Source organism: Dipodomys merriami, unplaced genomic scaffold, assembly GCF_024711535.1.
Source record: "Dipodomys merriami isolate MVZ:Mamm:240054 unplaced genomic scaffold, mDipMer1.0.p SCAF_15, whole genome shotgun sequence".
NCBI lineage: Eukaryota > Metazoa > Chordata > Mammalia > Rodentia > Heteromyidae > Dipodomys > Dipodomys merriami.
In genome coordinates this window covers 32643831-32698349 of record NW_027202826.1, presented here as the reverse complement: position 1 = coordinate 32698349, position 54519 = coordinate 32643831, and the positions used below count along the sequence as shown (strand labels likewise).

The following is a 54519-nucleotide window of genomic DNA, read 5'->3' as shown; positions in this document are numbered from 1 at the left end:
AGGTTTTAAGTTTTGCCTTTTTTGTTTTGTGTTGTGTATTCTACTACTGACTACGTGGTTCTAAAATACTGGGCATATCTGTGCTAAAATTCTCATCACATCTAATGAGTTTTGTCATTTCAGAATATTTGTTGGCAATTCTTGATAAGAACCAGGTAAGCTCTACTTATTCTACTTGATCTCCTTGTTGCTTTAATTGGAAATAATAAAGGGCTTTTGTGGCAAAGATTTCAGTTCAAAGCCAGCTCGGGCTAAAAAATCCCTAAGACTCCATCTCCCAGCTAAACTCTGCAAGTGGTACTATAACTCAAAGTGGTTCAGTGCTAGCCTTGAGCAGAAGTGCTCAGGGACAGTGCCCAGGCCTTGAGTTCAAACCTCCTTGAATACTAGTGGTACTATAACTCAAAGTGGTTCAGCGCTAGCCTTGAGCAGAAGTGCTCAGGGACAGTGCCCAGGCCTTGAGTTCAAATCTTGAATACCAACTGGGACAAGCCATCCCAGCAACGAGCACCTAGACTCAGCCAGTCTAGGGAACAAGGGAACGTGGAAAGGAGTAAGAGGAGATGATGTCACATCAGCTACTTTGTGCCTGCCCTTTCAAAATTAACCTGAGCCGGGAGGTCAGTAGAAGTAAGAAGCCTGCCCATCCAATGTCTATACCTGTCTACCTATTAACTGAACAGGAATTTATATTCTTGCCTTTGTCACCTGACTTCTCTACCTAGTTGCCAGATGTCAGAAGTAACTAGGGACATTTCTCCCAACATTTTCAGCCCCAAGTCCTTCCTCTTGCCATTTATTTGCTCTCTAGTATTTTTTTTCCAGCCCCTCAATGATCATGAGACTTCTCCAGATTTCATCTAAGGACTCATGCCACCAAGGGACAGCTGCTGCTCACTGCCTTCTCTGGGGGGAGACCAAATTCTAGCCTTTTACCCCTATTGTCGACGCCCCTTGTCAGCAGGAAGTAGCCAGAGAGAATCCTCGCCCTATTTCATGATTATTAAAAGGCTGGAATGTAAGGTCCGCTCCTGGCTGGCCAGCAGACTCCACCCTCCTCACAGCAAAGTCTCCACCCAGTACCTGCGTTACCTAGGCAACTGGGATACCTGGAAGAGGTCACATCTGAATTTGATGTGGCCACACCTTTCCCCGCCCATACCCTACATAAGGCCTAGCCCAGGCCCAGACGCCCCCTCTTTTTCTCTCTCTGTTCGTTTCTAGCTCTTGCTGCTCTTTTCTTGCTCTCTTGCTCTCTCTCTTTCCCAGCCACGTGGAGTGCCAACCTTGCTGGTCCCAGCAGGTCTACCCCTTACCTGAATACCACGTGAGTGCTACTGTTCTTACCCCTCTCTCTCTGCTCTTTTCTCTCTCTTTCCTCTCTTCCCAGCTCTCTCTCATTCCCAGGCCTTTCCCAGCCTCGTGGAGTGCCACCCTTGCCTGGTCCAAGCAGGTCTACTGAATAAACCTACCCCTTATCTGAATACCACGTGCGTGCTGGTGCGGTTCTTACTCACCTACCTCTTTTTAAAAACCTAACAGTATATATGCCATGTAACTTCATCAAATTCATCTCCTCATTCTTCCTTATAACAATTTCCCCAGGTTTAATAGTTCTGTTTTCATACGTATCAACAAACTCCTTTGACTATACTTAGGCTCGTTTCTGATTAACCCTTTTTTGTGTGTGTGCCAATACTGGGGGTTGAACTCAGAGCCTAGGCAGTGTCCCTGAGGATTTTTTTTGCTCAAGACTGGCCCTCTACCACTTGAGCCACAGTTCCACATGTGAATTTTTGCTGGTTAACTTGGATAATAGTCTTACAGACTTTCAGGCTTTGGTGGCTTCGAACTGGGATCCTAAGGTCTTAGCCTCCTGAGTATCTGGTATTACAGTGTGAGCCATTGACACCTATCCAGGTTACCACTTTTCAGGCAAACACATTCTCTCCAGTCCCTGCAAAAACAGTCCAGCTTCTGCAGGAGTGCACTGTCCCAGAAACCCAAATTTATCCTCAGTCATAAAGAAAGCTAGCTAGTGACTTCCTATACACTCATTCATCTCGAAAAGACACAGTCTTCTGAAAGGGACACTGCATCCTGGGCTCCTGCAGCCTCCTGCCTACATTTTGGAGAGTTCTAATTGTATCATATGTGCAAATGAACCCTTCGAGCTGAGGAATAGTAATAGGATTTACACACGTGTGTGTGTGTGTGTGTGTGTGTGTGTGTGTATGTGTGTGTGTGTGTGTGTGTGTGTGTGTGCTGGTGCCAAGACTTGAATTCAGAAAGTCTGGGTGTTGACCCTGAACTTTTTGTTTCCTCAAGGTTAGCACTGTACCACTTGAACCACAGTTTCACTTCTGGCTTTTTGGTGGTTAATTAGAGATAAAAGTCTCATAGACTTTCCTTCTCAGGCTGACTTTAAACCTCAATTGTCTGAGATCTTAGCCTCTTAAGTAGCTAGGATTATAAGTGTGAGTTACCAGTTCCTGGCTTGCACCTGGGATTTATTTTTTTAATTTAATTTAATTTAATTTATTTTTATGATCATTATGCTTCCAGTTTCCCTCCCTGTGGTGCACTCTTGAACTATAACAGAAACCTTTTCCGTAGGTAAAATGCTAATGAGATTCTTTATCCTACATGGAATTTCTGATGTCAAACAGGACGTTGAGCTCGGACTGGATGGAAAGCTTGCTCTTTGTTAAGTTGCATTGTATTTGGAGCCTTACTCCATTGTCTCCTGCAAAGGGCCATCTGCCCTTGCTAGTTCATCTCTCTCTGAGATTTGCCTTCAGAATGTTGACTTCTCTTGCATAGCAGGGTTGAGGCAGGCTTGAATATTTCCCTTAGGTGTGTGTGTGTGTGTGTGTGTGTGTGTGTGTGTGTGTGTGTGTGTGTGTGTGTGTGTGTGTGTGTGTGTGTGTGTGTGTGTGTGTGTGTGTCCCTTAGGGGATGAAGTTAAATATTTCTTGATGGTTCCATGGGGGAGGCCCAGACTGAGCTGATGTGCATTTGGCTCACGTCATTTTCAAAACCCTGACTGGAGCAGGGTGAAGTGAGTGGCTCATGTCTGTAATCTTAGTGACACAGGAGGCTGAGATCTGAGGATTGCAGTCCAAAGCCAGCCTAGGCAGGAAAGTCGGTGAGGCTCTTCAATTAGTCACCAAAAAAAGTCCAAAGGGGAGCTATGGCTCAAGCCATAGAGTGCTAGCTTTGAGCACTAAAGCTCAGGGAAAGTACCCAGGACCTGAGTTCAAGCCCTAAGATGGGCACAAAAAACAAGCCAAAGTAAACCAAAAGGCCCTGAGCAAGTGTCTTCCACCTCCTTTTCTCCTAGTTCTTAGCACCAGAGCCCTGGACTTGGGGCCTGGAGACAGTCACCACCTGAAGTCCTCATTTGGGCCAACAGTCAACTCAATTTGTGCTTTGTCTGGCCACCAGGTGGCAATATTGGCATTGAGAATCTCTGGAGAAAAACCATGATTGAGTCAGGTCACTTGGAATTCAATGCCCGTAAAAATCAAAGCTGAATTATGCCAGAGAGAAACATATATCCACAAGTTCTTCCAGTGGATCACCAGGGGTGAAAGAAAAGGGCCACTTCTGCATCTGTCCTCGATTTCTTTGGGTCCATGGCACCCTCCCTGGGTTGGCTTGGAACTGTGATCCTCAGCCTTCTGAGTAGCTAGGATTAGCTAGGTGTGAGCTACCAAGGCACGGCTCATCCACCAGTATTATTAATGGAAGTGTTATTGTTGCCTTGCAATGGTGATCATATATATTGGTAACAAAAGCAAATATGGTGAATGTGTCTTGAACATTAACAAGACTGCATTTTTCAAAGTGCCAGATACATACAATCTTAACAACCTTCAGAAGCAAGTTCTATCAAGTGCCTCACTTAACAGATGGACTGAGAAGAAAATGGGTAAGTATAACATGACATCATACAAGCTAGAACATGAGGCCAGAATCTACAAATACAGTCATTCGCTGTCTGAGTACTTGTTAAGCCTCTCTTTGATGGATGCTTCCTGTTCTGTTCACTCAATAAATGCACACAGAATAGATCTTACTGCATTCCTTGAAGCCTTGGAATTGACACACTGAGAAGGTCCTGGAAGAGTTTCTAGTCAAGTAGGTGACACAGATGCAAATAGAAGGCTCCATGGAATGTGAGCAGAACAGCAGAGCCTTGTGGCAGCCCAGGAGAAACACGGAATCATGGATTCTATGGGTAATTTCCACCCAGGAGATGAAGTTGCTGGACTTACTGTGAAATCTACTTAGAGATCACATGCTGTCATTCCTCACTCAGCCAGCATTTTACTACCAAGATTATCTTCGTTGGAAAAGATTGGTAATAAAATATATGAGCTGGGTGCTAGTGGCTCATACCTGCAGTCCTGACTACTCAGGAGGCTGAGATCTGAGGGTCATAGTTCAAAGCTAGCGTAGGCAGTAAAGTCTTTGAAACTCTTATCTCTAATTGACCCCCCCCCCAAAATACTGGAAGTGGAGCTGTTGCTCAAGTGGTAGAGTGCTAGCCTTTAGCAAAAAGCTAATGGAGAGTGACAGGTTCTGAGTTCAAGCCCCAGGACGTAGGCGCACGCGCGCGCGCGTGCACACACACACACACACACAAGTACTGTGCTTTGATGTTTATGGTCTCTGTGTGAAACTATAAGATGATCATCTCAATGTTTGCTAAGAGCAGGAAGAAGTTAGAGAATATGTTTGAGCAGGGCACCAGTGGTTTATACCTATAATCCTAGCTATTCAGGAACCTGAGATCTCAGGAGTTGCGGTTCAAAGCCAGCCCAGGCAGGAAAATGTGTGAGACTCTCATCTCTAATTAGCCACCCAAAAAATGGAAGTGGAGCTGTGGCTCAAGTGGTAGAGCATAAATCTTGATTAAAAATAATTCAGGAACAGTGCCCAGGCCCTGAATTCAAGCCCCAGGACTGGCATCAAAATAAATAAATAAATAACAAGTCATGCGTTGGTGGCTTACTCCTCTAGTCCTAGCTACTTAGGAGGCTGAGCTCTGAAAATCACAGTTAAAAGCTATGCCAGGCAGTAAAGCCCCCATGAGATTCATCTCCAAATAACTACTCAAATGTCAGAAGTGGTACTGTGTCTCAAAATGGTAAGAGAGCTAGCCTTGGGCCAAAGATCTCAGGGACAGCACCCAGGCCTGAGTTCAAGGTCTATGACTAACAACAACAAAAAATAAAAGAAGGAAGGAAGGAAGGAAGGAAGGAAGGAAGGAAGGAAGGAAGGAAGGAAGGAAGGAAGGAAGAGAGGGAGGGAGGGAGGGAGGGAGGGAGGGAGAGGAGGAAGAAGGGAGGAAGGAAAAACATTTGAGATGATATTCTTCTTTTATGAGGCCTCTTTCCATTGTTGAGTGTTGTATGCCGAGTTGTCAGGGAAAAAGTAAGTGGTGAGTTCCTCCTCAGGCAGACGCTGCCAAGCCTGCGTTGTGTTTTTCTCTGCTGAGCTGCAGGGAGTTGTGGCCTTGGAGGAGAGTTTGGGTCTGGGAACACCCATCTGTAAAGCATATGGCTTCCCACCAACGCAGCACTTAGGGGATGGAAAGCCAGGCTCTGCACTCAGTGCTGTGGCTTTCCAGCCAAGGGGAGGAGGGAGCTCTCATGTCTGCTTGTGGCATCTGAGCTGTCCTCTTCTCCGCCAAAATGGGTGTGCACTTCCTGGGAATGCTTTACCCAGATCTCTTGGGGATCCAGGTTAAGATGCAGAGGAAGACTTCTAAGCATTAAAAACAACAACAACAAAATTGTCAAGTTAGGTACCAGTGGCTCATGCCTTTAATCGTAGCTACTCAGGAGGCTAAGATCTGAGGATAAGGTTCAAAGCCAGCCCAGGAAGAAAAGTCCATGAAACTCTTTATCTCCAATTAACCAGGAAAAAGTTGGAAGTGGAGGTGTGGTTCAACTGGTAGAGTACTAGTCTTGAGTGGAAAACTAAGGGACAGCACCCAGGCCCTGAGTTCAAGTGCTTTACACAGCACACACACACACACACACACACACACACACACACACACACACACGTGTCATAGAAGCCATTGCATACCACTGAAAGACTGCACACCTGGATCAAGTCCTTTGTCTCTATGTTCTCGAAGAATGAATCCACCAACACAGAAGGAGAAGTAAAAAGGCAAAGATTTATTGAAGAAAAAGAGCTTCCACTCGATGGGAGGGGCTCTAAGAGTAAGGCTGTTTGGTGCAGGGGTTAACAAGGTATCTTCAGGAGGAAGCTACATGACTCAAGATCATTGGCAGCCTGAGGCCATAGCAGACCCCAGATCCAATGAGAGGCTCCATGCAGCCTACATGAACTTCCCCTAAGTCATTTAGCCCCTCTGATTGGGTGCCCAGCTGGCCACACACCTCTGGGGTCCAATCAGCTCACTGTTGGCATGCAAATCTTCTAGAGGTGATGGACCACGATGTGATGCTCAGGGTTTTGAATGTGTGACTGCTCAGGGCCATGGTGTGAGCTGTCCAAGGTCTGCACACAGGACTGCCCTGGGCCATGGGGAGGTATTCAGAACCTCTATGGGAGGGGGCTGTTGCCCTAACTGCCTAGCCCGTGCTTTCTCTGCTCCCTGAAAGAGCTAATTTCCAGCCTGGTGAAATTGTCTTCTTTGCAAAGCAGCGACTGTTGTGTGGAAGGAAAGAAAACCACACAGGGCTGTAACAATAGATTGGAAAGAGGAGATGGCTTTTTCAGAGCACTAGAGGAGTGGGAGGAGTGAGGCTACATAGATGCTTCTGGAAGGGTCTGTTATCATTGCACAGGGCTTTTATTATATTTTATTTTTGCTAGATTGTGGGCCTTGAACTAAGAGTCTGAGCACTGTCTCTGAGCTCTTTTGCTCAAGGCTAACAGTTTACCATTTTGAGGCACAGTGCCATTTTTGGTTTTTGAGTGTTTTATTGGAAATGAGAGTCTCACAGGGATTTTTTGGCCCGGGCTGGTTTCAAACTGCATCCCTCAGATCTCAGCCTCCTGAGTAGCTAGAATTACAGGCATGAGCCACCAGCACCTGGCCTACTTCCAGCTTTTTGGTAATTAATTGGACATAGGAGAGCCATGTACTTTTCTGTCTAGTATGGCTTCGAACCCTGACCCTCAGATCTCAGCCTCCTGACAGGCATAAGCCACCCGTGCCTGGCTCCATCATCCAGATGGGAGCAATGCTTGACCAGGGGAGAAAGTCTGGGAGATGGGAGAGGGGATGTGTTAGGGAAGTGTGAAGAATAATTGTGCCTAATTAGTAAATTAATAATTTATCTTTTATACTGTTACTGGGGCTTGAACTCAGGGCTTCATACTGTTGCTTAGCTTTTTGCTCAAGGCAGTCTACCACTTGAGTCATATCTCCATTTCCAGCTTTTTGCTGGTTAGTTGGAGATCAGATCTCACAGACTTTTCTGCCAGGGCTGGCTTTGAACTTTGATTCTCAGATCTAAGCCTCCTGAGTAGCTAGGATTACAGGTGTGAACCACTGGCATCTAGCTCTCAGCCTTTCTTTTCTCTCCTTTTTTTTTTTTTTTTAATTTTTAAGCTCTTCTTCTCTTACCCTCCCTGTCCATTCTCACCTCAGGATGCTATGACATGCATAGTAAGACCAGCTGATCTGAAAAGCAGATCAACCAAACACACTGTATCAGCTGGGAGTAATAAATTCTGTTCTACAATTATGAACAGGAAGAAATCTTACAAGTCAATGCAATTCAATTCCATAGTCTACATGAAAAAAAGTGGAGGTTCAGGATTCAATTTTACTAGCAGAGAAATTAGAGCGAGAATGCAAGTGTGTGAATGTTGCATGCTGAATGGTGTGGGCCAGCCCACACTCATAGGGAGAAACTGCACAGGCAACGAATCAAAGGGTAACCCAGGAGCCATCACAAGACAGAGAAGAATGCACACTGCTGGGGCCTCTGACCTATTTCAGCACTCTGGACACCATCTAATTTTATGCTAGTCCTGGGGTTGGAATTCAGGGCCTAGGCACTAACCTTGGGTTTTTGTTTTGTTTTGTTTTTTGTTCTCCTCAAGGCTAGCACTCTACAACTTGAGCCACAGCACCACTTCCAGCTTTGAGAAATTGAACCCAGGGCCTCATGCATGCAAGGCAAGCACTCTACCACTGAGCTACCTTCCCAGCCCCACACCATCTAATTTTACAGAGCGAGATGATGTCCAAAGCAGTGAGGCTTCTAAGAATCTCTGCTTGTTGTTACTAGAGATGGTGGCTTGTTGTGGTTTTGTTGAAATGATCACATGCAAAAAGTAAGATGCTTCGTTCTGTATTCTTGACACACAAATCTATTGATTCTAAGAATCAAAAGATCCTTAGAAAAACCAAGAAATAGCTTATATTCTCCAACAGCAAAATCATTTGATATGAAGGAAGGAAAGAGAAAAACAAAAGAATGGTATTAGTGGGAACAGTCTGCCTGGAAACACACAAAGAAGTCTTATTTTAAAAGAATAAGCTTGTGCTAGGTGCTGGTGGTTCATGCCTAAAATCTTAGCTACACAGGAGGCTGAGATTGGAGAATTGTGGAGCCTTCCCAGGCAGACAAATCCAAGAGACTCTTATCTCCAAATAACCAGCCAAAAGCTAGAAGTGGAGCTTTGGCTCAAGCAGTTGAGCTGCAATCTTGAGCAAAAAAGCTAAGCAAGTGCTTAAGACCCTGAGTTCAAGTCCCAGTACTGGCTGGCACTGCCATCCCTCCCCCCCCAACTCCCCCTCCGCCCACCCTCCCCTCCCCTCCACATACACATGAGTTTTAAAATTTTTACTTTATTGTAAAGATGCTGTACAGAGGGGTTACAGTTACATGAGCAAAGTAATGAATACATTTCTTGTCAAGCATTGTTACCCCTCCTTTAATTTTAATTTTTTTTTTTTGCCAGTCTTAGGGCTTGAACTCAGGGCATGGGCACTGTCCCTGAGCTGCTTTTTTTTTTTTTAAGAATCTTTTTTTTTTTTTTTATTGTGAAAATATAGTACAGAGGGGTTACAATTACATGGGGCAAGGTAATGAGTACATTTCTTATCAAGCATTGTTGCCTCCTCCTTTGTTTCCCTTTCCATCCCTTCCCATCTCCCACCTCCCCACCCCCCACCTGAGCTGCTTTTGTTCAAGGCTAGCACTCTAGCACTTGAGCCACAGCGCCATTTCTGGTTTTCTGGTGGTTTATTAGAGATAAGAGTCTCTCGGACTTTCCTGCCCAGGCTGGCTTTGAATCTCGATCCTCAGATCTCAACCTCCTGAGTAGCTAGGATGACAGGCATGAGCCACCGGCACCCGGCACTTCCAGCATTTTCTGTTTATGTGGTACGGAGGAATTGAACCTAGGGCTTCATGCATGCTAGGCAAACACTCTACCACTAAGCCACATTCCCAGCCCCTCTAATTTTAATTTTAAAATAGTTTAATATTTATAGAAAAATACAGAATTGCATTATTATGGTACATTTGACATGATCCATAAACTAAAACTAATATATTATTATTAACCAGAGCTACTTTTCTCCTCCTCTGTCTCTCTCCTCTTTCCCCTCCTCTTCCTTCTTTATGTAGTACTATGGTTTGAGCTCAAGGCCTCATGCTTGTTAAGGAGGTCTTCCACCACTGGAACTATGTTCTACCACCATTTTTTGGTTTAGCTATTTTAAACTGGGTCTCATGTTTTAGCTTGGAGCTGGCTTCATACTGTAAGTCCTCCTACCTACGGCCTACTGAGTAGCTGGGATCACAAACTTTTGCCACCACACTTGGCTTATTGATTGAGACAGGGTCTCACTAACCAGGAAACTAACTCAGGAGAAGTCACTGCAGACAGCTAGGCTGATAAAGCCTGGAGCCAATTAGGCAGACTCCCATGCTCTTGCATCTCAGGAGACAAATTAATATATGTTCAGTATTGATAACCTAAACCTCTGAACAAGCTTGGGCAGGTTTGTTCTGAGTCACAAAGGGAATTTAGTGAGACAATGCCAATTCTATGCACAGTCCACCACTGTTATTCCAAAAATAGTGCCCCAGACATATCTTTGCTGATACTGGGTCAAGAAGAGAATTTTCTTATCAGAAACGCGACTGTGTACTTAATCCGAGAGGGTGGCTTTGTGTGTGGTGAGTAGATTACTTTTCTCACAAGTAAGCAGAGCTATGAGGAATTAATGGGTGACTCAGTAATTGAAGAGGGTTATTAACTATAAACTTTACATTCTGATGCCATAACCCAGGAATGGGGAACTTCTTTCTAGCAAGGGCCATTTGGGTTTTTATGACATCATTGCCAGGCTGCACAAAATTAGCAATAGAAGCACACAGCCTCAGGCGGCTGACAAGAAGCATAGAAAAAGTAAAAGTGAGCCAGGCACGGGTGGCTCACACCTGCCAACTAGCTACTCAGAAGGCCAAGAGCTGAGGGTTACAGCTCCTGCCTGCTTGCTGGTGGCTGTTTGAAGATGGAGTCCAGCTTCAACTGCCACTAGAGCTCAGATCCCATAGTTCTTAAACAGATGACTCTAGCTACGAATCTTTAGGCCTAGATGCAATTCTAATATGCTCCTAAGATTGCATATACCATTTGAAACAGCAAAAATTACGTTGGACAATAGACACTGAGTTGAGAGGTCTTTATATTTTATACATTAAATAGAATGCATCATACATTGTAAAAAAATAAACATTATTTTTTTATATCATATATGGTAGTAGAGGTTTGAAGTTTGGTTTCTCACAGCTTCCTCCATGGTAGCTTTAGGATTTGGTGACTGGTTTGGTGGAAAAATAAGCCAGGCTCAGTTTTACACTCATTCTGGGCACTTACTTTTTTGCATTCAAGGCTGATGCTTTACCACTTGAGCCACAGCTCCACTTCTGAGCTTCTTTTTTTAATGGTTAACTGGAGATTAAGGGTCTCATGAAGCTTCCTGCCCTGGCTGACTTTGAATCTTGATCCTTAACATCCTGAGTGAGTAGCCACCAGTGCCCAGACTCACTCATTCTTCTACAAGATGACAGGTTTTTTAGTCCTTCCAACTGCAAAACATATTGTCATTTTTCTGTCTCCCCCTCCCTCTCCCCAGTGGCTTCTGCCCACACATTGCTTACATTCCTGGCCTCTTACCTAGTCTTCAGAAGCAGCTGTGCTCCAAAGCCAAAGCCAGTTGTGAAATATCAACATTTTCCTCTTTTTCCAGAAGCTCCTTGATGAAATTTGAGATTTTTTTCACCAGTTCTTTAAGACCTTCAGGCAGACATATTGTGGTGTTCCTTCGCAACTTTTCCAGTTGGCTCACTGAAAGTCCTAGCTTTTATGTCAGCCATGAGGGAAGTCCTGACACATTCCTGGCAGAGGATTTGTTATTTCCTTATGTTTTCTGTTAAGACTGGAGATGTAGCACAGCATCTGCTCAGCAAGTATTAGTCCAAGGGTTCAAAACCAAGTACTACCAAATGAAAAAAAATACAAGATTGAACCCAATAATATAATTTGTCTGGCCAGATCATCATCTACTATATTAATTGTAGGATTAATTTTATACATTAATTTTTATTCAATAGTATAAATCTGTGCAGTAATTTAGCATGCTGCTAAATGTTAATGCTCATTTGTTATATAAATACTTGTTTTATTTTATTTATTTATGTTTTTGATTGGTGGTGGGGCTTGAATTCTAAGTCTGGGCACTGTCCCTGAGCTCTTCAGCTCAAGGCTAGCACTCTACCACTTGAGCCATAGCATCATACCACTTCTGGCTTTTTCTGCTTATGTGCTGCTGAGGAATCAAACCCAGGGCCTCATACATGCAAGGCAAGCACTCTACCACTGAGCCACCTTCCCAGCCCCAAATACTTGTTTTATAATTCTTTTTGTCTCTTTTTTCTTTGTGTGTGTGTGTGTGTGTGTGTGTGTGTGTGTGTGCGCGCGCGCGCATGTGCGCGCATTGGTGCTTGCATTCTTCAGTTTTGTTTGTTTGCTTGTTTGCTGATCCTGGGGCTTCAACTCAAGGCCTGGGTACTTTTTTTTTTTTTTTTTTTTTTTGGTGGTGGTGGTAGGGATTGAACTCTGGGCCTGGGTACTGTCCTTCAGCTCTTCAGCTCAAAGTCAGTGCTCTACCACTTGAGCCACAGTTCCACTTCCAGTTTTTTGGTGGGGGTTTATTGGAGATAAGAGTCTTACAGACTATCCTTCCTGGGCTGGCTTTGAACCATGATCCTCAGCTCTCAGCCTCCTGAATAGCTAGGATTACAGGTGTGAGCCTCTGGCAACTGGCACCACGCACTCTTGATTAGCTGCTTTGCTTAATACTTGAACCATAGCCCTGCTTCTAGATTCTTGCTGTGAACTGGAGATAAGATTCATGTGGAGGGGGCTGGGAAGTTGGCTCAGTGGTAGAGTGCTTACCTCGCATGCATAAGGCCCTCGGTTTGATTCCTCAGTACCACATAAGCAGAAAAAGCTGGAAGAGGTTCTGTGGCTCAAGTGGTAGAGCGCTAGCCTTGAGCTAAAGAGCTCAGGGACAGCTCCCAGGCCTAGAGTTCAAGCCCCATGACTAACAAAAAAAAAAAAAAAAGATTCTTGTGGAACTCTTTAGGCCTGGCCTGGCTTTGAACCATGATCCTCAAATCTCAGCCTTCTGGATAGCTAGGATTACAAGCAAAAACCACCAGAGCCTGGCTTATAATTAAAAAAAAATTAAAAATCAATATTTGGTGATTAGAATCACCTTGTTGTATAATGTATATGAAAGTAAATTTAAAGAGAGACATGCCCAGATATATTTATTGAAGGCATAATGACAATACCGTGCACTTAGCATGTAGCAGAACCCTGGAACTCAAGAAGCATATTCAAGCTCACTCTCAAGCTTCTTCTGACTTGTCCCCACAAGTCAGAGAGCAAGCAGCACGCTAGCCAGTGAAGATGGTCTGCTCTGATAGAGCAGGGAACGGCTCTGCAAGAAGATAAAATGACCCACACTTGGCTAAGCATTTCTGATTTGAATATTGTTGCACATTTTTAACAATGATTAAACCTTCTACTGAAAAAAGTAATCCAGGGACATCAATTCCAGAAAACTTCTGGAAAGTGGAGGTCAAAGAGACATACACCAGGCACTGGTGGCTCACACCTGTAATCCAACTAGTCAGGAGGCTGAGATCTGAGGATCAGGATTAAAAGCCTGCCTAGGCAGGAAAGCCCTATGACACTCTTCTATCCAATGAACAACTCAAAAACTGAAGAGGAGCTGTGGGTCAAAGTGGTAGCGTGATACCCTTTAGCAAAAGAGCTCAGGAACAGCTCCCAGACCCTGAGTTCAAGCTCCACAACCTACCAAAAAAGAAAAGAAAACCAGAGAGGACACATAGCACAGCAATGTCCTTGAGCAAGACTTTGAAGGACAGCGTGACCCCTAGTGTGAAGGCTGGGGCCAAGAAGGCAGGCCAGAGGGAGGGAGATGCACTTCTATGAGAAAGCACTGTGGATAAGGAGTCTATAAACCTGACTCTCCATGACAGCCCTCACCCCTAAGGCCGGGTTGAACCACTCCTGCATGAGTGGCTACCCAAGACCAGCAGTGGGGGCTGCTAGGTGGAGGGGATTTGCTGAGTCTATGATCAAAATTCTCTGCCAAATAATCTGCTCCCCGTGCTGCCTCTGTCCTCTCTGGCACAGGCTGGAGGCCTGCACAGGCCTCCCTCGGCCCTGGCTCTGGCCAGCGCACCCAGCCTCCAGTAACCTTGGCTAAGCGTGTCCTGCTCCTGTGCACTTGCTGTTGAAGCCCCAGTTCCCATGGGTCATTTAGGGGGCTTCTCCATGGTCTGTGCCCTTCCAGTCTCCTTTCTAGGGGTAAGATGTGGCTCCAGCCCTGTCTGCCTGAGGAAGCCCAGTGCCACAGCCTGCTCATCTGGCCTCCGCCCACCTGGGCAGCTCCAGGCAGGAGGGAGGGAGAAAGAAGGAGAGAGGGAGGGAGAGGGAGGAAGGGGAAGGAAGGAGGGACAGAGGGAGGGAAAGAGAGAGAAAGAGGGAGGGAGAGAGGGAGGGAGAGAGAGAAAGAAGGAAGGAGAGAGGGAGGGAGAGAGAAAGAGGGAGGGGAAAGGAGAAGAAGGGAGGGAGGGAGAGTGAGGAGTGATGGTAGGAGAGAGAGAGGGAGGGAAAGAGAGACTGAATAGAGGTAATATTTATCATGGCTCCAGCCACAGAAGTCTGCTTTTCTCAAAGGCATTGGGAATGCCAGCATTGACTCACTTGTGTGTCAGGAAAACCCGAGTTGGTGATCTGAAATAGTTTTAGAACAAGATAGTACCTTGTTCTACACTAATAGAGTGGTTATCAATTCAACTTTAAGAAAAGCATGATTTGATTTTAATATTCCTCCCTATGATATTAATGTTGCCTTTTTTAGACAAGTAAAATGGACATAAAATGAAATTACTAATAAATATTCATTGACAACTTGAAAAAAGTACATTGATATAATCATAATCCAAACCAAGATAAAGATTGTTTCCATCACTTCTCAAACTCCTCCCCCCTTCTCCTCCCTCCCTCTCTCTCTCTCTCTCTTTCTCATGCCAGTTCTGGGGCTGTCCTTGAGCTTTTATTTATTTATTTATTTATTTTGACCAAGACTTGCACTCTACCACTTGAGCCAAACCTCTCCTTCTAACCTGGTGATGGTTAATGGGAGATAAGAATCCCATGAACTTTTCTGCCAGAGCTAGCTTCAAACCATAATCCCTCAAATCTCAGCCTCCTGAGTAGCTAGGATTACAGGTATGAGTCACCAGTGCCAGGCTTCTTTCTCCTTTTTTCAGTCAATTTCACCCTTAATCATGAAACCAAAATTTTTAGACTCTACCACCAAATTTCAGGTGTATGTATGTATGTCAGGTCCAGCCAAATAAAGAGACATGGTAAAGGGCAGAGAAAGGAGATTTATTGTGTGGCAGTACAGGGAGAGAGCACTTCAGTACATTATCAGCCATCTTCAGGGTACAGACCAGGAACGTTAGCTTTAAATAGATGGAGAGCTAGGGGCAGGGAGATGGGAGGTATGCAGTTAAAACAGTTGTCTCAGGTCAGCCTGATTGATCCCTGTCCTTGTTTGGGGAAGGGTTCTGGATCTGTAATCACTGTCATTGCTGGTCAGGAAAAACAAGTTATTATTGCTTGGTAGGTGGTTTGCCCTGACCCTGTTGTTCCTTAGGGGTTATTTCCATCCCTGTAGAGAGGGTACTGATTGTAATAAGCCCTGTCTTACTGAGTTTCTAAGGTAGAGCAGAGGGCGTGGCTATGGAGAAAGGACACAGATACAGAAACCAAGCAGCCTTTATCCTGCTTTTAGTTACTTCGTGGGCCAGCCAATGAGTCAGTGGATCTCAGCACAAAGCAACTTTTAAGCACCTCTCATAACCCTTCCCCAATAAGCTAAAAAGTGGCTATTCTGATTTTTATTAGATATACCTAGGGATATTGGGGTGTCACAGAATTGGGGACACCGACTTCCACAGAAGGACACACTCTTAGCCAAAAATCTGACAAACAAGCAAGCATGCAGAGCAGGGAGGTTGCTCTCTTTTGATCCCTAATGCAGCAGGCCCCGCCCCTTTGCTCGGATTGGATGAGCTCAGGTTCACAATCTGGAACAAGATGTAACTAGAATTCTGTGAGCTTGTAACAGGATGTCTTAATTAAAGTGTAACAGGAAAAGGATATAACTAAAATTTAAACAAGAGCTAAGCCACCTGGCCAAAGCAGGAACTTTCCAGAAAAACAATTCTCACAAGATTGACAGAAAAGCAGCAGCCTACTTTTACAGAAAATTTGGCTTTTCTCACATATCACAATCATTCTTGTACCTGAATTTTATGTAGTTATAATCAGAATACATCTTTCTTGCGTCTAGTTTCTTCTGTAACACGTTTTTAGGTTATTCCATTTTACTGTGGTTTTTTTTTTTTTGTTGTTGTTGTTTTTTGGTTGGTCATGGGGCTTGAACTCTAGGCCTGGGCCCTGCGCTATTCCTCAGCTCTTCAACTCAAGGCTAGTGCTCTGCCCCTTGAGCCACAGCGCCACTTCCTGTTTTCTAGTGGTTTATTGGAGATAAGAATCTCATGGACTTTCCTGCCTGGGCTTGGCTTTGAACCATGATCCTCAGATCTCAGCTTCCTGAGTAGCTAGGATTACAGGTGTGAGTCACCACGTGAGACCCAGTGCTCTGATGGACAGATTTTGTAAATTTTTGTTTTTGTTTGTGCATGTGCTGGTCCTAGAGCTTGAACTCAGGGCATAGGTATAGGTACTATCCCTGAGCTTTTGCTCATGGCTGGCACTTAAGCCTCAGCTTCGCTTTTGGCTTTTTGGTATTTAGTTAGAATAAGAGTATCACAGACTTTCCTGTCTGGGATGGCTTAGACCCAGATCCTCAAATCTTAGCCTCCTGAGTAGTTAGGCACCCAGCTTAGATTTTCTTGGTATTTGTATTTGTATTTGTATTTTTTAATTAATGTAGCTGGGCACTGGTGGCTCACATCAGCAATCCTAGTTACTCAGGAGGTTGAGATCTGAGGATTCTAGCTTAAAGCCAGCTCCAGCAAGAAAGTCTATGAGGACTCAGATTTCCATTAAACTACCAAAAAAGCCAGAGGTGAAGCTGTGACTCAAGTAGGAGAGCACTATCCTTGACCACAAAACCTCACTTTCCAGTCCCTGAGTTTAACCAGAAAAAAAAAATTACTGTGCTCTTAGTGTCAATGACAGGGCACACATTAAGTTTGTTGAATGATAAAGATAACATTGAAAAGAACATGAAAGTAGCCCTGCAGTTGGGGTAATCTGGGCTTGTGTAGGTGCTGAGAAATTGGTGGGTTCCAGTGAGCACTTCCCATAAGAGAAGGCAGAAGGATTTAATTTGAGTTTTTGAGTGGGAATGGCAGAACTGACTGAGTCATCAGAATGGAGATGAGGTAGGGTTTGGTGGTGAGAAGTTTTGGACTGAGAAAGAGGAGGAAATGGTATTAATCTTCCTGTTATTTTTAGTCACTAACCAGTTAGCTCACTGAACCTAACTACCATCTTCAAAGAAGGAGAAATCAAGGCATTGTCCAAGGACATACACATACACAAGTAAAACAAAATTTCTAATTTTAATATAAGCCATTGAATTAATCACATGATGTTTTTCCAGCATTCACAATACCTTTCTGAGAGGATCTCCATTCTGGAAAAGTTCTCTGAGCTCCTTTTCATTATGTCCTGATCATTCTGGATATTAGTAGCAACCTTTGTTAAAGAATTCACAACAAACCAGGCACCAGTGGCCCATGCCTGTAATTCTAGCTACTCAGGAGGCTGAGATCTGAGGATCATGGTTCTAAGCCAGCCTGGACAAGAAAGTCCATGAAATTATTGTTTCCAATAAACTATTCAGAAAAAGCTGGACGTGGTACTGTGGCTCAAGTGCTATCCTTGAGCAAAAGAAGCTCAGGGTCAGTGCCTAGGCCTTGAGTTCAAGCCCCAGGACTGGCCAAAACAAAACAAAACAAAAAACCATTCTACCAGGTGGCACTGGTGACTCAGGTCTGTAATCCTAGCTGCTCAGGAAGTTAAGACTTGACAATCATTGTTCAAAGCTATTAGGAAGGATCAAGCAAAGGGATGGAAGGAAGGAAGCAGACAGAGACCCCAACAGAGTAGACCAGGATTTACTCATCACTGTGGAGGGACTGCATGTAACACAGAGCAGAGTTGGGGACACAAGGAGCAAGGTGCATGGGGGTTTGGGATTTAATACAGGTGGATATGAGAGTATTTTTTGTAATTATTTGTAATGTCTTTGTAATTGTCCTTGTAGCTGTGGCAGACAGTGTGCTTTCAGGTAAGTGAGTCCCCGAGTTCAACCCCTAGTATGGACACAACCCCACTGCAACTCCTGTAAACTGTTCTGCAGAAAGTTCATTCATTCATTCACCCAGTCATTCATAACTTTTAAAGAGTAGTTACTAAGCTCGAGGCACTGTATTAGGTACTGTGGATTCACCACAAACAAGAGGGATCAATGCCTGTCCTTCTACAAGTACATAGTATTTTATTGCTTCTTTTACTTAGCTTTTGAGATGAGTTATGTGTGTATGTGTGTGTGTGTGCACACACCAGTGCTGGGGCTTGAGCTCAGGGCCTGAGTACAGTCCTTGAACTACTTTTGCTCAAGGCTAGCACTCTACCACTTAGATAGCAGCAGCTCCACTCCCAGCTTTTTCTGTGATTAAACAAGATAAGAACCTTACTTTCCTGCCTGGGCTGTCTTCAAACCTCAATCCTTGGATCTCAGCTTCCTGAATAGCTAGGGGTACAGGCGTGAGCCACTCGTGCCTAGCTCATTTCCATTTTTTTGTTTTGTTTTGTTTTTGTAGTTAATAGAAGATAAGAGTCTCTCAGACTCTGCTGGCTTTGAACCAAGATCCTCAGATCTCAGCCTCCTGAATAGCTAGGATTACAGGTGTGAGTCACTGGTACTAGGCCCCAGCTCTAGTTTTGAGAATTTTAATCAAGCCTACAACATTACATCTAAAAGATTCCTATGAAATATTATAACCGTTTTTCCAGGATCCACATTCCAGTGTTCTGTTGTTCTTCTGTTGAGAAGACTGATTTGCATTTTATTGGATCAATACACATTTTGAATAAAAACAGTGAAAGCGCATCTCATGTTAGCATATTTGCTTTTAATTTCTCAGCAAGCACATGGATCTCCATAAGGGAGTCATTAGCACTATGACTCAGAGCAAAGCTCTGTAAATGGGCCTGTTGCTACAACTGGACCTGCCCCTCCCAAATCCAAAATGTGTTGTTGAAACTTTAGCTGTCAAGCTTATAATATTAGGAGAGAGGTGTTTGGGAAGACAAATTATGAAGATTTCACCTCATGACAGATGAGTGCTCTTAAAAGAGAACCCACAGAGCTATTCAGCTGCCAAGGCCCTGTGAAGTGGCAGTGAGCAGGCGCCATGAGAAAGCAGGCCTGCACCAAAGCCTAACCTGCCGGGCCTTGGTCTTGAACTTTCCATGTTGAACTGGGTCTTGAGGCTTGAACACAGGGCCTGGGCACTGTGTCTGAGCTTTTGTGCTCAAGGCTGGAGCTCTAACACTTGAAGCCATAGCTCCCTTCCAGTTTTTTGCTGGTTAATTGGAGAGATGTTCTCACAGACTTTCTAACCCTAGCTGGCTTTGAACCAGGATCTCCAAATCTCAGCCTCCTGAGCAGCTTAGATTACAGCGTGAGCCACCGATGCGCAGCAGTGTTTTAATTTTTTTATTTGATCTTATTAGTTTCTTAGTATCTTTAAATAGATATACATTGGGGTTTCAACTCAACATATCAGCTTGAGTACAATGCTAGTTTTATACTGTTTTAAAATGAAGACTCTAACACCTCTCAAGTTAAAGACAAGTTGTTTTGTACTTGCTTACACAAAGTCTAAAATTAAATTTCCCCTCTTTATGAATTGATCCATTTGAAGCAACAATTAATGTATTCAAGCTGAGCTATGGAGAAGCTGCAACCCAACATTGTTCAATGACTTGTATGGAATAATGGGCTAGTTTCTGAGTAATCCAAACAATTGTAATCCCTGAGTTTACAAATAGTTTCAAAATTGTGTTTGTTGGGCTAGAGATAGGACTCAGTGGTAGAGTACCGGACTAACCAGCATGAGGCCCTGCATTCAAACCCGAGTATCACACACACACACACACACACACACACACACACACACACACACACACACACGTGTTTGTAAATCAGTTGTCTGATAGGAGATATATTATATTGTCCCAATTAAAAGAATTAAAAAGAGACTTCTTTGGAGAGGAAATAAGAATGGCCAATAGACACATGAAGAAATGTGTCTATAAAAGAAATGCCATAAAAGAAATACAATGTAGCCATAAAAGTCATGCAAATCAAAACCACAATGAGATTCCACCTCATCCCAGTTAGAATGGCCATTATCAAGAAAACAAATAATAACAGATGCTGGCCAGATGTGGCCAAAAGGGAACACTACCACACTGTTGGTGGGAATGTAAGCTGGTTCAACCACTTTGGAAAGCATGTGGAGGTTCCTCAAAAGACTAAACATAGAACTCCTCTATGACCCAGCAATCCCACTCCTGGGCATTTACCCAAATGATCACAAGCAAGTGCACACTAAAGCTACTAACACAACTATGTTCATTGCAGCATTATTTACCATACCTAATATATGGTACCAACCCAGATGCCCCTCAGTAGATGAATGGATCAAGAAAATATGGTATGCATACACAGACATGCCTCCATCAGAAAGAATGACATTTCCACATTCATAAAGAAATGGAAAGACTTGGAAAAAATTATATTAAGTGAATTAAGCCAGACCCAAAGAAACATAGGCTCCATGGTTTCCCTCATTTGTAATAATTACTATATGTCTAAGTCCTAGCAGAGGATCACAATAGCTCAAGAGCTATGTACATATGACATATAAAATGATGTTAATTGAAATGAACTCCAAGATATGGAAACAAGTCATTTTTTGTTGTTGACCTTGTTGTCATCAGTATGTCACATTCTCTCTTTTTATTATATTTTAATTCTTTTTCCCTTTGGTTTATCCCTGGTAGACACTGTTTTTGATTCTAGTACCCAGTGTCTTGTATATATGCTTATCTGATTTGGGGAAGGGAAAGGGAATAACAAAATAGCTAAACAAGGACAAAGGCTGACCCAATGCAACAATGATACTCACAATACACCATGTTGGAAATGAACTTTACAATTTCAGGAGGTGGGGAGTTGGGGGGAGAAATGTGGAAGGACAGTAGGAGAAAAAACCCAAAGGAGCTGGTAACAATGTTCGACAAGAAATGTACTCATTAACTTACTTATGTAACTGTAACTCCTCTGTACAGCACCTTAAAAAAAAAAGAATGCAGGGGCTGGGAAGGTGGTTCAGTGGTAGAGCGCTTGCCTTGCATGCTTGAGGCCCTGGGTTCAATTCCTCAGCACCACATAAGCAAAAAGAAAAAAGCCGGAAGTAGCGCTGTGGCTCAAGTGGTAGAGCGCTAGCCTTGAGCTGAAGAGCTGAGTGACAGCGCCCAGGCCCAGAGGTCAGGCCCCACGACCGGACCCCCCCCCCCCAAAAAAAAAAGAATGCAGCAACAAGCATGGTGGTACATTCTTGTCATTCTATTTATTTAGGAGGGTTTTGGCTTTGAGGCTAGCCCATGCTAAAAATGTTAGTGACACACTCTGAAAAAAAAAAGTTATCCAGCTTTGAAGGAGGGAGAAGCAAGAGGATCACAGTTCCATGCCAGCCCCAGGAAAAAGCACAAACTCCACCTCAAAAAATAATGAAAGTAAAAAAGGGCTAGTGAAATGGCTCATGTGATACCATGTTTGTCTAGCAAGTTAAAACCACAGGGCCCAGAGTTAACCCCCCCCCCCCACACACACATTCAGGCATAAGAAAAATGTCACTTGTCTCATTAAAAATAGCCATTATTTATGCTCCTAAGTAGGAAAAGAAACCAACAAATTTGTATGACATACAATGAACAAAATATAATACATTGAGAAAGAAGAGCTTTTGTTTTAGATGCACAGGAAGAGACATTTGAGTAGGAGAGTGATCAAATACAATATATTGAGAAAGTAGAGCTTCTGTTTTAGATGCACAGGAAGGCACGTTTGAGTAGGAGAGTGACTGGATTAACTGGGAAACCCGGTGGGAATCTCAAGACAACCGCAGGATACTTCTTAGGGCTTCTGGGGAATGAATGGTAGAAGCTTGTTCTTAGTAGGCAGTAAAAGATTGCGCAGGTGCACATTACGTACACCATCCAGTAGTTATAAATAACAACGGTGGCTCCTAATGCATCAGTAAAATATGCCTCTGAAGGCAGTCTTCATGAGGAGAGTCCTGTTCTGGTACCTTCCATTCCAGCCGTTTTAGAAAGGTCAACCACTTACACACAAAAGTACTCTCCTCTCCACTCACCTCCTTCTCCATCATTGTCCTTCAAAACTTAATTAAAATGCCACAGCAATCAAAGTGAAACGTCAGCTATTTCTCCTTGGGAACCACTTATTTATTTAGTGCCGGGATTAGGGCTTGAACTCAGGACCTTGAGCTCTCTCTTAATTTTTCCCGTCATACATATTCATGAATAGGTACATACATATAGCAATTTACGTAACTATATATATGGATAAACACATCATGAATCTAAGAGACTATTTAGGAGGAGAAAGGGAAGGGGGAAGAAACAAGAATAATAGAAAGTGAAGAACTTTGGAATGCATCTTGAGGGATTATGAATATGGTCAATAGATTTGGACAAGAAAACGTGGTGACGTATTTTGGAAAGGGGGAGAGGGGAAGAGAGAGTGGCAGAGGGGTGGGGATGTCTGGATCATGCGGTAAACACGAGTGGAAACGCAGCGATGAGGTCCCCCTCCGTGTAACTGACGTAAGCTAATAATAACAAGAACTTAGCAAAGTACAAAGCTGTCCTTTGCTGTCCTTAGCTGTGTGGCTGGCTCCTCTCCGAAAGGATAAGCCCCGGGGTGTGTGTGGGACAGTCACTGATTTTCCGAGCTTAGCCACCCAGGTCCTTCCCGCCAAGGGAGAACCCCGGACCCCTGAGCCCCACCCAGGTCCGCGGGACTGCGGAGACAGACAGACGTGGCAGGCCTCAGGCGCCCCACGCAGGCGCATCTAGACCTAGGCCGAGGGGGGCGGAGCCATGCCGGGGAGGGGCGGGGCGAGGCCCGGGCCACGCTCGGGAGTGGCGGGACGAGGCAGGGCAGGGGGCGTGGCAGTCTGGGGGGCGTGGCCACGATGGAGGCGTAGCCGGGCCGGGGCGATTCCGTTGCTCGGAGCCAGTGGGAGCTGCTGCCACATTCTGGGCGTGAGCACCTGAGCCGGGCCGCCGCCACCGTCCCGCGTCGCGCTTGACGCCACCCGGAGAGATCGGGCACTTGGCTTCTTGGATTTGGTGAGTGTCCCGCGAGCCGGGGGTCCGGGCTTCCCGGACGAGGGCGGCGGGGGAACCGCACCCAGCGGGGAGTCGCCCGGCGGGGTTCGGTCTCTGGAGCGGAGCCCCGGGCGCGTCGGCGGGTGGCGCGTCGGGCGGGTTTGGTGCGCTCCGGGGGTGGGGCGGGCGCGGAGGTCGGGGCGCCTGCGCCCCCGGGGTGGTCTGTGCACTTCGGGGGAAGTCCTGCGCTCTTGGGGGGTCGGAGTGCTCCAGGGGAGGGGCTCGGCACGCCCCAGGAGTGGTCGGCGAGTTCCTGAGGGCTCGGTGCACTTTTGGGGGGTCGGGGCGCCCTTGGGGGATCCGTGCACTTCTGGAAGGCGGTCGGCGCTCCTGAGGACTCGGTGCACTTCTGGGGGGGCTCGCGCGGTCCGGGGCGGGGACCCCGAGCCCCTCTTAACCTGCACCCTCCCGCCCTCCTCTTTTGCAGCCCGCATCGCCCTCTCCTGACCCTCGCAATCGCCATGGCCCAGGTAAGGCAGCGGCCGGGCCGCTCGTGTCCGCCACCGCGCGGGGGCCTGGACAGGGGCGCCTGGCCCGGACCCAAGCGCCGGGAACGTTCCGGAGCGGAGCCAGCCTGCCTCGGGGACCCCGCCCTCGTCTCCTGCCCACCCCGCCTCGGGTCCCCTTCCTCCCCAGGGTCCCCAGGCCCCGCCCGGACGCGCGCACCCGCGACGAGGCCGACTTTGGGGGCTCCCCTTGTTCTCGAGTTGACTGTATCGCGGGGCTCCCTCAAATCCAAAGAGCCGCTAAAATTAGAACCAGACCCAGAACAGCTCATCGTGGTCACGTGAGGCAAACTCCTCCTAGCTTTTTCTTTCTTGGCTTCCTTTTTTTTTTTTTTTTTAAGTTTCCTGTATTTTGATACTGTGGGTGGGTTTGGCTTTTTCCAGAACAGTCCGTGGAGCTTTCCTTGTAGCTCAGCCCAGGGTCCATAAGAAGGGAACTAACTGTTCATCAGTATTGATTTATTTTTATTTTTATTTTTCTTACCACACTGAAATTTAAGCTGAAGAGCTGTTTTTCTGAAATATTGGACTCGTGGAACGAGTTTTAAATTGAATTTGCCTTGGGACTGTTTCAGAAGTTGATTACTTAATAGAAGCTCCCCCTTTCTCTCCCCCCCCCCCCCCCAGCACACACACACCTTACTATTTGTCAATCCTGTAGAATGGAGCTGGGCTCATGTCTGCAATTCTAGCTAGTTGGGAGGTGTGGAGGTGTGGAGATCCAGAGGTTCATAGTTAAGAGACCAACCTCTGGCAGAAGGTTGTGAGACCCTGCATGTCAACCAAGCTGGGTGTGGTGTGTGCCTCTGTGATCATTAGCTGTGGCTCATGGTCCACACTGGCCTGGACTTACATAAGAGACTCTTGGAAAATCAACGAAAGCAAAAAAGGGCTCAGGACACAGAATGCAAGCACAAGTCTGAGTTCAGACTTCAGCAGTGATTAAAAAAAAAGAAACAGTCTAGGAAAGAAAAAAAAACAGTTCAATTTACATAGTAGCCTTTATAAATGTTCTAAATGTATAAAATCAATGTCATAAAGTCTTCTGTGACTTAAGACAGTAGCCCTTAGAGGTTACATACTTGGCACATCCGGTCAATCTGACTGCTTGTCAGCGCCTGATAATACTCCTTAAACAAGTGTTTCAGCTTCTCAAACAACTCCGGCTCTCATGTGTGGTTCCCCTGTCATCAGACTGATTTAGGGAAGTGGAATAAGGTTTTCTGGTCCTTTCCAAGAAGAAAAGGGAGGGCTGGGTCATTACTACATTTACACAGTCCTCCCATTCTTCTGCGTTGTCTTAAAAGTTAGAGTTAGACAGTTCTCCTGTTACTTCAGGTGGAACGTTTGATTTACGTTCTTCCTCATGGAAAGGGGACTTTTTACTGTGTAATTAACTCTCTTTCCCCAGGTATCTCTTTCTTATCTTAATATGATACGGTGTGGTTATGTATGATACTGTGGTGATATTTGGGGCAATTTGGTAATCCTCTGGGAAGTCTCCTTTATCCTTACTCACTTGGCTATGTCTCCAGTCTCTTAGAAGTTTCCCATTCAACAGAGAATAAATGAATATATTTTTCCATTGGTGGACATTACTTTTGATCTTTTCAAAGAATGATAATAGTGTAGTGACCCTTTGTGTATGTAAAACTGGGAACATGGTGGCTTGTATTATAAAATTAGCATATAACTCTCTCATAATGTAACAAAAGGATTGTTTTAGTTATTTATTTTTGTTTTGGTACTGGGGCTTGAACTCAGGGCCTAAGTGCTGTCTCTAAGCTTTTTTGATCAAGGCTAATGGTTTACCACTTTAGTCACTTCTTTACTTCCAGCTTTTCGCCAGTTAATTGGAAGTAAGAGTGTTTTGGATTTGTCTGTACAGACTAGTTTTCAAATGTGATCCTCAGGTCTCAGCCTCCTGAGCATGTGTTCAGGCTCAAGAAGTGTTTTTCTGACAAGACCAGCTTTTTTTTTGGGGGGGGGCGGTGCTGGTACTGGAGCCTGAACTCAGGGCCTGGACTCTGTTCCTGAGCTTCTTTTGCTCAAGGTTAGCACTATACCACATGAGCCACAGCCCTTCTTATGGTTTTTTTGGTAGTTAATTGGAGATTAGAGTCTCAAAGACCTTCCTGCCCAGGTTGGTTTGAACCACCATCCTAGATCTCAGCCTCCTGAGTAACTTGGATTACAGGCGTGAACCACTAGTGCTAGGCTTCAAAGACCCATTTTTTGATTTATCATTAAAGTAACTAGTATTAAGAGAAGATGTGGTGTTGCATTTTGCCATAGCTTTGTTACTAGTTTGTAAAGTATTTAAAATTAAAATGGGATTTTGTTATCTTTATATTTACATTTTGGTCACATTCTGTAACTGTATTTTTAATGCCTGAAATTTGCTTTAGACCTCCATGTAATTGTAGGACAGCTGGAGCTTTAGGGTTTGATTCAGATGGTTTCTTGGAAAACATCTGTGGGATAAAGAGCCAGAGACTTCCACTCCTTGGATGGGATCAGAATGAAAGTATACTGTATACATATTGTCTCTTACTTACTGGAAAGTTAAAATGTAGTTTCCCACCACAGTAAATCTTTATCAACTACATCTTCCATAGCAACAATTTCTTCTTTTTACTTAGGTTGGGACCCTCTTGCTCATAACATTATATACAAAAATACAGAAAGCAGGATTATTAAATACTCCAGTATATTTCAATATTAAGTTTTGTGACTGTTGTTATTATATAACCATGTAATCCAACAATTTGGGAGGTAGAGGTTTGAGAATAGTGAATGGGAGGCCAGCTTGGCTGTATAGTAAGTTTCAGACAAGCCAGAGCAGTGAGACCCCATCTCAAAAAGCAAAACAAAAACTCCACAGGCTGGTTATATAGGCAGATCTTTGGTGTGACTTTGTTGCTACAAACTTAAGAAAATAATGGCTCTATCTGTGATAGATACCTTGGTGTTTCCTCCCTCCCTCCTTTAAGAGTTTTTTTTTTAATGAGGTAGGCAATCCTTCCCCATCCTCCTTAATGCTGAGATTTTAGGTATTCACCATTTATTTTTTTACTCAGACTAAACAAGGAGTTGTTCAAGGTGAACTATTCTTCAATGTTCTTATCTATTTCTACAGTATTCTTATTATGCAAATATGAAATATTCCTAAATCATACTTACTTCTTACATACCTACTACTTAGAAATTACTTCCATTGTTAACATATTTTGGGTTGGACATTTGTGTGTGTGTGTGTGTGTGTGTGTGTGTGTGTGTGTGTGTGTGTGTGTGTGTGTGTGTGTGTGTGTGTGTGTGTGTGTGTGTGTGTGTGTGTGTTGGTACTGGGTGGGGCTTGAACTCAGGGGTTGAGTTCTATCCTTGAGCTGTTTTGCTCAAGGTTAGCACTCTATTACTTGAGCCATAGCTCAATTTCTGTTCTTTTTTTTTTTTTTTGGGTGAATTGGAGATAAAAATCTCATGGACTTTCCTGTCTGGGCTGGCTTTTGAACCAGGATCCTCATATTTCAGCCTTCTGAATAACTAGTATTACAGGCATGAGCTTGTAACCTGGCTTGGGTTGGATTTTTAAAACTGAATTCTGAACTTAAAAAAAAAAAACTTTCTTGACTTATGCTTGTTTCTCTTTTTTGTAGGTTGGGCCACATTATTCTATGTATACTCCAATTTATTTAAATATTGTTTGTGGGCTTGTTTTGTTTGGCTGAGATCCTCAGATCTGAGATCCTCTTATTTCAGCTTCGTGAATAGCTAGGATTGCAGGCATGAGCCTGCATGCGGGCATGCACCTGGAGTCATGGAATGTATCTTATTTCAACTTTTGGGTTTGTGACTTTCATCTTTCACTCAAACTTCACACATGAGATTTTGTTTTTGAAACTACCATGTGGTCATGGTAGCAGAAATGTTGTAAGGTGAAGCCTGTGCTAACAGTATTGTTCATGAATATCAGAGCTATAGCTGTGATACAGATTTGAACTGTACAAGGCTTGATTAGGGCTTATATTGATTTGGTTCAGATTTGTTGCATCCCAGATTTGTTGCATCCTACAAGACTTTACAAGGCCCTGTTTAGAACAGCAGGCTCAATATAAATATAAATAAGTAGTTTGGGATGAGATTTATTAGCTGACTGGATACCATTTCACTTTTGGGATCCCTTCTCTTGGGGACTTCACTGGTCTTGGGGACTAAGGTCAAAGTTACCTAGTTGTCTCCAGGTCTGTGGTGTTCTGAGTTAGTCTGGATCAGTTCCTGATGCATTTGACTCTTGTCTTCTTTATTTTGGATGCTGGCAAAGAAAGAGACACAAATGGACTGGCTGCTTTGCAAGCCACTGAATCATTCATTGACATTTAGCAGTTCCTAATTCCTGTATCCAGTGAAGCTTGGAAAACTTACACAGATAACAGTTCCTTCCTGATGGATTGATTGTCTGAGGATTTTTTCTTTTAATGACTTCCCCAAGGTCAAAACAATATAAAGTGTCTGTTTTTTTTTTTTTTTTTTTTTGGTTGGTCATGGGGCTTGAACTCTGGGCTTGGGTGCTGTCCCTGCGCACTTCAGCTTAAGGTGAGTGCTCTACCGCTTGAGCCACAGCACCACTTTTGGTTTTCTGGTGGTTAATTGGAGATAAGAGTCTCATGGACTTTCCTGCCTGGGCTGGCTTTGAACCGCCATCCTCAGATCTCAGCCTCCTGAGGATGACAGGCGTGAGCCACCGGCGCTGGGCTGATATTACCTCAGAGATCCATTTCTGAAATAGGTTGTTTTATGTACCTTTTACGATATTTAAAAAATTCCAAACTTGGAAAAAATTATATTAAGTGAAGTAAGCCAGGCCCAAAGAAACAAGGTCCCATGGTTTCCCTTATTTGTAATATCTAGTATATGTATGAGTCAAGCGGAAAAAGTCAGATAATGTGATGTCAGGAAAATGAACCCTTAGATGTGTATTTTAAGGTTTTTTTCTTTCATGCATGTGTTTCTAACGCATTTATAAGATTATCTCTTTGTTGCTTTGTATGTCCCTCCCCCACAGTATAACCCCTGTCAGTATAACTTGTGGAGGAGATGGGGAAAAACCAGTTGTTTAAGGATACAGGTGGACCTGTTGCAACAATGAGAAGTACAAGTTGTCATGTCTAAAATGAGCTTTACAACATCGGTGCGGGGGGGGGGAAGGGGGGGAAGTAATGGATTGGGATTGGGGGGGAGGGGGGAGGCTGGGAAGGGATGTGAAGGATAAACAAAGGAGGAGGCTGCAATGCTTGGTAAGAAATGTACGCATTATCCTGTCCATGTAATTGTAACTCCTCTGTACAGTATGTTCACAAATAAAATAAAATAAAATTTAAAAAAAAATTCCAAAATACATCAGTTATTTTATTTATTTTATTGGTCTTGAGGTTTGAACTCAGGGCCTAGGCACTGTCCCTGAGCTGTTTTTCACTCAAGGTTAGAGCTCTATCAATTGAACCATACTTCCACTTCCAGCTTTTTGATGGTTAATTGGAGATCAGAGTTTTCTGCGTGGGCTGGCTTTGAACCACAATCCTCAGATCTCAGCCTCCGGAGTAGCTAGGATTACAGATGTGAGCTACTAGTACCCAGAAGTTGGTTGGTTTTAAAATTTATAGTTTTTGTTTTTTTAAAGTTAACTGGAGTTTATTTGAATGTGAAAGGAAAGCAAGCCATGAAAAAAAGAATGCCTAAATGCCTGAAGCTTTTGCCTTCTCCCTCTGTGCCAGGTTTTGCTAGATCTGGAAAGTAAAATAATGGGTGGAACCAAGATTCATTGATGTAATAGATACTTTGCCAGATCCTTTGTATGCATTATTTAGTGCCCACAGTGCCTTGTGGAAGTATTACTACTCCTGTTTCGTTGAAGAAGAAGATGAGGTTGCTTAGCTGGTGTAGTTGTTGGGACATGAGAGAAAAAAGACAGGATTTGCAGCGCCCATCCCTGCCTCCCTCAGAAAGGGGGGGTATAGAGGGAGACAGGAGGCAGACCCAAACATAGGAATAAATAGAGAGGTATTGGAAAGCTGTCACAGAGTTACATTGTTATTTATGTATTATTTCCTTTTGTCTTTAAATCCTGTGTCTAGAAAAGTAGGTTTGTTTTCTGTGTGTGTGTGTGTATATGTGTGTGTGTATATGCTGGTTCTGGGGCTTGAACTCAGGGCCTGGACACTGCTCAAGGATAACACTCTTAACATTGGAGTCACAGATCCACTTCCAGGTTTTCTGTGGGCTGGCTTTGAGCCACAGTCCTCAGATCTTAGCCTCCTGTGTAGCTAGGATTGCAGGTGGGAGTCACTGACTTTTTTTTTTCTTTTTCTTGTTGTTAATTTCACTATTTAAATTTGGGAATACCTAGTGTTTAAGGATAAAAATAACATCTTAATTTAAAGGAGGAAAAAAAAGCCATGAAAATTACATTGTTGCAGAGTTGGATAGTCATGAAGGTGAGAGTTAAAAAGTGAGTGCTGTGATGTGACCCTGCGTTGTTGAAGTGTAGACAGAGTTCTCTGGGGGAAGGCCTTGAGGTAAGGGGGGGGGGATAAAAGAATTGGGGTACACTGAGGGAGGGGGAAGGGAAAAGGATGGAGTTAAATGGGGACCCCAGGAAACAGGGGAAGCCCTAAGTGAATGACTTAGTCCCTGGCAAATGGCTTTGTGTGGGCAGGAAGGGGGTGAGGCCGGCATGCAAACATAGGCTCTGCTGTCCTATGACTCATGTCTGTGATTCACGTCTGACCTCTAATCCTGCAGTGTGGCCTTGCTGCTAGTGACTCTGGGTGTATGGAATGTAGCCAAAGAGTTTTGCAATTTCTAGAAAGTTCTTCCCCGCATGCCTAGCGGCTATTTCTTCTTCATAGTTAGCAGTTGAGATTTCTGGGCACATTTTTCTTCTTTTTCATCTTTTTACTGCAGTTGCTGTAGTCCCTGAGATAAGATTTTAGCTGTATTAGAGTTTGTACTCAGATTCTATGTATTTTCTAGGTAGACTCCTACTTGAGCCGTGTTCCCACTCCCTTTGTTTTTAGTTATTTGATGAATAGGGTCTCTTGTTGATGACTGGCTCAGCCGGAACTGTCCTATTTGTGTTTTCCTTGCAACTCTAACACACCACTTTGCCTAGCTTTTTATTGGTTTAGATGGGGTCTTTTCAAATGTTTTACCTAGGCTAGTCTTGAACCATGATCCTCTGGATCTCTTCATCTGCCAAGTAGCTAGGACTATAGGCATGAACACTGTATCTGGCCCTAAATATCTTTTTGCTTTGAGGTAGACGCCTTGTGCTCTTTTTTTAACTTCTTTCCTGTTTAACTTCTTTCCTTCTTGTCTACTAGCAAATTTTTGTAGACTTACAAACCAGATCACGCTTCCCTTTTAAAGTGTTTTATATATTTAAATTGATGTTTACTTATTAGTAACACTCATTAGTTACGCAGGGGAGGTGTTTCATTGTGACATTTCACTGTGACATTTTCACATGTGTTCTTTTTCTTTTTCTTCTTTTGTACTAATCCAGGGCTTGAACTCAGGTCTAAGGCTCTGTCCCTGAGCTTTAGTTTTTTTTTCTCAAGGATAGTGCTCTACCACTTGAGCCACCACTCTACTTCTACCTCTTTTGGTAGTTAATTGGTATAAGAGCCTCACAGATTTTTCCTGCCTAGGTTTGGCTTCAAACCATGATCCCCAGATCTTAGCCTCCTGAGTAGCTAGGATGACAGGTATGAGCCACTTTCAGCCTGGCTAAAAGAATTTCAGCAGGTTTCCTTGGTTTATTTTCATGTGTGCAAATGAACTATTTTGACGATATTCGTTCCTCCCTCCTCCTCTTCATTAGCTATCTCTCCTCCCATCATCCATCCCAACCCCTAAACAGAGTCTGTTTATGAAAGTGTACCATACAAAACCTATCTTTAAATTAATTTGAAGATATTCCACCAAGAGAATCTGCTTTTCATCCAGCATCAGAGCTGCAGCACAGACCTGCTCCACCTGTGAAGGAAATCAACTTACACTTTTTTGGCACAGTAAAAAAAATCAGTTTTTTCTCTCCCAAGGATCTGTCCCTTTTCGTTTTTCTATTTAACCTGATTGCTGGTTTTCTATTAAAATATAGTCCTTTTCCCCAAATACTGGGCCATTTCATTCTCCCCTGCTTTTATGCATGTTAAAAAAAAAACCCAAACTCTTGTACTTGTCTACTTTTTGAATATTGGCTGCCAAGTTGCAAGGCAACTTCCTGGACATTGGGAGGATTTTCTTTTTCTCTCCAGGCTGGTGTTCTACCATTTGAACCACTTTTTGGTGGTTAACTGGAGAGAAGAGTCTCATAAACTTACCTACCTGGGCTGACTTCCAACCTTGATCCTTGGATCTCAGCCTCCTGACTAGCTTGGATTACAGGAGTAAACTGTGGGTACTTGGAAGGAATCATGACTTTTTCCTTGTGATTATTAAAAGTATTGCCTGCATGGAAAATAATGTGTGCAGAATGTCTTCCAGCCGGGCACCAGTGGCTCACGCCTGTAATCCTAGCTACTCAGGAGGCTGAGGTCTGAGGATCGTGGTTCAAAGATGGCCCAGGCAAGAAAGTCTGTGAGACTCTTCAATTAACCAACAGAAAACCAGAAGTGGCACCGTGGCCCAAGTGATAGAGCGCTAGCCTTGAGCTGAAGAGCTGAGGGACCAGAGTTCAAGTTCCATGATCGACAAAAAAAAAAAAAAAAAAAAAAAGAAATAAAAAAGAAGGAGAAGAATGTCTTTTAATATGTTCTTTCTGGCACATGAATTACCGAATAACTTCTCCCCACCTTTCCCCAGGTATTGGCACTGGGATTTGAACTCGAACTCAGGCCTGAAGCTCTTGCTTGGCTTTGTTTTTTTTTTCTCATGGCTGGCACTCTAGCACTTGAAACAGTTCCAGTTTTGGTCTTTTGCTGGGTAATTGGAGATAAGAGTCTTGAGGAATTGTCTGTGGAGCTGGCTTTGAACCACGGTTCTCAGATCTCCGCCACTTGAGAAACTAGGACAAGCCACTGCTGCTTGACATACTCAGTTATCCTAAAGTTCCTGAGCAAGTGTACAAAAGTAGGACTTAGGATGAAACCATGAATAAAACCTTTGGTTAGGATTGGCAGGGGATTGAGTGTTAGTTTCTAGGTCAGGAATGGGGTCCCTCAGGGAGGTGTCCTTTGCAGAGAGGAGGGCAGAGGGGCCAACTCCTCCTTCACTAACCCCCTTCTCCACCCCCTCCCCCCACCCCAGTGTTGTCACTGTGCACCAGGCTGGCGCTAATTATACCATTGGTAGTTCACTTCCCATTTCAGGGGGGTGCTTCACAAATCTTAAACCAAATGGTGAATATACTTAGAGGCCAAACATGATGCATATAGTAAATGGCTCTTCATGTTATTTGCTTTGCCCCATTGATCAAGGTTTCAGTTATCACCTCTGTGCTTCTGGTCTTAGGTTCTCAGAGGCACTGTGAGTGACTTCCCTGGATTTGATGATCGGGCTGATGCCGAAACTCTCCGGAAGGCCATGAAAGGCCTGGGTAATTAAGTGTCCTTTTTATTATTTTTCTTATTTTTAATTTGTGTGTGTGTGTGTGTGTGTGTGTGTGTGTGTGTGTGTGTGTGTGTGTGTGTGTGTGTGTGTGTGTGTGTGTGTGTGTGTGTGTGTGTGTGTGTATGTTGAGACTAGGGCTTGAACTCAGAGCCTGGGTGCTGTACCTACACTTTTTTTGCTCAAGGCTAGTGCTCCACAGCAACATTTCTGGTTTTCAGGTGGCCAGTTGGAGATAGATCTCTCAGACTTGCCTGCCTGGGATGGCTTTGAACCGGGATCCTTAGGTATGAGCCTCCTGAGCAGCTAGGATTACAGGCCTGAGCCACCGGTGCCTGGCGAGTTCATACATTTGTTAAATGTACAAACAGATGACATCAGTTTATTTTCTCACAGGTAGAAGCAGGAGAGTGTAAAAGGTAGGGGGCTGTGGAGAGATGGCCATTGGCAGGGGACAGGTTGTGATGTTTCGTTCTCCTTCGCAGGCACGGATGAGGAGAGCATCCTGACTCTGCTGACATCAAGAAGCAATGCTCAGCGCCAGGAAATCGCTGAGGCCTTCAAAACTCTGTTTGGTCGGGTAAGAGCCTGTCTCCTCCCCTCCCCACCCCACCCTGCTCCCTCAGCCCAGTTTCAGGATTCTCAGGAGACCAAAATTATCAAGATCGCTCATGTCCCTTATTTTGTATTTATATAAAATCTGTTTGCATTCTCCATGTCCATGCCGTGTCCTTGAAATCATCTCAGATGACTTACAGTGCCTGAAAATGTACATTTGTCAACTCATGGAGAAAAAGGTGCAGAGCAAAAAAATGTTTTTTTCATGGTATTGGGGGTCAGTTGTAGCCTTCTGTGTGTTAGGCAAGTGTTCTACACTGAGCTGTGACCCCCCTTTCTAAGAAAATTCTAAATATTGTATCTCATATTACTCTAGTACTATTTTTCTTTTCTGAATTATATAAGTAATACTTATATTTTTCAGTAGTCAGAAAAGCATAATAATGACTACAATCTACTATACAACACATTGTTTTTAGTTATTGAAAGAGAAAAAATAGTTCAGATAAAATAGGCTAAATTTTGTTATTTTGAGAGAAGGCACCTAGTGATTTTTTTTTATTCTGTGCTGGTTCTGGAGCTTGAACTCAGGGCTGGCGCTACTGACTGTGAGCATTCTTTCCCCAAAGCTAATGCTCTAGCATTTGAGCCACGGTTTTATTTCCAGCTTCTTGTTGGTTATTTGGAGATAAGAATCTTATGATTGTTCCTCTCTGGGCTGACTTCGGGCTGGCTTTGAACCTTGATTCTCAGAGCTCAGCCCTCCTGAATTGCAAGGATTAAAGGCGTGAACCATGGGTGCCTGGCAGTACTTAGTGTGATTTTTGAGGATTCTTTTTTAAAAAATGTGTTTGTGTCTCAGAATAGTATTTTAAAAAGAAAACCATTAAAATTGTGCACTTGATTTTAACTCTGAAAGAAAAGCACCATTAATAAAACACCTTGATGCTTTAAGTGGCTCTCATGGTCAGCAGTACATTTCTCCTGGCTGTGGGGTGCATGGATGGGAGTCGGGCTTGCATTCCCTAGACAGCTACAGAATCATTTTATACGGGATGGGGCAGATGTTTAGGCTTCTCCTGGGCTGCCTGCCTTGGTGATTTTTAGGGCCCACTATGATGTTATAAATATTGAAATGGCCCTTGGCTCAAGAAAAGGCTGCCACTACTGGTAGAACCAAGAACGAGGCTTTGTGTGTAAGAGGACTCCGCCTTGAAATGTGTCTCCTTAGTACATTTGTGTTTTCTGGGAGTTAGGACCTTTTGGACGACCTGAAATCAGAGCTGACTGGAAAGTTTGAAAAATTAATTGTGGCTCTGATGAAACCCGCCCGGCTTTATGATGCCTACGAGCTGAAGCATGCGCTGAAGGTAAGAGGCAGGTGTGTGTGTGTGGACTGCCCATGCCACGTGGCACTGGTTTACTTTGGTTGTTACACTGTCTTATCTCTTCTGTTTTAAACATTTTATGGCATTTTTATGTCAGTGAGGACTGCTTGGAACACAAAACTATGGGAGGCAATAGGAAATTACAAATGTGTTATTTAGTATTTTTACATATTTGTTTATTCATTTGTGCTGGTACTGGAGCTTCAATTGAGGGCCTGGGCACTATTTTTTTACCTGTTCTCACTCAAGGGTGAGTTTATGTCTGTTATGTCTGTTTTTTTTTTGCTGGTTAAATGGAAGTTAAGAGTCTCATGACCTTTTCTGCCTGGACTGGCTTTGAATGATGACTCTCAGATCTCAGCCTCCTGATTAGCTATGATTACAAGCAGATCTTTTGTATATTTTGAAACTCAATAATATGGCTTGAGATTTTAATTTTATATGGCTTTTAATATTTGATTTTCATGATTGTCTTTGGGTACATAGCGGATTTACTTTTTGTTTTTGTTGTTTTCATTGGTTGTGAGGCTAGAATTCAGGGCTTACGCGCGGTTCCTGAGCTTTTTTGCTCAAGGCTAGCTCTCTACCAATTTGAGCCACGGCTCCACTTTTTGTGGGTGGTTAATTGGAGATAAAAGTCTCACAGGGACTTTCCTGCCTGGACTGGCTTTGAACCATGATCCTTAGATCTCAGCCTTCTGAGTAGCTAGGATTACACTCAGCAGGGTGTTAAAGACATTTTGGGTGGACTATTTTAACTTTTCACATGGAAAGTTGCCTGATGAGAAGATAAGAAGGTGGTAGTTGTCACAATTTCAGCTGGAAACGAAAACTAATTATGTGGTCTTTCCTTGGGTTTGGAATATTTTATAAAAATATGACTACATTGAACATTTGTTTAGACTTGCAGGGCAGGAAATAGTTTAGTAATTAGTAGCTCAGTTCTGAGTGGGCAAATAAAACATTAACAATAAAGAAATAGTCATGTAACTCAAGTATTTTCGGTAGTTGAGTAGTGGAAGGAGGCACAGATTTATCCAGTTAGGATTCTGTTTACCTTGGTTCTCTTTATACTCTACAATTTTTTTAAGTAAATAAAATTCTGTTTTTGAGAAAAGGGCATTTTAAAATTGTACATTTAAGAAAGTCATAGGAGAAAAAAAATTTGTCATAGGAGACAACCTAGGATCTTTTTTTAGTACTTAATTTTTAGTAAACAACTTGAAATAGAAATAAAGCTTAAATTGTACTAGGTTTTAAATTAAAAAAAAATATTGTAGTGCTGAGGATGGAATCCAGAGCCTCATTCATGCTAGGCAAGTACTCTACACTGAACTGTGTTCCAGCTCCCAAATGCAATCTTTAATACAACCAAAAATACTAAGTTCAGTCATATTGTTGGATGTAATTTCTAATTTCACAATGTAGATAAAACTTCTTGAACCAGACACAGGAAAAATCAACTCAAGTTATTTTTTAAAAACCCAGAGCGCAAGTTCTAGTGTACTGACCCAATTCCTAAATGCTAAGCCTGTTATATTTATTGTTACCTGTGGTTGGCATCTTTCTGTTATTGTAACCGAGACCTACCATACTCAACTTATAAGTGAAGGTTGTGGTTGACACTTTTAGAGGTTCCATCCATGACTGACAGGCTCTGTTACTCTGTAGCCAGGCAGCACATCCTGAGTGGAGCAGAACTCTCCTGGCCAGGAAACAAAGGAGGAGGAAGGGGGTGTCAAGATCTCCCTCAAGTGCATGTTTTCAGTGACATCAGGACTTCCTGCTAGTCCCTTTCTCTTAAAAGGTTCCAGGTTCTCCAGTAGCAGCCCTCAGGGGACAAGACTTTATTTACCACCAGGGCCTCAGGGGTTGTATAAGATCTATGCTGCACCTGAGGAGCAGGATATTTTTTGTGGCTCCTACAGAGCTTAATGTGGGACCAGGGTTTATTCTCTAAGTAGATTGCTTAGATATTAATAATCTCCCATGAGAATTTTTTTTTTTTTGTCAGTCGTGGGGCTTGAACTCTGGGCCTGGGCATTGTCCCTCAGCTCTTCAGCTCAAGTCAGTGCTCTCTCTTGAGTCACAGCACCACTTCCGGTTTTCTAGTGGTTTATTGGAGATCAGAGTCTCATGGACTTTTCTGCCCGGGCTGGCTTTGAACCATGATCCTCAGTTCTCAGCCTCCTGAGTAGCTAGGATTACATCCCATGATAATTTATGTAAAGTGTTTACACTTACTGTAGTTCAGGCTTTTTATTGTTTCATAGTTTTCAGTGAAATGGTTTACTTTCCTTTTTCTTTTGTTCTTTTTTTTTTTCCTTTTTGGTGCGGGCCTAGGGGCTTGAACTCAGATGCTGGCTCTGAGATTTTTTTTTTTTCTCAATTCTAGCACTCTATTACTTGAGCCACAGTTCCACTTCCAACTTTCTGGAAGTTTATTGGAGATAAGAGTCTCATGGACTTTCTTGCCTGGGTTGGCTCTGAACCATGATCTTCAGATTTCAGCCTCCTGAGTAGCTAGAATGACATGCTCATCCTGGCAAAATGTTTTGCTTTTCAAACTAGAATTGACAAATCAAATTATGCATGGTGCATTCATTTAACCTGTATGTATGCATTATACATGGATGCACATGTATGAACAGAACAAAACAGATATTCTCTTTTCATTAGACAAAATGACAATCAAAGTCAAGTAAAATAGAATAAAATTGGCCTTGGAGAGAATATTAATTTGAAATTTCTGAATATGGTACAAGAATAGAACTTGAATATAAATACATCCATGTTATGTTTGGTAATGTTTATGTAATTATACAATTTGGGTAACATCTAAGGAAACAACTTTCTTTTTAATCTGACATGTTTTCTTGATTAAAAATAAATCTCCAAACAGGGAGCTGGGACAGATGAAAAAGTTTTGACAGAAATTATTGCTTCAAGGACACCTGAGGAACTCAGAGCCATCAGACAGGTTTATGAAGAAGGTACATGGTTATAGTTCACCTATTCTCACTTCATCTCTTTTTCCTCTAATGTGAAGGAAGTGTTTTATGGATCCAGAAGTCAGCAATATGTGATTGTTGAATGAATGAATGAAAGATGAATGAGCTACAATTCAAGCTGTTTTTCTTTTTGTGTTGGTACTGGGACTTGAACTAAGGGCCTGGGCTCTGGCTTACCTTTCTCTCTCTCTCTCTCTCTTTTGGTTGATTGTGAGGCTTGAACTCTGGGCCTGGGCACTCAAGGCAAGTGCTCTACCACTTGAGCCACAGTGCCACTTCTGGTTTTCAGGTGGTTCATTGGAGATAAGAGTCTCCTGGACTTTCTTGCCCGGGTTGGCTTTGAACTGAGATCCTCAGATCAGTCTCTTAAGTAGCTAGGATTACAGGTGTGAGCCACCTGTGTCTGGCATCTTTTTCTCTTAGAATTAATGCCCTACCACTTGAGCCATACATCTAGTTCTGGCTAGTAAATTAGACATAAGAGTCTTACTGATTTGTCTGCTCAGGCTGGCTTGCAGCCTCAATTCTCAGATCTCGGCCTCCTGAATAGCTAGAATTCCAGGTGTGAGCTACCAGTGCCCAGCTTGGTATTTTTTTATTCTTCAGTAAAAAACAAAAAGAAGATCAACAACAAAATCCCTACATTTTTATTTATAACTTGTTTAGTTTATAAAATACTGCTGAAGATGTTTTGCTTCTGCATAGGATTTACAGCTATTATAGGAACATCCAGTTGCCTTTCTTTTATATTAATTGAAGATAAATATAAGTGTTTTTTTCTTCAAATAAATTGAATTTTATAAATTAGAAGTTAAGAGTTATCTAATAAGCATTTGGGAACCTGGGAAAAGAAACCTAAGCTTTTTTCTAGATCATAGTTGATTAAAAAAAAATGTTTCAGTAAGCTGATTGCTGGAGGCTTTTACCTGTAATTCCAGCTATTCAGGAAACTGAGAGGCCAAATCTGAGGATCAAAGTTCAAAGCCAGCCTGAGCAGGAAAGTCTGTGAGACTCTATCTCCAACCAACTATCAGAAAACAGGATGAACACTGGCGTTGAGCAAAAATGTTCAGGGACAATGCCAAGTCCCAACTTTCAGTAAATGTGTATTGTTTTAATTAGCAGCGGTACAGCAGTACTTGAGTAAAATAGCCCGAAATTTGATTTTTCTTCCTATTGGGTCATACTTTTTGCAGCAAGTTTTATTTTTTCAACCTACAGTTCCTGTGACTGGAGTATCAGCATATGATATGTCATAAGTTCTTGTTAGATTTCTTTTTTTCTTTTTCTTTTCTTTTTGTGTGAGTGCAGGGGCTTGTACTCAGCGTCTGAGCTTTTTGGCTGAAGACCAGTGCTCTACTACTTGAACCACAGAGCTACTTCCAGCTTTTTTTTTCTGTTAAATGGAGATAAGAGTCTCATGGGCTTTCCTCCCTGAGCCTGGTTTTAAAGTGTAGTGCTCAGATCTCAGCCTCCTGAGTAGCTAGGATTACAGGTGTGTGCTACCTGCGCCCGTCCTTATTCTATTTCTCATAGGTTTGTCTACTCGGTCATCAGCCTCTATGCTTAGAGCCAGCTGTTAGCTAGGAAAAAGAGACTTATCTTGGTGTTCATTTGTTGATTTAGAAAAGACCCATCAAGTCAGAGCAATGAAATAATTACTTTTCCAAAATTCTGAGTCTTTGTTACAAGCTTCTCTTTATGATTTTTTTTTTTTGTGGTGTCACTAATGGGGCTTGAACTCTGGGCCTGGGTGCTGTCCCTGAGCTCTTTTGCTCCAGGCTTGCACTCTATCACTTGAGCCACAGCTCCAATTCTGGCATTTTGGTGGTTAATTGGAGATAAGAGTCTCATGAACTTTCCTGTCTGGGCTGTCTTTGAACCTTGATCCTCAAATCTCAGCCTCTTGAATAGCTAGGATTACAGGCGTGAACCACTGGCACCCAGCAGGAGACCTGAATTCGTTTTTGTCCAGTTAGTCTCTCCAGTCTGTGATCATCACTGAGAGAAGGAAGAGAGGACATTTACGATAATCATGTCGCAGTGTTTCTTCCCTTACATCTCCTGCATTTGATGAATGGGGCAGGGAATCCTAATCCTGTTCTGGGTGGAAGAAGCTGTGGATAAGTGTGCACCAATTCTGTTGCAGAATACGGCTCCAGCCTGGAGGACGACGTGGTGGGGGACACCTCGGGGTACTACCAGAGGATGCTGGTGGTTCTCTTGCAGGTATTGGGTGGAGCTAATCGTAGTTGGATTAAAAGGTCTGAAGTTGGACTGGCCTGGCTCTTACTGAGTTAAGGCCATTTAAAATTCTTTTTGTAATTTCTTCCTCTTAGGTAGGAATTTGGGTATTTTCTGTACTTGTTTATGTTTTGGAATATCTGACCTACTAATAGTGTGTGTGTGTGTGTGTGTGTGTGTGTGTGTGTGTGTGTGTGTGTGTGTGTGTGTGTGTGTGTGTGTGTGTGTGTGTGTGTGTGTGTGTGTGTGTGTGTGTGTGTGTGTGTGTGTTGCACTGAGGTTTGAACCCAGAGTCCTGTGCTTGCTATAGATAGGTGCTTGAGCTAACTTTTTTTTTCTGGTGCCAGTCTTGGGGCTTGAACTCAGGGTCTGGGCACTGTCCCTGAGCTTTTTTTTGCTCAAGGCTGGTGCTCTACTACTTCAGCCATAGCTCCACTTCTGACACTTTCTTTTGGTGGTGGTTAATTGGAAAGAAGAGTCTCAAGGACTTCCTTGCCCAGACTTTGAACTGTGATCCTCAGATCTCAGCCTTCTGAGGAGCTAAGATTATAAGTGTGAGCTCTTGGTGCTTGACTCTGGACTTAAACTTTTAATAGCACCTCATGTGCTTGTTTTCATTGCATTTGACCTCTTCTTTTGTCTTTAAATCAGGAGGGCCAGACTGGTTTGGGGTCAGTGTTGTGTGAAAGAATGCATATTGTAGGAGTAATATGATCTTAATACAGCATGTGATTGCTAAGAGAAAAGAGCTTTATGTACAAAACTACCAGGTGGGACTGTTTTTCATTTGGAATAAAAGCACCACAATTCACTAATGGATCTCTTGTCTCTCATAGGCTAATAGAGACCCTGATACAGCCATCGACGAGGCGCAGGTGGAACAGGATGCTCAGGTGAGTGCGGTCGCCTTGGTGGTTCCTCAGTACCATAGAGAGATGGAAGGGGAACCAAGTGTTAGAGCAGGTGGAGATAATTGAATGTGTGAGGCCTTTGCAAATCATGAGACCCTCATAGATTTTTTTCATTCAGATATGGCCCATAAAAATAGTTTTTAATCTGAATGTTAAGATGAAATAAACAAAATGACACACCAAACTCCACCTAGACATGTTCTTTTCTTTTTGGTGATTATAAAACATTCACAAAATAGAGATTTTTTTAAAACCAAAAAACCCACATTGTTTTATTGATTTCACAGCTAATGGCAAAGTAGGTTTGTTGGCAGGAAAGAATAAGAAAGAAGAGAGGGTTTCATGGCAAGTAGTATTTCATTACATAAGAGATGACAAGATGTTTTGGCCTTAGGACACCTCTCCATTTGCTTTGATAAAACTCTTAATGGTATTGAGCTTTTGTGAGCTGTGCTTTAGTGATTCCCAAATGAAAATTTGTACTTAAGAGATCTGAATACCCCAGTATAATCTCAGTCTGGTTTATAAAGAGGCCAGTGTAATCCCAGGAGGGAGGCAGAGATAAGGAATCAAGGTTCCTGGCCAGTACGGGGATAAAAGTTCATAGAAATTCTTGAGCCAGGTGCCAGTGGCTCATGTCTCATGCCTGTAATACTAGCGACTCAGGAGGCTGAGATGGGAGAATTGAGGTTTGAAGCCAGCCTGGGGAAGGAAATCTCATGAGATTCTTGTCTCCAGTTAATCACCAAAAAGCCAGAAGTGGAGCTGTGGCTCACATGGTAGAGCACTAGCCTTGAGGAAAAAAGGTAGGGACAATGCTGAGGCCCTGAGTTCAAGCCTTACTACTGGCACACAGACAGACAGACAGACAGATAGACAGACAGACAGACACACACACACACACACACACACACACACACACACACACACACAATCTCTTCAGTGGGATCTGGGCTTTCCTCTGTCTACTGACCATGGCACACAGACAGACAGACAGACAGATAGACAGACAGACAGACAGACAGACACACACACACACACACACACACACACACACACACACACACACACACACACACTATCTCTTCAGTGGGATCTGGGCTTTCCTCTGTCTACTGACCAGGAGCAGCAGGGAAGGAGTCACACTGACTGGATATTGCTTCTTTCCTTCACTATGTATTTACCAGTTGGCAGACACTGGTCCGCTGAGGGTGCGGGGGAGGTGCACCTCCTTTGAGACCCCATTCAGGGACCTGGGCGGGAAGCACCATGAGGATTTGAGATCCTTACCTGAAGTTCCTCTGGGACCCTGTCCTCAGCTTTTCAGTATCTTCTCTGGGGTTACCTGAGAAGATTTCTGCCATTTCTGGGAACTGCTGAACCCCGATGAGTCACTCTCTAGAGAACGGAATGTTTTTTTGTCCCAAATCCCTTTTACTTTGTAACATACTAAAGTGTTCAGACTGATTTTGTATTTTGTTTTTTAAATCTCCTTCCCTTCCACATCCTTCATCTTCAGCTTCCCCTGGAGGGAGGGCAGACCATTAGGAGAGAAGAGGGCGTGTCTACGAGCACCTGCTACTGAGTGTTCCAGACCGCAGCAATTATAGGCCCTCCATTAGTGACCCTTCAGGGCTGACTGCTGCCCTGCCCTGTGGAAGCTGAGGAGGGGAGGGCGCTGGCCACACCTCAATCCAGGGAGTCAGGCTGCGAGTTTCACTCCCAGGCCTTCATGCTTCTTTACCAGAAGCTTCATGAATGGAGAATCTCCCCCTCCCCTCTCTTCCCCTTCCTCTTTCCCTTTCTTTGCCCTTTTCCCTCCCTCCCTCCATTGCAGGTCTAACCCAGGCCTTGTGTGTATTAGGAAAGCAGGTTATCACTAAGCTACACCTTAGTTTTGGTTAAATCTCTGTCTTCAGGAGAAATAGGGAACTGATTTTTTGCCATGTGCTATTGCATAGTGCTAGACCAAGCAAAATGGAGAGCAAAGGTAACTTCGCTTCCAGATAGTCTGTAGGTAGATGTTAAGCAGTGGGATAATCAGAACACTCTCGTCTCTCCTATGGCTCCCAACCCCTCCCATGGCTTCCAAAAGGTAAGGGGTAAACACGGACCTGGCACCTCTGCCTTGCTGTTTACCTTGACTCAGTGTGATTCACAGGGATTGATTTACTAGTCAGGAACTAAAAACAAAACCCTAGGGCAGTTAAACACTTGGGAATGAGTTGGAAGGATGATTTTGATGGAGTTGAAATTTCTGCAGGCTTTGTTCCAGGCTGGAGAGCTCAAGTGGGGGACAGATGAAGAGAAGTTTATCACCATCTTTGGAACTCGGAGTGTGTCTCATCTGAGAAGGGGTGAGTGAAAAAAAGTCCATCTGTGAATTAACAAACAGCAGCCAGAATGACACAGCCCTGCTTCCTAGCAGGCACCGAGTGAATCCATTTCTTTCTTTTGTAATTGGTGTTGCATTAATTATCCATGAACAGGGGGCGTACATGCACACAGTGTGCTTTCTTCCTGTTCACCCCTACTGCCCCTTAATTATTTTATTTCATTTCATCTCATTTGTTTCATTTTATCTATTTCATCTTCATCCACCTTTCCTTCCTTCCTTCTTTCCTTCCTTCCTTCTTTCTTTTCTTTCTTTCTTTCTTTCTTTCTTTCTTTCTTTCTTTCTTTCTTTCTTTCTTTCTTTCTTTCTTTCTTTCTTTCTTTCTTTCTTTCTTTCTCTTTTTGCCTGCCTGCCTGCCTGCCTGCCTGCCTGCCTGCCTGCCTGCCTGCCTTCCTTCCTTCCTTCCTTCCTTCCTTTCTTTCTTTCTTTCTTTCTTTCTTTCTTTCTTTCTTTCTTTCTTTCTTTCTTTCTTTCTTTCTTTCTTTTTTTCTCTCTTTCCTTTTTTTCTCTTTTTCCCCCCCTCCCTCTCTTCCTTCCTTCCTTCTTCCCTCCTTCCCTCCCTCCCTCCTCCCTCCCTCCCTCCCTCTTTTTTTCTCTCTCTCTCCTGTCTATCTCTCTCCTCTCTCTTCTCTTTCTTTATGGGGCTTGAATTCAGGGCCTTGGTGGTGTACTTTTGAGCTTTTTCTCTCAAGGCTAGTGCTCTACTACTTTGAGCCACAGCTCCACTTCCAGTTTTCTGGTGATTCATTGAAGATAAAGACTTTCCTGCCCTGGCTGGCTTCAAACCATGATCCTCACATCTCAGCCTCCTGAGTAGCTAGGATTATATGATGGCATGGCACCTGGCTTCATCTTTATTTCTCTCCTAAACTTCTACATATAAAACATGGAGTTACTTGTCTTAGTGGGACTTACTGAATCAGGTTTGTTCCCGCCCCTCCCCCCCCCCCCCCATTTAGTGAGCTGGAGAAATCTCATAACTTATTTCATGGCTCCATATGTAAGTTTTACAAAATTAGAGACCCTATGTCCTCCTTTGCCATCCGAGGCCGGTAAGGGAGGTCAGGCCTCTGCTTGCTCAGGGTCTCATGTCATGGGAGAGTGGCTTGCCACGCACACTGGCTCCTCCTGGACTGGAAGCTCAGCTCTTTCCTCTGGCCAGCTGTCAGTTCTCGTGCTGCTAGGTGAGAACGAGTCCAGGCAGGAAACCCTAAGTTTGGCTTTCAAGCCTGGCCCTTATTTCTGTGCGCAGGATTCTAAGATCGACTTGGTAAGACTTTGGTTCTCTGTGTGTTTCTGATCTCCTTTCTGATGCTTGTCACAAGATGGCTGGTGTAGCTTCAGGTATAACTATTTTCACAGGGAGAAGACAAAGGTTAAGTATTCATACTGTTTTTTTTATTTTTTATTGTTATTATGAAGGTAATGTATAGTGGGTTATAGTTACATAAGTCAAGTAAAGAGTACATTTCTTTTTGGCAATGTCACTCCTTCCCTTAACACTTCCCAGTTTTTCTCTTGTGTCCCCTGCCCCAGGTTGTATAGTTCATTTTCCACATAGTGTCTAGTAGTACCACTACTGCACTTGTCCACCCTTTGTCCCTCCATTTCTGTGCTCCTCCTTCACCCTCCAAAAGATAGATAACTGAACAAGACAAAAAGAAAACAAAAACAACAACAAATAAAAACTTCTTGTTTTCATATCCAGGAGTTCATTTTGGTAAATACTGTTTTGTATGATCAGAGGCTCAGAGTCACATAGGTGTTGTACCTTTATGATCCTTTCCAAAGAGTATCTTCCTTTGATCTCACTGTGTGTGGATGCCTAGAGACCTGTATAATTTATCATGTTTTGGTGTATTTTAAATCTAGCTTCCACATTTGAGAGAAAATGTGCACCATTTGTCTCTGAGCTCTGAACATGATTTGTTCTAGGTCTATTTCCCTGTAAATGACATTATATTGGCTGTGTAAAGTTCCATTGTGTATTTTTTTGAGGAACCTCCAGACTGCTGTCCAGAGTGGTTGTACTAGTTTACATTCCCACCAACAGTACAGTAGGGTTTCTTGTTCTAAACTTCACATTGTTTAAGGAAGGAGAAAGGCTTCTTAGAATTGCTGTCAGCAGATCTGCTTTTCAGTCTCATTGTTGATAACTGTAACTAGTAAGGGGAATTCTTATTTTTAGCTCATTGAGGGTGTGAGCACAAGGCTGAAGGGAGATTTGTGTCAGCCATGGCGACACTTGGGCAGAGGAAGAATCTTCTATCTGGAAAGAGTGATCCTTGTATGATGTTAAAAGTCACTTTAATTTTTTTCCTAGTGTTCGACAAATACATGACTATATCAGGATTTCAGATTGAGGAAACCATTGACCGAGAGACTTCTGGCAATTTGGAGCAACTACTCTTGGCCGTTGGTAGGCAATTTTATCATACACATAATTCCTACATAGTAGTACTTCTCATGGTAACAGGAATTGAAATATTTTATGCAGTAAGAGAGCATGACATGATTTTATTAGATGAAGAAAACTTCAAAATTTCAGATTTAGACATCTATTTTCACATTGGAAATCCATGACTGTCTGGTTAGTTTAATTATGTGGAGATACCAAGAAGACTGATTTAAAATATTGCCCCAAAACTACATTAAAAGTACATAAAATATTGTCAGGTGCTGGTGACTCAGACTTGTAATCTTAGCTACTGAGGATGTTGAGATCTGAGAATGGAGGTTCAAAGCCAGCCCAGGCTGGAAAACTCCTTGACACTCTTTATCTCCAGTTAACCACAAAAACCCAAAGTGGTGCTGTGGTTCAAAGTGGAAGAGCACTAAGCCTTGAGCAAAAAGAGTTCAGGGACAGTGCCCAGGCCCTGAGTTCAAGCCCAGTGACTGACCAAAACAACAACAACAAAATCACTGCTTCCTGCAAACTCAGGATGTTGTGGATATTATCTTAGAGGCTTCTCCACGTTGTTCCAATACATGGAGATTTCAGGATTCTTTCAAATATCGTTCTTACCACTTTGAGACAGATTGCGAAATGATCATTGGGTTAGAAAGACGCAATGATGACTGTTTTCAGATTAGATTATTTGGAGTGGCATTTTAATTATCTATTCAGACTAATCTGGGAGAATTGGAGAGCTGAGTTTGTGCCGGTAATTGTAGTTTTATGTACTTTCCAAATCCAAGGGGAATGTAGTCTGAAATCCTTGCGGTATTGGTGTTCACATGGGTGTAAAGGGAGCCATGTTTACTGTTTGTTCTGAGTATTTGGTGTTGATCTTAAGCTTTGTTTTCTGGAGGATGTGCTAAAGGAATCAGTGTAAAATGCAGCCTTTCATTTGAACAAACAGTTGATGAACTTCAGCAAGAAAACTTAGTTCCTTCATAATTGCAAGGCACATAAAATTGGATCTTTAAGGTGAATTAAATACTTTATGTTGCTGGGCACTGGTGGCTCACACCCGTAATCTTAGCTACTCAGAAGGCTGAGATCTGAAGATCTCTGTTCAAAGCCAGCCAGGGCATGAAAATACAAGAGACTCATCTCCATTTAACTTGAAAAAGCCACAAGTGGAGGTGTGGCTCAAGTGGTAGAGTGCTAGCCTTAGATTGCCAGCAAAAGAGGCAACCAAGAGTATGAAAGCTCCAATACTGGTACAAGGAAAAAACATCCTTACTAAGGACGTGTTAGGCTTTTTTGTTCGTTTGTTTGTTTTGGTGCTAGTCCTGGAGTTTGACACTAGGGCCTGGGTGCTGTCCCTGATCATTTTTACTCAAGGCTGGCAGGCACTCTGCCACTTGAACCACAGTTCCACTTCTGGCTTTTTGGTGGTTAATTGGAGATAAGCTTCTTACGGACTTCCCTGCCCAGGCTGGCTTTGAACTGTGATGTTCGGATATCAGCCTCCTGAGTAGCTAGGATTGTAGGCATGAGCCACGGGGTTCTGGCAGCATTTGAGTTTTAATGACTTCATCCTTTTCATGGACAGCAGCATTTGACCTTTGTTTAATTCCCTAGTGAAATCCATTCGAAGCATACCTGCCTACCTTGCGGAGACACTCTACTACGCTATGAAGGTAAGTGATTATTGCGCATCCTTCTGTCTGGTAGTTTTATTTTTCTAGTTACCTCTCTCTGTCTCTAATTTAGTTTTAGATAATAGATCTTGATAATTGTTTCCATTTATTTATTTTTGCTGCTGGGTTTTGAACTCTGGGGCCCATGTTTCTCACTTGGCTTTTTCACTCAAGTCTGGTGCTCTACCTCTTGATTTACACCTTCACTTCTGGCTTGCTGGTTAATTGGAGATAGGAGTTTTGTGGACTTTTTGGCCCCAGCTACCTTTGCACTGTGATCTCAGTCTCCTAAGTAGTATTACAGGCATGAGTCACTGGCACCTGACAATTTTTCTTTTTCTTTTCGTTCTTTCTTTTTTCTTTTTTTTTTTTTTGCTGGTTCTGGGGCTTGAACTCTGGGCATGAGCACTGTCCTGAGCTTCTTTTGTTCAAGGCAAGCACTCTACCACTGAGCCGCAGCACCACGTCCAGCTTTTGTTGAGTAGTTTATTGGAGGTAATCCTGCCAGGGCTGTCTTTGAACCACGATCCTCAGATATCAACCTCCTGAGTAGCTAGGATTACAAACATGAGCCATGGGCACCTGGCAATTTTTCTTTTCTTGAAAAAAAAAAAATCCGGGCTGGGAAGGTGGCTCAGTGGTAGAGCGCTTGCCTTGCATGCCTGAGGCCCTGGGTTTGATTCCTCAGCACCACATAAGCAAAAGAAAAAAGCTGGAAGTGGCGCTGTGGCTCAAGTGGTAGAGCGCTAGCCTTGAGCTGAAGAGCTGAGGGACAGTGCCCAGGCCCAGAGTTCAGGCCCCACGACCAGACCCCCCCCCCAAAAAAAAAAAAAAGAATGTAAAAAAAAATCCTAGCTACTCAGAAGGCTGAGATCTTATACCGAATTGATTTGACTTGACTGACTGACCCCAACTCAGGAGCAGTGAATGCTGTGTTTGAACTGGTCATGTGGTACTCTTTTTCTCTTTTCAGGGCGCTGGGACGGATGACCACACCCTAATCAGAGTCGTGGTATCCAGAAGTGAGATCGACCTGTTCAACATCAGGAAGGAGTTCAGGAAGAACTTTGCCACTTCTCTTTACTCCATGATTAAGGTGGTGGTCGATCCTTTTTTGAAGTTCTCTTTTGAAATCTGTATAGACTAATAGAGACATGTGCAAGGTGTGTGTGTGTGTGTGTGTGTGTGTGCGCGCGTGTGTGCGCGCGCAAGTGGGTGCGCATGCGTGTGTGTTTGTGTGTGATCCCACTTTGGAGTTAGAGTAAAACTTCAGTGGTGTAGTTAGAGATGGGCATTCTGTTCCCTTTAGCAAGGATGAAGTGACAGCCCAGGACCTGGCATGACCGAGCTGTGTTATTCAGTGGTGGTGATGGATGTCAAAACTCAAGTCCTCACACGTGAGGACTTTTATCTGTCTTTTCAGTCCCAGCAGTCTCCATTAGTTCCTATTTTTATTTATTTAGTTATTTCACATATCAGATTTTCCTTTCTTTTACCCTGTCAGCACCTCTGTTGGCTCATAGTTCATGAAAGAACCATCCAGGTCCTGTTTGGAGTTGGTAGGGAGCCAAGGACACAGGATCCTTTTAGTTTTAAGAGTAGAGTGATTGAATTTGGCAATACATATATATATGTGTATATATACACATATATAAATATATATACATAAATATATATTAATTTGTGCTGGTCCTGGGGCTTGAACTCAGGGCCTGAGTGACGACCCTGGGCTTTTGTGCTTAAAGTTAGTTAGCTCTCCCATTCGAGCTACAGCGCCACTTCTGGATTTTTTTGGTGGTTAGTTGGAGGTCAGAGTCTCACAGACTTTCCTGCCCTGGCTGGCTTTGAACCCTGATCCTCACATCTCAGCTTCCTGAGTAGCTAGGGTTCTAGGCATGAGCCACCAGTGTGCCTGGCTAGCCAGAAATCTTGTGACAACTTTTTTGAATAAAGGTTCCTGTGAGTCAGTGTGATGCAGAATTTCATGTGAGCAAAAGCATCTAACTCAAGGTGCATCTTGTGGCAGAGGCCTTTGGATTGCCCATGCTCTTTGAACAGGAGCATTACTGTGTGGTGAATTCATGCGTATGACGCAGCTGAAACCTCAGCTCCCAGCATCGGCCTCTGCTCCGGTCTGTGTAGTGTGATGAGGCTGGGTGCTCGCCTAGCTTGGTTTTTTGTTTTTGTTTTTGTTTTTTTTTAAATAAAAGTTGTCAAACTTTTCCGGTTCTCTTACGAGACAGAAGAACAGACTTCATTGACTTTGAGAGAATGGTGTCTTGGTGGGTTGGAAATGAGGAAGTTAATGTTACCTTACCTGGCTGCAAAGTTCGTGTGAAAGTGGCACATTGCTGTTCATGCATTTGGGAGAAAGTCCTTGACTACAGATGTGTGTGGCATGGGGTCTGTCATAGTGCCTTCATTTCCGGTGGAGGTTAACGGAGCACATTGGGGTTTCAGGGCGACACTTCTGGGGACTATAAGAAAGCCCTGCTGCTCCTGTGTGGAGGAGAAGATGACTGAGGGCCGCCGGGGAGCCTCGGATGCCCCGCCTTCGCTGCAACCCGCCTGCCTCACAGCCAGCCGCTCTTCTCATATCCAGTGCCTGATGCACCCTGCCTTAGTCACAGCCGCCAGCTAATGACCAAACCCGCCATCAAGTCCTGTCCTAGAGGTGCTTCCTTCTGACCTTCCTTCTGGGTCTTTCTTTTTTTGTTGTCTTGAAGTGTACTTTAAATTACTAGACCTCATGTTTGATTTGTCATTTTCCAGAAGAGGTCAGATGGCTTTTGCTTTTTTTAAAAGAAATAATAAATAGCTTCATTTATATTCAGTTGATAACTATGTTAGCCTTAAAATTGTGAAGTCCTTGGAAGTTTTATGACTACCTGAAACCTGCAATGGTAGTTATATTCAAAAGATTAATGACAAATAAACAGTCCCCCCCCAAATATGTGTGTGTAGAAGGTTGATTTAACAGTGATACTGTTTTTGATGTGTTTGTTTCTTCATCTTCTTCTTCTTCTTCTTCTTTTTTTTTTTTTTTTTTTTTTTGGTCTGGTATTGGAGTTTGAACTCAGGGGCTTGGCACCATCCTTTACCTTTTGAGTCACATCTCTGCTTCCATTTTCTGTTTGTTAACTGGAAAATAAGACTCTCAAGATTTGTCTGATTCCACTGGCTTCAAACCAAGATCCTCAGATCTCAGCTGGGATTACAGATGTGAGCACAGGCACATGGCAATGATTCTGTTTTTCAAGCCAGTTGGCAGAAGAGTCAGCTGAGAGGTGAATTTGCGGTGGTGTTTTGGGCCATAGAAATGCAGTTCACACACTTGCATTTTCCCTGTGAGAAGTGATGGATGAGGGCCAGAGCTTCTAGTCTGCAGCCCCTTACCTGGGGACTAGCAAAAGTAGCACAGTGCTTGCTGTAGGGGAGGAAAGCCAGATGTAATGTTTAACCTGGACAATCGGAGCTCCATCTTTTTTCATACTTGTTAGAAACTTGTTCTTTTTCCTAGTTACCATCTACCACATTCTTTGAATAAAAATACCTCCCTCCCTCCCTCCCTTCCTTCCTTCCTTCCTTCCTTCCTTCCTTCCTTCCTTGGTGCCTGTCTGGGGGTTTGAACTCAAGGCCTGGATTATGTCCTTAAGCTTTTGTGTGCAAGGATAGCATTCTAGTACTTCAGCCACAGCTCCACTTCCTGCTTTTTTTGGGGTAGCTAAATGGAGATAAGAATGTCACAGACTTTCTTGCCCTGCCTGGCTTCAAACCACAATCCTCCGATCTCATCTTCCTGAGTAGCTAGGATTATAAGTGTGAGTCACCAGTGTGTCCTATTTTAATAAACAGCTCACTGCCTTTAGATATATTGGATTATTTATTGCCATCATTCAAAAGAATTATTCATTTACCTTTCATTTAAATTTCTGGCTTGTAACCCTGTGCCTGCCTAGCTCTTATGAATTTACTGTTAAATTAGTAAGCTTTTTCGGAACTAGATAAGCTGATTGTACATTTTATGAGCAAGAATAAATGTTAGTAAAACGAAATGACAGCAGTGGGGAAGTTCTCTTCACACCCATTAAGTTGACAATAAAATGAGTAGTTAAAAGAATGCAGAAGTCAGTGGGGAAGTATGATTACACATATTAAAGCAACAATAAAACAAGTAGTTGAAACAATGCAAAAGCACAGGGATAGCTACAGATGGAAACAAATAAATTTGCCCGTTTAAGATAGGATAAGCATGTCTTCATTTGCCATGCAAAAATGGAGTTTCTTTTCTTTTCTTTTTTTTAAATAAATGGCTCGAAAGCCTTGTAAATGTACAACCATTAGGAAAAAGATAAGATTGGATTTCCCCTCCCTTCCTTTCCTGGTTCTTTTTTCTCCTGTCTACCCTCTGCTTCCTTTTTCTTCTTCTCCCAGAACTTTTCTACTGGAGCTTGTCTTGAATACCAGTTCTTCACCGCAAATAGTGAGCATTATAGGTTTGAGCCACTCTAGTGCCTGGAAAAATGGTTATTTTTTTTAATACTTAAAACTTTGCTCTATTAAGGAAAGGAGAGAAGAAGGAAGGAGGGTAGAAAATGTGTGGCAAAGACCAAACACCACCACCAACGATCAGAACATTTCAAAGACACAAGAAGTCCGGTGGCACCCTCCCCCACCCAGTAATCCTAGCTACTCAGGAGGCTGAGATCTGAGGATCTTGGTTTGAAGCCAGCCCAGGCAGTAAAGTCTGTGAGACTCTTCAATTAAGTACCCAATAAGTCGGAAGCGGATCTGTGTATCAAGTGGCAGAGTGCTAGCCTTAAGCAACAAAGCTCAGGACAGAACCCAGGTCCTCAGTTCAAACCCCAGGATTGGTACAAAAAGAAAAAAGAAAAACCAGACTAAATATTTGCAGGTCATACAACAGAGCTTATTTCCTATCTCCTTGGTATATACATACCATCTAGAAAGTTAAAAATACGAAAGCAGTAGATGGTGAAGGAAACAAAGAAGTTCTCAGAACAAGAAACTAAATTGTCCCACAATCTATGAAAAGCTGTGTGAGCTTGTTTCTAAGAACGAGGTGTGTGTCCAAGTTCCACAATCCCTTTCTTAAAAGTCCCAGATTTGGGCCATCCACAGTTGTTGGCGCTGTGATGAGCTAGAAGATCACAGATGGCCTAGAAAAATGGGAAGCTGTCCAGCCCTGGGATGGGGGAAATAGTTTGGCAGTATTTACCAAAGCCACAAATGGTCTTGTCATCTGACTTAGTGTAGCCCTCTGGGCATTTATTCTACCCCTCACCAACACATTTATTACATAAATGCATTTTTAGCAAAAGATTGCCAATAATCTAAGTGCCCATGAATATAGGGCTGTTTAAACTACAATACATGTAAATAATGGAATATTATACAGACCAGTAAAGCTTTTCATGCATGCTACAAAAGAGTTCTTCTAAACATACATTTACTGAAGAAATCAAGGTATATAACGTTTTTTGTGTGGCCAGTTGGAGGCAAGAGGGAAAGAACATACACTTATGTTAGCTGTTTTGGTGGTGTGCTAGCTATTTTTAAAACACTCACTGTTTAGGAGATTATTGTGAGTGGTTGCCTGTACGTAGAGACGATTGGCCCCCATTTGCCCAACATGGAATCTGTTCATCAGTAAGTGTCCTCAGTAACTATGAGTCATACCTGACATTATATGTGTTCTGTTTTAGTGATGAATTAAATCAACCACCAACCTTGAGGGTGAGCCTAGGGGAAACGGGAGCAGTAAATGGTGGTATGTCTTAAGGTACACAATCACTGAACTGGTGTTTGAAGTGTGATTTGCCATAGCAGGTTCACTGAGAAGAAAATCGCCGCCAGAAAAGCGTTGCAATTCATAATTTTCCTAATGTGTACAGAAAAGCGTTGCAATTCATAATTTTCCTAATGTGTACAGGCTTGTGTGTGTAAATGCATGCGTATCTGTGCATGTGTTTGTGTGCATTTGTGTTGTATGTATTGTGTACATACATGTGTATGTTCACATGCATGTGTTTCATATGCATGCATGCATTTGTGTTGTATGCATTGTTCATGCATGTGTGCATCATGTGCACATGTATGCTCATGTGGGTGTGTGTTGTATATGCATGTGGATGTACGGATATGTGTATGTATGAATATATTGTGTGTGTGTGTGTGTGTGTGTGTGTGTGTGTGTGTGTGTGTGTGTGTGTGTGTGTGTGTGTGTGTGTGTGAAGGCCATAGCCTATTGCTCCCTTGTCTCCGGACAAGTCTGTGCAATCTACTTTGTGCCTGGCAGATGGCACTGTTGGCATAATTTACTACATCCTTCACTCCATAGATGTTTGCAGCAGGCTAGAAGTTGTCATTTTCCAGATTCCCCAGAAAATGTTCCTCACCTCTGCCCTCAGAAAAGGAGAGAAGGGAATTTTGATTTTAGGCCTGTGCTTACTCATTTGCCCTGGTGGTGTAGAGCCACCATCTGTGGCCTCTGGGACTAGCTTTGTTTAGGAGAAGCTGGCTTCCAGTCCCCAGGATTCTGGCTGCTCCCTCCCTCCCCCTATCTCCCCCAGGATCCCTTCTGCTTGGGGTTTTTGCATCTGATGGTGCACATTTCTCTTCATTTTTGTTACCTGGAAA

The 54519-nt window shown here is 43.3% G+C and overlaps 1 protein-coding gene across 1 annotated transcript; it reads left to right on the top strand.

Annotated features, from left to right (window-relative positions):
* The first annotated feature begins 22975 nt into the window (after nucleotides 1-22975).
* Anxa5 (annexin A5) lies at nucleotides 22976-50810 on the top strand. Its single transcript, XM_070022532.1, has 13 exons — nucleotides 22976-23112; nucleotides 23579-23621; nucleotides 33168-33252; nucleotides 33749-33843; nucleotides 35078-35191; nucleotides 38112-38202; nucleotides 40370-40449; nucleotides 41301-41357; nucleotides 43639-43732; nucleotides 46094-46189; nucleotides 47801-47859; nucleotides 48833-48955; nucleotides 50320-50810. The coding sequence occupies exons 2-13, from the start codon at nucleotides 23613-23615 to the stop codon at nucleotides 50380-50382; spliced, it is 966 nt and encodes a 321-aa protein (XP_069878633.1). The 5' UTR covers nucleotides 22976-23112; nucleotides 23579-23612; the 3' UTR covers nucleotides 50383-50810.
* Nucleotides 50811-54519: the final 3709 nt, after the last annotated feature.

Coding starts and splice junctions, on each gene's coding strand:
- Anxa5 (XM_070022532.1), top strand. Junction 33,253..33,748: donor GAAGGCCATGAAAGGCCTGG/GTAATTAAGTGT, acceptor TCTCCTTCGCAG/GCACGGATGAGGAGAGCATC. Junction 33,844..35,077: donor TCAAAACTCTGTTTGGTCGG/GTAAGAGCCTGT, acceptor TCTGGGAGTTAG/GACCTTTTGGACGACCTGAA.